Source organism: Anolis sagrei, chromosome 9 (genome assembly GCF_037176765.1).
Source record: "Anolis sagrei isolate rAnoSag1 chromosome 9, rAnoSag1.mat, whole genome shotgun sequence".
NCBI classification, from domain to species: domain Eukaryota; kingdom Metazoa; phylum Chordata; class Lepidosauria; order Squamata; family Dactyloidae; genus Anolis; species Anolis sagrei.
Genome location: NC_090029.1, coordinates 590273 through 661298, shown reverse-complemented (window position 1 = coordinate 661298; position 71026 = coordinate 590273). Strand labels below are relative to the sequence as shown.

Here is a 71026-nt window from a genome sequence, read left to right as displayed (position 1 = left end):
CAAATGCTTAACATAAACTTCTCCTTGTCCCTGTACTTTGTACTGTTTTCCATCTGCAAGGGTAACATTTGAACATTTAGGATTTACAGGATTACAAATCAAACTTTTGTTGTTCACTATATGCTGTGAACATCCAGAGTCCACGTAAAATATGTCTTCATCTGTTGGACTCCCTTGGGACTTCACAATGCTGACATGCGAGGAACTCCTCCTCTGGTTCACCTTCTTCCATCCTTGCTTCTTCTGCTGCTGCTTTGGACAATTCTTCTTTAAATGTTTTGGAGACCCACAATTGTAGCACCTTCTCACCACACAAACTTTCTCTGTCTCCTCCTCGAGTGCAACTCCGGCTGACTGTTTTCCTTGAGAACGCCCTGCTGTGTTTGCAGTCTCCAGACAACGATCTCTTCGCCTTTCGCAATCAGCAAGAATTCTAGCACAAATATATTGGAGGTTTAATTGTGCTTGTGGGAGTGATTCCAAAGAATTTACTATCCCATCAAACGAATCATCCAAGGATGACAAGACAATGAAACATTTGTTTGGCTCTGTGAGATGAAAGTCTCTCTCCTCCAATTGCAAAAACAAACTCTGCAATATCTGCAAATGGTCTTTCAGACTTTCATTCTTCTCCAATCTCTTCCTGTAAAGTCGCCTTGCCAGTACAGCCACTGTTGCTGCCGAACTGGAAGCATGTACTTCTCTGAGTCTCACCCAAATTGCGTTGGGAGTTGGCAGGCTGCTTATATGAACCAATTGTTCATCGTCAACTCCTAACATCAGAGTAGACCTTGCTCTTTCCAGAGCTCTCAGCTGCTCTGCTGTAGCTGGCTGCTGCACTGGGTTCTCTGTACATTCCCACAAGGATTCTCTCCTCAAATAACTTTCCATTCTGACTTTCCAAATGGAATAGTTATTGCCATTTAACCTGGCCATAGGGAAAGCAAAATTCATTCCAGTATCCATCTTCTTGCTTTGCCAATAAAACACACAATGCAAAACCAAAATGTCTTCAAAACTGGAACTGGAGAAAAAAAAATATCCAACTGGGCAATCTGGTCAGACTGGGCAAGCTGGGCAGACTGGGCCCATAACCTGTTGCGGATTGTTAGTTCATATGGAAGCTACCCAGCAGCCTTCCCAGCTCCAGATCCCAAATTGAATTACACAGAGTATAAAAGGAAAAATGTCTTTACTCTGGAGTAGTTAATACATGTAGCTTTATAAAGAAAAATACAGCAGCCTTGAAAACACATTGTCCATTGCAGAAGGAAAAACACTTACAAAACAATGCATTAATCTGCTTCTTTCCAGCAAACCTTGCAGCATAGTTCCATCTCTGACTGCTTCATTTCACCCACTACTTGCATCAAGAAAACTTCACCTGATATACATCCTAATCAGGGAGTGGTGCAGTGTCCATGTGTTCTTCCTCAACACACACATATACTCAAGAGATGATTCTTGTCAAGACTTACAAAATCATATACTGTAACACAGTCTGTTCAGCGCCTTCCAAGCCTGTGTGCCCAGGTGGGAGTCTCTCATTGGATATCAGCCATTGGGTTTGAGCCTGCCACTTTTGGACTTTCACTTGCTGGGGTGTTCCAGCAAGTGTCTCTGTAGATCTTAGAAAACCATTTCTTGATTTAAGTCATTGATGTGCTGGCTGATACCCAAACAGGGGATGACCTGAAGATGTCTCTGCCTTGGTCCTTTCACTATTGGCTGCCACTTCCCGGCGGATGTCAGGTGGTGCGATACCGGCTAAGCAGTGTCATTTCTCCAGTGGTGTAGGGTGCAGGCACCCCGTGATAATGCGGCATGTCTCCTTAAGAGCCACATCCACTGTTTAGCGTGGTGAGATGTGCTTACTTACTTACTTAGGTGATCCCTCGTAGTCCAAGGATGATGGTCCTCCAAGTTTGGTGTCCTGGGGGGGTGGGTCCGTAGGTGGCTGAGGAGCCCTCTTCTTGCTCTGCATCTTCTTCCGCAGTGAGGGCATTGCTTTCCAGGTGGGAGGCGGTCCCGGTTGGGGTTGGCTTGACGCACCTTCCTCTTGGCACACTTCCCCCTTTCACCCTCCATTCGCGCCTCTTCAAAGTCTGCAGCACTGCTGGTCACAGCTGACCTCCAGCTGGAGCGCTCAAGGGCCAGGGCTTCCCAGTTCTCAGTGTCTATGCCAGAGTTTGTAAGGTTGGCTTTGAGGCCATCTTTCAATCTCTTTTCCTGTCCACCAACGTTCCGTTTTCTGTTCTTGAGTTCGGAGTAGAGCAACTGCTTTGGGAGACGGTGGTCTTTGGGCATCTGGACAACGTGGCCGGTCCAGCGATGTGTTCCACACTGGGCATGCGTACTCAGCAGAAGAGTAGCATAGTGCAAGGGCAGATGTCTTCACTGTGTCTGGTTGTGATCCCCAGGTTGTGCCAGTCAGCTTTCGTATGATATTGTTTCTAGCACCCACTTTTTGCTTGATGTCCAGGCAGTGCTTCTTGTAGGTCAGAGCATGGTCCAGAGTGACTCCTCCCAGGTATTTGGGTGCGCTGCAATGCTCCAGTGGGATTCCTTCCCAGGTGATAATCCTCAGAGCTCGGGATGCTTCTCTGTCCTTGAGATGAAAGGCACATGTCTGTGTTTTAGATGGGTTGGGGATCAGCTGGTTTTCCCTGTAATAGGCAGTAAGGGCACCTAGAGCTTCGGAGAGCTTCTGTTCAACCATCTCAAAGTTCCCTGCTTGAGCAGAAGCTGCTCTGGGCGAGTGGAGTGACCTGACCCGCACCTCCTTCTCTGCTTGCCTCCTGCCCAGAGGGCTTGATGGCCTTCACCGGAGGGTCCTTCAACGTCACCGGCCCCAAGGCCACGGCCCACATCTTTGCCACCTACCCCCAGGAGTACCTGTCCTTGGCCAGTGGGTTTGCCGACCAGGTAAGGAAAGGGGGAAGGGGGCCAGGCAAGGGAGACGGGCTCGCTGGGGCCCACAAGGGACCTCAGGTGTGGCCCTAGGACCCCGGCCCTCCCTTGCTTCCTTGCTTCCCTGCTTGTTTCTTTGCAGGTGACGTCCACCTGCTTCCTGCTCCTGGGGGTCTTTGCCATCTTTGACCAGGAGAACCTGGGGGTCCCTCGGGGGCTGGAGCCGCTGGCCGTGGGGCTCCTGGTGATCCTGCTCAGCTCCTCCATGTCCATCAACTGTGGCTGCGCCATGAACCCCGCCCGCGACCTGGCCCCGCGCCTCTTCACCTACCTGGCTGGCTGGGGGCCACAGGTCTTCACGTGAGTAGGGGTGGGGGTGCGTGGGGGTGGGGGTGTCACCGTGAGTCATGCTTCCCTGCCTCCCCAGGACCTTCAGGGATGAGTCCCTGTGGATACACACCTGCATGGTGCCACAAACCGTGGATCCCTCGTGCAAGACTAGTGCCCAATGGTGCGCCTGCCCTCTTGCAAACCCAACGGGTGTGCTTGCCCTCGTGCAAACCCATTGGGAAGCAATGTGTTTACCCTCATCCAACCCCAGTGTCCAATGGTGCACCTGCAAGCCTGTTGTGAAACAGTGTGTCTCAGTGACCAGACGCACCACTGGTCACTGAGATTACACAAGGGCAGAGACACCATTTGACAATGGACTTGCACAAGGGCAGGTGCACCACTGGGCACTGGGCTTGCACTAGTGCAAGCAGATGCACCACTAGTGCAGCACTAGTGCAAGCCCAGTGCCCAGTGGTGCACTTGTGCAAGTCCATTGTTAAATGGTGTCTCTCCCCTTGTGTAATCTCAGTGACCAGTGCTAACTGCCTAACCATCAGCACGTCTGAAGTCTTTCCTCAAACTTAAAAGGCAGGGGAGAATCTAAAATGGGGATCTTTCCCTGGGAGAAAAGGCGGTCCCTAAACTCAAAGAGCTGCTCTCTAAACCAATAGTTGCAAGGAGGCCTGCAGACTCTGATACCATTAACTTTTAGGACTCTTGCAAAGCTGCAGCAGCCCTGGGAGAAAATGCAAGAGGAAGCAACCTCGAGCAACTCTAAAGTGAGGCAAATCAGGCTCCTGGGAGACGGAACAGAAAAGGAAGGGGCCTGAGGCTGTGTTGCAACCCAGAGCAGGAAACGAGACCATAAGATAACAATCCACCACACTTGACTGTGGAAAAAAACAATCCCTTTTTATTGATGAAAAATGGTTACAAAATAGAGGAAAATGCAAAGTCAAAAAGCCACAATAAAATTCAGCAGTCAAGAATATCCATAAACTAGATCAATATCCAAAAGCCACACTGTAAAAACCTGGAACCTGTTAGCAATCCACTAACCGTACTTGGAGCACGAGAAGCCTCTTGGGATGTAGGCCACGGGAAACGGGAAATGCCTCAGTCTAAACGATGCCTGATCTAACGAGACAACCCGGCAAGAGGCACTTAAAACTGAAGACGCTGTTTCGTGACACGCCTCCAGGCTTTGAAGCCTGTGTTTCCTTTTCCCTTAATCTGTTTGACCTTTGCAGACTCTGCAATTCACTCCTGTTTTTCCAAATCTGTCCTTTTCTATCCTCATTAAAGAACCCAGGTGTTAACTCCTCTGAAGAGCTATCACTGCTTGACTCTGCAACATTCTCATCAGAATGTGTAGTTTCACTTCCAAGCCACTGACCTCAGAATCAACATTTTCATTACCATCAGGGAAAAATACATGTTCAGTAGCATCAGGAAATACAATCAGAGAATCAGGTTCAGGTTCAGCAATCAGAGAATCAGGTTCAAGTTCACACGCAGGCTGAACCCCAACAGGCTGGTAGGCAAAGTGGAAGTCCAAAACACCTGGAGGGGAGACCTAGGTTTGCCCAGCCAGGCGTGTTTGACAATGTATGGTAGATGCCTCCAAAGACAGTTGGCATCTCCAATAGCAGGGATAATAATGCATCCGTTCTGGGTTTTAGTCCGGACTGTTGAAGGTGACCTTTCCTCTCTCTCTCTCTCTCTCTCTCTCTCTCTCTTTGGCAGGGCCGGCAACCACTGGTGGTGGGTGCCGCTGGTGGCCCCGATGGTGGGCGCTGCCCTGGGTGCCGCTCTCTACATCCTCTTCATTGAGCTCCACCACTCGCCCCACCAGGACCCTCCTGACCTTGGCAACCAGGTTGAACTCAAGAGGATGGACGAGGAAGAGAAACGGTCTCACCAAAGGGACGGCGCGCTTTAGCCTCTCCTCCGGGAGGCATGGCTGGGGTGCCCGTCGGCCTGCCCCGAAATCGGGTGGGCGCACGGGGCAGCCGGGTGTCGAACAGGACTTGGTTTGGGGCAGAAGGGATTCGGGACCCATGGTCCACCCTGGAAGGAAGGAAGGAAGGAAGGAAGGAAGGAAGGAAGGAAGGAAGGAAGGAAGGAAGACTGGCCTTTCAGAGGAAGACGGGCAGAACTTGGCAGAGTCCGAATCCGCCAATGAACCCTTGCAGGAACGGCGCAGGACGCGGACCCAAAGGGGCATTGGGGGCTCCGAGCCTCATCGTGATTCCACCGGCCCCCTTGGCTTTGAAGGCACACTGACTCTGGGGGCAATAAAAGGCATTTTCCTCCCGCCTTGGTTTCCTTTCCTCCTGAATGCCAGGCCTTCCTTTTCTTTCTTTCTCCTTCTGTCTCTTTTCTACTCCTTCCTTCCTTCCTTCCTGGTAAGCAAACAGTATTTTGGCGCCCCCCCCCCCCCAACCAATCTTTGATATATATGTTTTCTGTTTGTGGTGGGAGTTCTGTGTGCCATATTTGGTTCAATTCCATCACTGGTGGAGCTCAGAATGCTCTTTGGTTGTAGGTGAACTATACATCCCAGTAACTACACTTGCCGCACTTGCTCCCTTGCCTGGCCCGCTTTGGGTCCGGAGGAGTGCCTGAAGACCTGGCGTGTGCACCAAAAGTCACCTCTTCTCCTGACGTTCTCCTCAGCCATTGGGACCAAGAGAGAGAGAGAGAGAGAGAGAGAGAGGTGGAGATGCCCACCTTTCCTGAAGGTAGGTGCAAAAACAAAGGAGGGAGCGGAGGTGGGAGATACCTCCAGCCGGAGGGGCTCTCTCTCTCTCTCTCTCCTCCTGACTTTCTCCTCAGCCATTGGGACCAAGAGAGAGAGAGAGAGAGAGAGAGGTGGAGATGCCCACCTTTCCTGAAGGTAGCCGCGAAAACAAAGGAGGGAGCAGAGGTGGGAGATACCTCCAGCCGGAGGGGCTCTCTCTCTCTCTCTCTCTCTTGGTCCCAATGGCTGAAGAGAAAGTCAGGAGAAGAGGCGACTTTTGGTGCGCACGCTGGGGTCTTCAGACACGCCTCCAGACCCGAAGCGGGCCAGGCATGGCGGCTCCGCCCCTTGGCCCACCCGTGGATTGGGGAGAGGAGGCGGGTGGAGCACCGGGGGATCGGGAAAGGGAGCCGGTCATGGGGAAGGGATCGAACGCGGAGAACAATTGAGCGCCGGCTCTGCTCGCGCACCCGGTGGCCGGGTGGAGCAGGAACGAGAGGGGCGAGGCGAGGCTCAAGGGCCCGGCCCCTTTGGGAAGAGGATCGCCCGGCAGCGAGGCAAGAAAGCCGAGGCTCCCCCCGGACTGCTAGGGCTGTGGTGAGCTGAGGGGGCGCTCCTCCTCAAGTGGCGGACGAGGGGCATTTACAGAGGTGCCTCTGCGCCCCTGGCAAAAAAAAAGTGTTCTGCGACCGCTTACTTCGCGTAATGGATGAGCCGCCCCTGCCTCCGGGGTTCCTTTCTCTTCCGCTTCCTTCTCCTCCCTTTCCCTTTTCTACTTCTTCCTTTTCCATTCTCTTTGCTCCTTCCTCCTTTTCCTTCTTCCTTGGTCTTGTTTTCTTTTTCATCCTCCTTTCTCTTTTCTGCCTCTTCTTTCTTCTTCCTTTGACATCGTCTTTTGCTCATTCCTTCTTTTCCTTCCTCCTCCTTTCCCTTTCCCACTTCTTCCTTTTTCTCCTCTGTTTTGTTCTTCTTTTCTTCTTGTTCCTTCTTCTCCTCCCTTCAGTCTTTTGTCTTGCTTTCTTCTTTTCTGCCTTTTCCTTCTTCCTTTGCCATACTTTTCTCTCCTTCATTCCTTCTTTCCCTTCCTTGTCCCTTTCCCTTCCTTTTCATCGTCTTTTTCTCCTTCCTTCTTTTCCTTCTTCCTCCTTTTCCTTCCCCACTTTTTTCTTTTTCTCCTGTTTTGTTCTTCTTTTCTTCTTGTTCCTTCTTCTTCCCCCTTCAGTCTTTTCTCTTGCTTTCTTCTTTTCTGCCTATTCCGTCTTCCTTTGCCATCCTTTTCTCTCCTTCATTCTTTCTTTCCCTTCCTTGCTCCTTTCTCTTCCTTTTCATCCTCTTTTTCTCCTTCCTTCTTTTCCTTCTTCCTCCTTTTCCTTCCCCACTTCTTCCTTTTTCTCCTCTGTTTTGTTCTTCTTTTCTTCTTGTTCCTTCTTCTCTTCCCTTCAGTTATTTGTCTTGCTTTCTTCCCCCCCCCCACTTTCTTCTTTTCTGCCTTTTCCTTTGCCATCCTTTTCTCTCCTTCGTTCTTTCTTTCCCTTCCTTGTCCCTTTTGTCTTCCTTTTCATCGTCTTTTTCTCCTTCCTTCTTTTCCTTCTTCCTCCTTTTTCTCCTATGCTGTGTTCTTCTTTTCTTCTTGTTCCTTCTTCTCCCTTCACTTTTCTCTTGCTTTCTTCTTTTCTGCCTTTTCCTTTGCCATCCTTTTCTCTCCTTCATTCTTGCTTTCCCTTCCTTGTCCCTTTCTCTTTCTCTTCCTTTTCATCTTCTTTTTCTCCTTCCTTCTTTTTCTTCTTCCTCCTTTTCCTTTTTCACTTCTTCCTTTTCTCCTGTTTTGTTCTTCTTTTCCCTTCAGTCTTTTGTCTTGCTTTCTTCCCCCCCCCCCTTTCTTATTTTCTGCCTTTTCCTTTGCCATCCTTTTCTCTCCTTCATTCTTTCTTTCCTTCCCTTGTTCCTTTCTCTTCCTTTTCATCCCCTTTTTCTCCTTCCTTCTTTTCCTTCTTCCTCCTTCTCCTTCCCCACTTCTTCCTTTTTCTCCTCTTTTGTTCTTCTTTTCTTCTTGTTCCTTCTTCTTCTCCCTTCAGTCTTTTGTCTTTCTTTCTTCTTTTCTGCCGTTTCCTTCTTCCTTTGCCATCCTTTTCTCCCCTTCATTCCTTCTTTCCCTTCCTTGTCCCTTTCTCTTCCTTTTCATCCTCTTTTTTCCTCCTTCCTTTGTCCTTGTTCCTTCCTCTTCTTCCACCTTTCCCTCCTTCCTTTGTCTTGCATTCTTCTTCATCTCCTTTCCCACTCCTTCTTTCTTCTTCCTTTGCGTAGGACGTGGAAGTCGCACTCTCAGACCTTCTCAGGTGTTTGCAGATGGACTGCTTTAGACGCTGGAGGTTCCAGTCAACCAACATTATTATTATTATTATTATTATTATTACTATTATTATTGGAAACACAACAAGATGAGTTCACAACAGACAATATCACTCTGCTGGCCGTTGTATTGAATCACACGTCAGACACTTATTTATTTATAGTATTTATATTCCATCCTTCTCACCCCGCAGGGGACACAAGAGAAAATACTGGGAAGGTCTGGTGGACCTTGACTTTTGGAGCTGTAGTTCACCTACATCCAGAGAACACTGTGGACTCAAGCAATGATGGATCTGGACCAAACTCGGCACAAATACTCAATATGCCCAAATGTGAACACTGGTGGAGTTTGGGGAAAATAGAATCTTGACATTTGGGAGTTGTAGTTGCTGGGATTTATAGTTCACCTACAATCACAGAGCATTCTGAACACCACCAACGATGGAATTGAACCAAACTTGGCACACTGTTCTCCCATGACCAATAGAAACTACTGGAAGGGTTTGGTGGGCAGTGTCCTTTGGTTTTGGAGTTGTAGTTCACCTATATCCCAAGATCACTGTTGAATCAAACAATGTTGGATCTGGACAAAACTCCACACGAAGACTCAATATTCCCAAATGTGAACACTGGTGGAGTTTGTGGAAAATAGAATCTTGACATTTGGGAGTTGTAGTTGCTGGAATTTATAGTTCACCCACAACCAAAGAGCATTCTGAACCCCACCAATGATAGAATTGGGCCAAACTTTCCACACAGAACCACCATGACCAACACAAAATACTATGTTTTCTGATGGTCTTTGGTGACCCCACTGACACCCCCTTGCGACCCCCACAGGGGTCCTGACTTTCAGGTTGAGAAACACTGCCATAGACACACAACATATAAAGACAGACAGTCAGAGGCTATTCAACATTCCAACTTTTTCATGAGGGTATTCTGGCCACCATGGAAGCTGTTGCTTCACCGTCCATCCACGACACCGATGAAGTACTTCCTCATTCCCCGCATGTTTGCTGGATAATTTTATGCTGTCCCAAGTGTCTAGGACTGTGTGATGTATCGGCGAATGATGCGGAATATTATCATTATTATTGTTATTATTATTATTATTGGAAACACAACAAGATGAGTCCACAGCAGACACTCTGCTGGCTGTTGTATTAGCTCACACGTCGGACACTTCCCAAGTGTCTATTATTATTATTATTACTATTAGAAACACAACAAAATGAGTCCACAGCAGACACTCTGCTGGCTATTGAATTGGATCACACGTCAGACACTTCCCAAGTGTCTAGGAATGTGTGATGTATTATTATTATTATTATTATTATTATTATTATTATTATTATTATTATTATTATTTATTACTACTACTACTATTGGAAACACAATCCTTTGCTGCCATCAAGAGGCCAAGTAGGGAAGTGCACCCTTGAGCCATGGCGGGCGCCTCTCTGCTGCCATCCTGTGGACATTGTGGGAAACAACAACACTATTTGATATTTCCTAGCAAAGGTGGAAAGCAGGAAAGACAAATAAAGAAGAGAAGGGGGAAAAATGACAGGAGGAAGGAAGGAAGAACTTGAAAAAACAACAAATGGCCCTGAACAATGCAAAACAACTTTTAGAAGGCACCAAAAGGGCAAGATAGGCTCACAGCATCTCTAAAAAGGACATGAACAACCTTTAAAATGCCCCAAAAGGGCAAAACAGCCCCAGAACAACTCCAGACAGGCACTCAACAACTGTTAGAAGGCACCCAATGGGCAAAACAGGCCCTGAAACATCACTAATTTTACCTAACTTAGGTATGAATGGCACCTAACCTGGAACAACAGAGGATTAATCAGGGCTGTCCCTGCCAATTTGGGACATGTGTAGCTTACATAAATGCAGAACATCATTATTCCCACTGGGATGGACAATGGCCATTCACATCAACAAGAGCAAATGCATACGCTATCCCATAATACACATATCTGTTTTCAGCGTTTGCAGTACCACCCCCCCCCCCCCAAATCAATGCAACAACAGCAACGACAAGGCGGAAAAGGAATAAGATACCTGCTCAAGCATGAGTTGGAACAGGTGGGGGCCTACCTTGGGCGTCTTCTTCTTCGCCTGGCTGAGAGTTGTCCCGGCGCCAGGCTCATGCAGGAAGGTCGCACGACTCCTCTTCCGGCCAGAGAGGAAGGAGAAAGGACGCACAACTCCAGGCAAGAGAGGGTCCCCCACACTGACCCTCTCCCTTTCTTCCCAGCAGCCAGGAAGATGGACACTCAATTGCAAGCAGGTGTGTGGAAGGACTCAGGACCCCTTGGAGAGGTCTAGGGTTGCCAGCAGGGACCCCATGAAGAGACCTAGGGATGCAACCAAAGACCCCATAAAGAGGCCTGGGATTGCAAGTAGGGGCCACATAAAGAGACATAGGAATGCCAGCAGGGGACCCCCTAAAGAAGCCTAGGAATGCCAGTAGGGGCCCCTTAAAAATGCCTGGAATTGCAAGCAAGGACCCCATGAAGAGGCCTAGGGTTGCCAGCAAGGACCCCATAAAGAAACTTGGGATTCCAAGCAGAGACCCCGAACAGAGGCCTAGGAATGCTAGCAGCCCCCCCCCCTTTAAAGAAGCCTAAAATGCTAGCAGGGACCCCTTAAAGAATGCCTGGGATTGCAGGCAGGGACCCCATGAAGAGGCCTAGGAATGTCACGGGGACCCATCAGGAAACCTAGGAATGCCAGCAGTCACCCCCCTAAAGAAGCCTAAAATGCTAGCAGAGAATTCTTAAAGAGTGCCTGGGATTGCAAGCAGGGACCCAAAAGAGGCTTGGGATTGCAAGCAGGGACCCCATAAAGAGATCCAGAAATGTGGAAGGACTTAGGACCCCTTGAAGAGGTATAGGACTGCTAGCAGGGACCCCATGAAGAGGCCTAGGGTTGCCAGCAAGGACCCCATAAAGAGGATTGGGATTCCAAGAAGACCCCAAACAGGCCTAGGAATGCCAGGAGGGACCCCCCCCCCCCCAAAAAAGAAGCCTAAAATGCTAGCAAGGACCCCTTAAAGAATGCCTGGGATTGCATGCAGGGACCCCATGAAGAGGCCTAGGAATGCCATGGGGACCCATATGGAAACCCAGGAATGCCAAAACGTATACCTTACTTTTGTCTCTTTCTCATTTTGCAACAAGAGGAGATACATCCAAAATTTAGGTACATCACAAATTGGCTTTGAAAGCAACAACAGTGACCACAACGCACACAAAGGGAGGAAAGACCTGCCCAAGCGTGAGTTGGAACAGGTGAGGGCCTACCTTGGATGGCTTCTTCAACCCGCCTGGCACGGTCCTGGCGGTGGGTCACGAAGGGCGGTCACGTGGCTGTTCTGGTGAGAGAAGAAAGAGGCAAGGAACACCCTTTCAAGAATGGAAACAACACACAACATAGACACACACACAGGTCCAGAATGAGGAATATAGGGCTTGGAAGCCTATGGGGAGTGACCACTGTCCCAGTGGTCTGTTCCATCTCCAGCCTTGCCCCCATGACGCCCTTTCCCCCGTCCAAAACGGAAAGCCTCGCCTTGCCATCCATCCTTTTTGGGCCTTTATGAACATACCCTCACTGATTGACTTTGCAGCTTCATAACTAATCAAGCATGCTAATTGCAACGCTCAGACTTGCTTCAAACAGGAAAGAGTTATTTCTCTAACCATGGAAATCATTGCATCCATATGTATAAGTATATATATTCCACAGCCAAGCTACCTTTATGAACATACCCTCGCTGATTGACTTTGCAGCTTCATAACTAATCAAGCATGCTAATTGCAACGCTCAGACTTGCTTCGAACAGGAAAGAGTTATTTCTCCAACCATGGAAATCATTCCATCCATATGTATATGTATATATATATCCCACAGCCAAGCTACCTTTATGAACATACCCTCGTTGATTGACTTTGCAGCTTCATGGCTACACAATGCTAACCAAGCTTGCTCATTGCAGCATTCACACTTGCTCCAAACAGAAGAGCTACTTCTCGAACCATGGAAATAATTCCACAGCCAAGCTACCTTTATGAAGATACCCTCACTGATTGACTTTGCAGCTTCATAGCTACTCAACGCTAATCAAGCTTGCTAATTGCAACGCTCAGACTTGCTCCAAACAGGAAAGAGTTATTTCTCCACCATGGAAATCATTCCATCCATATGTATATGTATATATATCCCACAGCCAAGCTACCTTTATGAACATACCCTCGTTGATTGACTTTGCAGCTTCATGGCTACACAATGCTAACCAAGCTTGCTCATTGCAGCATTCACACTTGCTCCAAACAGAAGAGCTACTTCTCGAACCATGGAAATAATTCCACAGCCAAGCTACCTTTATGAAGATACCCTCACTGATTGACTTTGCAGCTTCATAGCTACTCAACGCTAATCAAGCTTGCTAATTGCAACGCTCAGACTTGCTCCAAACAGGAAAGAGTTATTTCTCCACCATGGAAATCATTCCATCCATATGTATATGTATATATATCCCACAGCCAAGCTACCTTTATGAACATACCCTCGTTGATTGACTTTGCAGCTTCATGGCTACACAATGCTAACCAAGCTTGCTCATTGCAGCATTCACACTTGCTCCAAACAGACAAGGGTTCTGTCTCCCACCCTGAATATCATTCTGCATGGATATATACACCCCACTTGCCTCTTCACATACCCTCACTGATTGATTTTGCAGCTTCATAGCTACTCAACGCTAATCAAGCTTGCTAATTGCCATGCTCAGACTTGCTTCAAACAGGAAAGAGTTATTTCTCCAACCATGGAAATCATTCCATCCATATGTCTATGTATATATATTCCAAAGCCAAGCTACCTTTATGAAGATACCCTCACTGATTGACTTTGCAGCTTCATAGCTACTCAATACTAATCAAACTTGCTAATTGCAACATTCCGACTTGCTTCAAACACAAGAGCTATTTCTCCAACCATGGAAATAATTACATATATATATATATATATATATTCCACAGCCAAGCTACCTTTATGAACATACTCTCACTGATTGACTTTGCAGCTTCATGGCTACACAATGCTAACCAAGCTTGCTCATTGCAGCATTCACACTTGCTCCAAACAGACAAGGGTTCTTTCTCCCACCCTGAATATCATTCCGCATGGATATATACACCCCACTTGCCTCTTCAGATACCCTCGCTGATTGACTTTGCAGCTTCATAGCTACTCAATACTAATCAAACTTGCCATAGATGCAGGCGAAACGTCAGGAGAGAATGCCTCTAGGCAATGGCCACATAGCCTGGGAAAACCTACAACAACCCAAAATAATAATAAAATAAAATGAACGATGTCAACCAATAAGGCAGCCCAAAAAACTCATCCCAACTCCATGATGTTGGCCATGAAATGCAACGCTCACCAGGATGGAGAAGGGGGACACCCACACCTCCCCCCCCCCACAGGCAAGGAGGGGGCCTTCTCCCACCCTGCTGGGGGTCATGCCAGACTAGGGAGGGAGAGAGGTACTCAGGTAGACAGGTAGATAGCTAACCAGATAGGTAATTAGATAGATAGATAATTAGGTAGATAGGTAGATAGATAGGTAATTAGATAGATAGGTGATTAGATAGATAATTAGGTAGATAGATAGATAGGTAGATAGGTAATTAGATAGATAGGTAATTAGATAGATAGGTCATTAGATAGATAGATAATTAGGTAGATAGATAATTAGGTAGATAGATAATTAGATAGATAATTAGATAGATAGGTAGGTAGATAATTAGATAGATAATTAAATAGATAATTAGATAGATAGATAATTAGATAGGTAGGTAGCTAGATAGGTAATTAGATAGATAGGTGATTATATAGATAGATAATTAGGTAGATAATTAGGTAGATAGATAGATAGGTAATTAGATAGATAGGTAATTAGATAGATAGGTAATTAGATAGATAGGTAATTAGGTAGATAGGTAATAAGGTAGATAATTAGATAGATAGGTAGGTAGGTAGGTAGGTAGATAGATAATTAGATAGATAATTAGATAGATAATTAGATAGATAGATAATTAGATAGATAGGTGATTAGATAGATAGGTGATTAGATAGATAGGTGATTAGATAGATAGGTGATTAGATAGATAGGTGATTATATAGAAAGATAGATAGATAAATAAATAAGTAGATAGATAGGTGATTAGATAGATAGATAGATAATTAGATAGATAGATAATTAGGTAGATAGATAATTAGGTAGATAGATAATTAGATAGATAGATAGATAATTAGGTAGATAGATAATTAGGTAGATAGATAATTAGGTAGATAGATAATTAGGTAGATAGATAATTAGGTAGATAGATAATTAGGTAGATAGATAATTAGGTAGGTAGATAATTAGATAGATAATTAGATAGATAATTAGATAGATAATTAGATAGATGGATAAAACCCCATTGGCCTTGTTTCCTTGTTTCCAACAGACCTCCCATCCATCCTCTGTGTATGCCAGCCAGAGGTGCAGGCGAAACGTCAGGAGAGAATGCTACTGGGAGCCTGGCCCAGGCAGCCTGCAGCACTCTCAGCCACCCAGCCAGCCAGGCACGCCTTCCTTCCTCCCTTCGAGTACTAGGCATGAAACGCTGCTTCTCGGCTTCTTCTTCTTCTTCCCGCCCAAACTGCTTCCTCCTCCGAGCTTCCCATTGGCCGCCCCAGCTGTCAATCAGGGCCGCCGCATGGACCGCAGGTGGGCTGAGTTGGCGCGAGGAGCCCTCGAGAGGGAGCGCACGCGCATGCGCAGAGCGGCTTCTTCGCCAGCTGAGCCTCTTCCCAGAGCTTCATTGGGATCAGCTGTGGATACTCTATAGGGAACATTATGTTTATATAAATAGGTAATATTATATTAATATGTAACATATAAATATGTAACATTATATATATATTATAAAATATTACATACATGGATATATATATATCATAGAATCCTAGAACCAAAGAAGGAGCCTCCACCACACTCCCTCCGGGGCAGAGAGTTCCACTGCTGAACGGCTCTCACAGTCAGGAAGTTCTTCCTCATGTTCAGATGGAATCTCCTCTCTTGTAGTTTGAAGCCATTGCTCCATTGCGTCCTAGTCTCCAGGGAAGCAGAAAACAAGCTTGCTCCCTCCTCCTCCCTGTGGCTTCCTCTCACATATTTATACATGGCCCTCATCATGTCTCCTCTCAGCCTTCTCTTCTTCAGGCTAAACATGCCCAGCTCCTCAAGCCGCTCCTCATAGGGCTTGTTCTCCAGACCCTGGATCCCTTGAGTCGCCCTCCTCTGGACACATTCCAGCTTACAGTCAATATCTCTCTTGAATTGTGGCGCCCAGAATTGGACACAATATTCCAGGTGTATAATATATACTATTATAAATGTATAATATTATGTATATGTGCATTATTATTATTCTGATTATTATTACTATTACATATTATAAAATATTACATACATAGAAATATATATATATAAACTGTTACAAATATATAATATTATGTATATGTGTATTATGATGATGATAATTATGATTATTACTATTATGTACTATGAAATATTACATACATAGAAATATATAAAAAAATATATATATAAATGATTATGATGATTATTACTATTACATATTATAAAATATTACATATATAGAAATATATATATATACATTGTTATAAATATATAATATTATGTATATGTGTATTATTATGATTACTATCACATAAACATTACATACATAGAAATATATAGAAATATATATATAAACTGTTATAAATGTATAATATTATGTATATGTGTATTATTATTATGATTATTATTACTATTATATAAATATTACATACATAGATATATATATATATAAACTGTTATAAATATATAATATTATGTATATGTGTATTATGATGATGATGATGATTATTATTATTATTACTATTACTATTATTTCTCCTTAATATTGTAGCCAATGTGTCAATGAGTCCCCGGTGGCGCAGTGGGTTAAACCGCTGAGCTGCCAAACTTGTTGACCGAAAGGAGCAAGGTGAGCTCCCACTGTTAGCTCCAGCTCCTGCCAACCTAGCAGTTTGAAAGCATGCAAATGTGAGTAGATCTGCTTTGAACTGAATTTTAGGTGAGTCTACACTGCCATATAATCCAGAGCCTGTCTACACTGCCATATACAATCCAAGTTACCAGCTTTGAATTGGATTATATGGCAGTGTAGACACATATAATCCAGTTCGAAGCAGACAATGTGGACTATCGGCTTTGATAGTTTGGATTATATGGCAGTGTCGAAGGGAGTCCAGATTATCATAGCAAAATAATCTGGAAGGGCCCATAATCCAGTTCAAAGCAGATAATCTGGATTTCACACGTCAATGTAGAAGGGCCCATAATCCAGTTCAAAGCAGATAATCTGGATTTCACATGTCAATGTAGAAGGGCCCATAATCCAGTTCAAAGCAGATAATCTGGATTTCATACGTCAATGTAGAAGGGGCCACAATCCAGTTCAAAACAGATAATCTGGATTTCATACGTCAATGTAGAAAGGGCCCACAATCCAGTTCAAAGCAGATAATCTGGATTTCATATGTCAATGTAGAAGGGCCCATAATCCAGTTCAAAGCAACATCAATGAAGAAGGGCCCATAATCCAGTTCAAAGTAGATAATCTGGATTTCATATGTCAATGGAGAAGGGCCCATAATCCAGTTCAAAGCAACATCAATGAAGAAGGGCCCATAATCCAGTTCAAAGCAGATAATCTGGATTTCACACATCAATGGAGAAGGACCCACAATTCAGTTCAAAGCAACATCAATGTAGAAGGGCCCATAATCCAGTTCAAAGTAGATAATCTGGATTTCATACATCAATGTAGAAGGGGCCTCAGTTCCATAAGTACTTTCAGAACTGTGTCTGAAGGAGCTTGTTTCCATTCACCAAGCAGGAGGTTCCTCCTCAATTGGTTTCACACCTGGTGCTACCTTGCTTCAGTTCCTTTCTGCTGTTGACCTTCACTGGGGATTGGATTGGGAGCCTTGTTACCTGAGTCAGGTGCGGCAACCAAGGGCATTAAGTGTTGCCCATAAAGACCTCCAGAAAGTAGTCCTTCTGACTGTTCCTGGGCTTCTTCACCAGACGGAATGGGGCTTTCTGAGAACTTGCTGGTCACCTTGCTTGGTTGGGCCATATCTCAGGTGGCTTCCTACGACCCTTGGGATTATGCTCCGAGGAGGTCTTTGGAGAGCGGCCCTTCCGTGGGGCAGCCCTGGAGTTGGGTGGACGCCTCCCAGCCGAGGGTCCTGTCCCCCTTGGCCCCGGTCAGCGCCAAGTGTGGGGAGGCTCAGGTGGAGGTGACCGTCCAGAGGGACCTCTTTGGCACCGGGAGGCTCATCCAAGCAAGCGACCTCACGTTGGGTTCTCCGGGGTGCCCACCCACCTCCGCCGATGCCTCCCAGGACACGGTGGTCTTCAGCGTTGGCCTTCACGAATGCGGCAGCACTTTGCAGGTATCTCCTCCTCCTCTCATTTTTATTCCTTGGAGACTAAGGCTGGAGGGCCACCTGTTGGGAGGGCTTTGATTGTGACTGAGGAATACTGAGTGTTACAGTCCTATAAATGTAATATTTTCTAGTTGTTATGAGTCTGTTTCTTTCCAGAAGTGTGTCTACACTAGGCATGGTCAGACTTTGGCCCTCTGGGTGTTTGGACTACAACTCCCACAATTCCTAACAGCCTACCGGCTGTTAGGAATTGTGGGAGTTGTAGTCCAAACACCCAGAGGGCCAAAGTCTGCCCATGCCTGGTCTGCACTGTAGAATGGATACAGTTTGACACCACTTGAACTGCTGTGGCTCAATGCTATGGAATGTTGGGCATTGTAGTTCTAAGAGGTCTTTAATAATATTATAATATGCTAATAAAAATAATAATATAATAAAATAATAATAATATAACAATATAATATAACAATAATATAATAACATAATATAACATAATATAATAATATAATATAACATAATGTAATATAACATAATATAACATAATATAATTTAACATAATATAACATATATAATTTAATATAATTTAACATAATTTAATCTAACATAATTTAATATAATATAATATAATTTAGTATAATATAATATAATATAATAATATAATTTAACATAATATAATCTAACATAATTTAATATAATTTAATATAGTATAACATAATTTAGTGTAATATAATATAATATAAAATAATATAATTTAATATAATATAATAATATATTTTAATATAATAATAATATAATATAATATAATAATATATAATAATATAATAATAATATATAATAATATAATAATAATCTTTATTTATGAAACGCCATCATCTCCCCAAAGGAGACTCAGGGCAGCTTAAACGAGGCCAAGCCCAAAAATAATGCAACATAATTAGACACAAAACAACAACAAAAAATACATCAAACAAAATATGTAAAATCACAAATAAAATAGACAGTATAAAATAACATAATAAAATCAAACATAAGGGCGGGCCAGATGTATGAGATAAAAATGTTAAAAATAAACCTTCTTTGCTGATCCTGGCGCCCCACCGAAGTACAACTCCCATAATTCTGTAGCATTGCACCATAGCAGTTTAAAAGTGGTGCCAAACCGCATTAATGCTGCAATGCAGATGCACTGAATCTAAAATTCTTCATGTTTGGGTTGTTGCAGGTTTTTTCAGGCTATATGGCCATGTTCAAGAAGCATTCTCTCCTGACATTTCGCCTGCATCTATGGCAAGCATCCTCAGAGGTAGTGAGGTCTCTTGGAACTAGGAAAATGGGTTTATATATCTGTGGAATGACCACGGGGGGCAAAGGACTCTTGTCTGTTGGAGCCAGGTGTGAATGTTTCCGGCCATGAAAGCCTTCGACAACTACAAGTTGCTTCTGGTATGAAAGAATTGGCTGTCTGCAAGGACATTGCCCGGATGTTTTGATATTTTACCATCCTTGTGGGAGGCTTCTCTCGTGTCCCCTTTGCATGGGGAGATGGAGCTGACAGAGGGAGCTCATCTGCGCTCTCCCCGGATTCGAACCTATGACCTGTCCAGTCTTCAGTTCTGCTGGCATGAGGGTTTAACTCAGATGGCCATCCAGACAGATGGCCATCCAGCCTCTGTTTAAAAGCTTTCAAAGAAGGAGCCTCCACCACACTCCCTCCAGGGCAGAGAGTTCCACTGATGAACAACTCTCACAGTCAGGAAGTTCTTTCTAATTGGCTGTCTACAAGGACGTTGCCCAGGGGATGTTGCCCTGATGTTTTGATGATTTACCATCCTCATGGGAGGCTTCTCTCATGTCTCCTTTGCATGGGGAGCTGGAGCTGACAGAGGGAGCTCATCTGCGTTCTCCCCAGATTCGAACCTATGACCTGTCGGTCTTTGATTCTGCCGGCATGAGCGTTTAACCCATTGTGCCACTGGGGGCTCCTCAGCTGGGGCTAACAGAGGAAGCTCACCCTGCTTCCTGGATTCGAACCTGCGACCTTTTTCCTAGTCCCAACAGACCTCACTACCTCTGAGGATACTTGCCATAGATGCAGGTGAAATGTCAGGAGAGAATGCTTCTAGACCATGGATATATAGCCCGAAAAAACTTACAACAACTCAGTAAACCTTCTTTGTCGATCCTGGCGCCCCACCGAAGTACAACTCCCATAATTCTGTAGCATTGCACCATAGCAGTTGGAAAGTGGTGCCAAACCGCATTAATGCTGCAGTGCAGATGCACTGAATCTAAAATTCTTCATGTTTGAATTCTCCAAATGGGCCTCTAAAAGTTCAAGCTAAAAATATTTGGGGGACTCGGTGAAGAATGCCTTGCTTTGGTGCCAGTTTTGCTTTTGCAAGCAGGATGGACTGCAAGTAACGCATCCTTTTTGGGCGTGTGTGTGCCTTCTAGGTGACTCCAGACTCCTTGGTCTACAGCATCAGCCTTTACTACAACCCTACTCCGGCCGGCAATGCCCTCGTTGTGAGAAGCAGCCCCGCTGAAGTCCCCATTGAGTGCCACTATCCAAGGTGAGTGATGACGTAGTGGCCGGACGTCTGCTGGACTTCCCCCTCGGAATGCCCACCTCTCTTTTCCTTTTCCAGGCGGAACAACGTGAGCAGCAAAGCCATGCAGCCCACTTGGGTGCCTTTCAGCTCCACGGCCTCCGCAGAACAGAAGATGAGCTTCTCCTTGCGCTTAATGGACGGTGGGTATCTCAAGGGCCGTCCCAATGCACAGCGCTTCTCAACCGGGGGGTCATGAAGGGTCATATCTCCTCTCAGCCTTCTCTTCTTTGGGCTAAACATGCCCAGCTCTTTAAGCCACTCCTCATGGGGCTTGTTCTCCAGACCCTTGATCTGCTCCCTCCTCCCTGTGGCTTCCTCTCATATATTTATACATGGCTCTCATCATGTCTCCTCTCAGCCTTCTCTTCTTCAGGCTAAACATGCCCAGCTCCTTAAGCCGCTCCTCATAGGGCTTCTTCTCCAGACCCCTGATCTGCTCCCTCCTCCCTGTGGCTTCCTCTCACGTATGTATACATGGCACTCATCATGTCTCCTCTCAGCCTACTCTTTTTCAGGCTAAACATGCCCAGCTCCTTAAGCCGCTCCTCATAGGACTTGTTCTGCAGACCCTTGATCCTTTGAGTCGCTCTCCTCTGGACACATTCCAGCTTCTCAATATCTCTCTTCAATTGTGGTGCCCAGAATTGGACACAATATTCCAGGTGAAGTGGTCTAACCAAAGCCCATCAGGAAACCAGAATTTCTGTTGGTCATGGGGGTTCTGTGTTGGAAGTTCTATGTAGTGTCTAGATCTAGGGAAGTCCTGCTCCCCATGCTCTATTCCGCCTTGGTTAAACCACTTTACTTGGAATATTGTGTCCAATTCTGGGCACCACAACTCAAGAGAGATATTGACTCTAAGTTGGAATGTGTCCAGAGGAAGAGGGAGACTCAAATGATCAAGGGTCTGGAGAACAAGCCCTATGAGGAGCGGCTTAAGGAGCTGGGCTTGTTTAGCTTGAAGAAGAGAAGCATGAGAGGAGACATGATGAGGGCCATGTATAAATACGTGAGAGGAAGCCACAGGGAGGAGGAGGGAGCAAGCTTCCTTTCTGCTTCCCTGGAGACTAGGACGCAATGGGACAATGGCTTCAAACTACAAGAGAGGAGATTCTATCTGAACACGAGGAAGAACTTCCTGACTGCGAGAGCCGTTCAGCAGTGGAACTCTCTGCCCCGGAGTGCGGTGGAGGCTCCTTCTTTGGAAGCATTTAAACAGAGGCTGGATGGCCATCTGTCAGGGGTGCTTTGAATGCAATATTCCTACTTCTTGGCAGAATGGGGTTGGACTGGATGATGGCCCAGGAGGTCTCTTCCCACTCTAGGATTCTAGGATTCTATGATTAGTAGGGTTCAAAATGCTCTCTGATTGTAGGTGAGCTATAAGTCCCAGCAACTACAACTCCTAAATCAGTGGTTCTCAACCTGTGGGTCCCCAGATGTTTTGGCCTTCAACTCCCAGAAATCCCAAGAGCTGGTAAACTGGCTGGGATTTCTGGGAGTTGTAGGTCAACACACCTGGGGAGGGACCCACAGGTCATCAATGATAAGGTATAGTTTCCCCAGTCTCCACCACTGTTCACATTGGGACATATTGGGTGCTTGTGCCAAGTTTGGTCCAGATCCATCCTTGTTTGAGTCCACAGTGCTCTCTGTATGTAGGTGAACTACAACTCCCAAACTCAAGGTCCATGCCCACCAAACCCTTCCAGCATTTTCTGTTGGTTGTGGGAGTTCTGTGTGTCAAGTTTGGTCCGGATCCATCATTCCTTGAGTCCACAGTGCTCTCTGGATGTAGTTGAACTACAACTCCCAAACTCAAGGTCCATTCCCACCAAACCCTTCCAGCATTTTCTGTTGGTTGTGGACCCTGAGTTCCGTCTTCTGTTAAGAAAATTGTGTTTTCTAGACGATTGGAGCACAGCGCGAGCTTCCAGCGGTTTCCAACTGGGAGACGTGATGTATATCCAAGCTGATGTGAATACGGAGAACCACGTCCCCTTGAGACTGTTTGTGGACAGCTGCGTGGCCACCTTGAGCCCGGGCACGGACTCCACCCCTCGGTATCCCATCATTGACTACAAGGGGTAAGGTGTCTCTTTAGGATTTCATCCAGTAACACAACAGCATGTGATGGTGTCGTAACAGACCTCCCCGCTCAAGCGCTGCCCAACCAATAAAGAAGCTCGGCTGTTTTCGAACTGCTCAGGTGGACAGTGAGCTTGGGCTAATGGTCAGGGGCTCAATCTGACTCAGGCTTCGAAGTGATCTATTGCCGCGTACTGCTTGCCAGGCTAAGATTATTCCATGAAGCTTTCAGGCTAATAAGCTACGTTGAACTGACGCTTTCCCTTGGTTTGCAAGAAGCCTAAATACCTTTCTAACATGAAAACATTACATGAAATCATTGCGATGACCTTTCACTGAGCTGGCCTCTCGTATACTGGCCAGGCGAGAACTCCGCCTGACTCGGAGATCAAGACGAGCTTGCCAGGTCAGGTCACTGTCTATTATTATTATTAACCTTATTTGTACCCCGCTAGCATCTCCCGAGGGACTCGATGCGGCTTACAAAGGCCAAGGCCTCAAAACACAACATAACGATACAAAAACCTAAAGCAAATTAAAACAATTAAAGCAATATTAAACAACAAGCAATAAACAATATGCCAAGACACAATAAAACTGGGCCGGGCCAGAGTAATGGGTACAGGATTAAAAGTGCTGATGTGACAGGTGATACGTAAGGATTAGAGGGTAAGTGCAGTGTGCAACAATCTTAGTTCTAATAAAGTGCTTTTGGGACTTATTATGGAGATTTCCTAATCTGGGAAGGCACATCGGAACAGCCAGGTCTTCAAGTTCTTTCTGAAGGCTGCCAATGTAGGGGCCTGTCTAAGGTCTTTGGGAAGGGTGTTTCAGAGTCGGGGAGCCACCACAGAAAAGGCCCTGACCCTCGTCCCCACCAAACACGCCTGCGACGCAGGTGGAATCACGAGCAGGGCCTCTCCGGATGAACAAAGTGAGCGCGTGAGTTCATAGACGGAGATGCGGTCACGCAGGTAGGGTGGTCCCAAACCGTTCAGGGCTTTGTAGGTAAGCACCTGCACCTTGAATTGGGACTGGAAAATAAACGGCAGCCAGTGGAGCTCCTTGAACAGGAGGGTTGACCTCTCTCTGTAAGGAGCACCAGTTAACATCCTGGCCGCCGACCGTTGGACCAGTTGGAACTTCTGAGACGCTTTCAAGGGCAGCCCCACGTAGAGCGCATTACAGTAGTCCAATCTAGAGGTGACCAAGGCATGGACCACCCGGCCAGATGGGCCTTCGCGAGGTACGGTCGCAGTTGGCGCACAAGTCTTAGTTGTGCGAAAGCCCTCCCAGACACCACCGACGCCTGAGCCTCAAGCGTGAGCGATGAATCCAGGAGGACACCCAAACTGCGGACCTGTGGCTTCAGGGGGAGTGTGACCCCGTCCAACACAGGTTGCAATCCTATACCCCGGTCAGGTTTGCGATCGACCAGGAGGACCTCTGTCTTGTCGGGATTGATCCTCAGCCTGTTCGTCCTCATCCAGATAGACACAGCAGCCAAGCACTCGTCCAGCACCCGAGGGGCCTCCTTGGAGTTAGGTGGAAAGGAGTAGTAGAGTTGCGTGTCATCTGCATAGAGATGGCACCCAACTCCAAAACTCGGGATGACCTCTCCCAGCGGTTTCATGTAGATGTTACAGAGCATGGGAGACAGAATAGAGCCTTGCGGGACCCCAAGGACAGGTCAAAGGCCAGGGGTCCGAGCAGGCATCTCCCAGCTTCACCATCTGGGATCGACCCTCCAGGAAGGACCAGAGCCACGACCCATCCCAGAGAGACGACCCAGAAGGAGACCATGATCGATGGTATCGAAAGCTGCTGAGATGTCCAAGAGAACCAACAAAGTCACACTCCCCCTCTCCAACTCTCTACGGAGGTCATCCACCAAGATTAGATAGAGATAGGCAGCTAGACAGATCAGGAGGACTGCTGGGAGTTGCAGTCCAAGAACAGGTAGAGAAGGAAGAAAGGGGAGAAAGAGGAAGGGAAAGAAAAGGGGGAAGGAAGCAAAGAGGAAGAGAAGGAAGGGAAGAGAGAAGGAAAGAAAAGGGAGAAGGAAGGAGAGGAGAGAAAGAAAAAGGAGAGAAAGAGGGAGGGAAGGTTGGGCACAGCAACACGTGGCAGGTATAGCTAGTAAATAAATAAATTATGTTGTTTGCATTACTGAAGAGTTACAAAATGTTCCTAGGTTGTTGCAGGTTTTTCCGGGCTATATGGCCCTGCTCTAGAGGCATTCTCTCCTGATGTTTTGCCTGCATCTATGGCAAGCATCCTCAGAGGTCATGAGGATGCCTGCCATAGATGCAGGCAAAACGTCAGGAGAGAATGCCTCTAGAACATGGCCATATAGCCCGGAAAAACCTACAACAACCCAGTGATTCCGGCCATGAAGGCCTTCGACAATACATTAAAATGTTCCTACTTTTCCAGCTGCCTTGTTGACGGGAGGTCGGATTCCAACTCGGCCTTTGTATCCCCGAGACTTCAAGACGACTCGCTCCGGTTCACAGTCGATGTCTTCAGGTTTACCCAAGATCCCAGAGATCTGGTCAGCGACCCTCTTTCTCATCCCAGTTAACTTGGAGTGTTGCGTTCTGGGGCTTTGACTTGGCTCACGTGGGTTTCTGTTTCCTTCATCCTTCCTTCTAGATCTACATAACCTGCCACTTGAAGGTTTCTGCAGCTGACCAGGTTCCTGATCTGGAGAACAAGGCGTGTTCCTTCAGTCAAGCTAGCCAAAGGTGAGTTGATGCCTTGCCCTTGGCTCCTAGCAAGGACAGCTCAACAACATGTGGAAAGCTGTATGTTGCACCTGTAGGGAACTCGGACCCCAGGGGCGGCTCAACCCTTACGCAAAGTAAGCACTTGTGGTAGAGTTGCTTTTGCCCAGGGGCGCTCTTGAGGCGCTCTTGGGGGAAAATAGACCTTGGCATATGCGAGTTGTAGTTGCTGGGACTTATAGTACACCTACAATCAAAGAGCATTCTGAACTCCACCAATGATGGAATTGAACCAAATATGGCACACAGAACTCCCATGACAAACAGAATATATATATATATATCGATGATTGGTTGGCGGGGGCACCAAAATACTGTTTGCTAACCGTTGAAAATTCCCTAGGGCCGCCTCTGATAGTTCCATCTTTAAGGTGTTTGGGTGTGACGGCACAGTGGCCTTTTTTCTTCTCCTGGGAACAACAAACATTGTGTTAATCTGTGAGAATTCTCCTGCCTCTTCTCCTGCGTTTGTTAGGGGGATGCACATAATAATAATAATAATAATAATAATAATAATAATAATAATATTGTTGCAATCCCAAGTGACAGCAGCATTGCAGAGAAACAACTGGAAAAGCTGACACAATATGAGGATTGAAATATCGAACTGCAAAGACTGTGGCACAAGCCAGTCAAGGGGGTCCCAGTGGTGATTGGCACCCTGGGTGCAGTGCCTAAAGACCTTGGCCTGCACTTAAACACAACTGGTGCTGATAGGATTACCACCTGTCAGCTGCAGAAGGCCACCTTTCTGGGATCTGCATGCAATCCCAGGTGACACAATAATAATAATAATAATAATAATAATAATAATAATAGTGACACAAACCAGTCAAGGGGGTCCCAGTGGTGATTGGCACCCTGGGTGCAGTGCCTAAAGACCTTGGCCTGCACTTAAACACAATTAGTGCTGATAGGATTACCACCTGTCAGCTGCAGAAGGCCACCTTTCTGGGATCTGCATGCAATCCCAGGTGACATAATAATAATAATAATAATAATAATAATAATAATAATAATAATTGTTATTTATACCTGGCCACCATCTCCCCCAAGGGAACACGCGGCACCTTACATGAGGCCAAGCCCAGCGATACATTACAGCAATGGAAAACAAAATAACATCACAATAGTATAAATAAACCAATCAAGTAAAATAAACAGTACAAAACGGTTTATTTGTAGTTCACCTACAATCAAAGAGCATTCTGAACTCCACCAAGGATGGAACTGAACCAAATAGGGCACACAGAACTCCCACGATGAACAGAAAATACATATCAGTGATTGGTTGGGGGGTCGCCGCCAAAATACTGTTTGCTTACTGTTGAAAATTACCTCTGTCTGGCCCTTTTCTTCTCTCTCTTCCACCTCTTCCAGTTGGATCCCAGTTGAAGGCACCAGGGACATCTGCACTTGCTGTGAACAGAGGAACTGTGACCAATTCCAAGGCCAGCCGAGGCGCATCAACCCCTGGGAGAGGTGGGGCCGAGGGAGGAGGTCCGCCAGAGATGGGCCTGCTAAGCATGGTATGTTCCACATCGGTTGAATGGTCCAGAAAACCCGCTGCCCACAGGTCCATACTCCAGGACAACTCCGGATTTCCAAACCTTGGAATCCTTTCACTGATTCTTCCCTTGTTCCCACCATAACAACTTCCCAGATTGGGAACTTGAGTCTCAAGATGACCCCAGATCTATGGCCTCATGTTGGGTTTCTTGACATTGGCATGATCTAACTCTGTGAGCTATTATCTAACCTCATTCAAATCCAGGTGTGCTTACGGAGGTGGAGACAGACGTGATGTTGGGCCCGATCCTGATCCTGGATGCGTACCTGACCTCCAGGACCTTCACTGGACGTCAAAGCGAAGCAATGAGATCCTCGGCAGAATATGGTACAGTTGGCGCACAAACATCAGTGATGGTTGGAGGTGCCTCTGCCATTACAGTTGGGCTGGAAAGGGTCCACCCAAGATGTGGGCACCCTGACTCACCTATAGTGGGTTCATCCTCTACCTACCTAGGAGAACACCTCTCATAACATTTCGGAATTGACATATATGTGCCTTCCTTTCCACAGACTTGGTTCGATCTCCGGGCATGTTGGTGGGAATCGTCTTGATGGCCGTGGCCGCCCTCCTGGCTCTCGCCACTGTTGGGATGCTCTGCGCTCGGAAGAGGCGTTCCAGGACGTCTTAAGAAGCCACGGAAAATAGGCATCGTGGAGACAGCCATAATAATAATAACAATAATAAATTAAATACGTGAATAGAATTATTGGGCTGGTTTCCTTCTCTGTGGAAAGCATACTCTGGGTGGCCCCTTGTTCCAGGTCTTTGCTCTCAAAGTGAGTCAAACGACACTCTGGGTACGTCTACTTTGTTGGGCGAATGCAGTTTGATGCCATGTGAACTCAATACTTTGGAATCCTGGGAGTTGTAGAGACCCTAATTTGGGTCTTTTTAGGTCCACGTCGCGGGAGCACGAAAGGAAGGAGACAGTCCCAATGAAAGATCAAATTAACATGGTTTTATTTTAGTTTCTTCATGAAGAAGACGGACAGCCGGGTAGCATGCGCAGATGCTATCCTTCAAGTGACTGCCATCCCCCTTGGCTTCTGACCGCCAAATATATAACCTCAAGTAAACAAGAACATTTTTTGTCATGGAAAAGTACTCTCTTTCCAGCCCCCTTTTTGTACCTGCAGGCTCTGCGCTTCAAAAAAAAAACAACCTTTGAAGTTAACCACAAGCATCCCGTGAAAGAAAGTTCCCTCTTGTACTTAAAAACATTTTCTTCCGTATTGCTCTTTTTAAGTCAGAGAAAGGGTATGTCTCTCTTTTGCTGTTAATTTCATTCAAAGCCCCTTGAGGTTTGGTGAGGCTCCCGCACTCTTTGGAGACTGAACAACTGCAACTCCCAGGATTTCATCACATTCAACCATGGCTGTTAAAGTGGTGTCAAACTGGATTAATTTTATGGTGAAGATGCCCACAGAGTTTAATGCTCAAGCCATTAAGCCTTCCATGCATAACTATAGCATTCCTAACACACGGCTCTGTTTGAAAGACCTCCAAAAAAGGAGAATCTATTCCTTACTCAAGTTTGATTTCCTTGAGTAACTCTAATATTATTGATTAACGAAACCCATTTATTGATGTTTGGAGAACCAAATACTGGATATGTTTTCTGTGCAGAATAAAAGGATCAGAAACTCAGGGTCTGAGGAATGAATCAGTCTTCCTCTGTATGTATGTATGTGTGCGTGTGTGCATGCATGTGAAATAGAGGAATTTAAAATGGCCATGATAGTGAGATCCGAGCCAGGGTGTTGTAGTAGAGTCTGTTGGCAACTCTGCAACTGGTAGTACCGGGATTGTGGCGCAGCTGCATTAAGATCACTCTGACCAAAAGGTCATGAGTTCGAAGCCAGCCCGGGTTGGAGTGGGTTTCCAACCAATTGTGTGTAGCCTGTTGTCGACCTTTGCAACCCAAAAGACAGTTGCATCTGTCAAGTAGGAAAATTAGGTGCCACCTTAAAGTGTGGGGAGGCTAAATTAACTGATTTATGAGGCCATAAAGAAGACTCCAGCAAAGCATTCCAGTGGGGAAGCATGCAGGGAATGTGGAAGTGCTTCATCAGCCCGGGTTGGAGTGGGTTTCCAACCAATTGTGTGTAGCCTGTTGTCGACCTTTGCAACCCAAAAGACAGTTGCATCTGTCAAGTAGGAAAATTAGGTGCCACCTTAAAGTGTGGGGAGGCTAAATTAACTAATTTATGAGGCCATAAAGAAGACTCCAGCAAAGCATTCCAGTGGGGAAGCATGTGGGGAATGCGGAAGTGCTTCATCAGCGTCGCAGATGGACGAGGAAAGCGACAGAAAAAGTGAAATAGCCTCTGTGTATGTCTGTATACGTTGTATGTCAAAAATTGGCACTGAATGTTTGCCATATATGTGTACACTGTAATCCGCCCTGAGTCCCCTGCGGGGTGAGAAGGGCAAGCAGGATATGATATGTGCACATTGAAAGAGGAAAATAAAGATCTGTGGCTTCCACCAACAGAACCAGAGCCCTTGCATCTGCAAACCAATTCATCGATTCCAGGCTCCTACAACTTGTGGAACTCTCTGCTGCGGTTCCAAATTTCTCAATCTGGGGGAGTCCACATGACGCTGGACTCTCGTGCACACATGTGTACTTTGTCATGGCAGGAGAAGTTTTAGGCAAGAGAAGGCTGAAGACCTTGCAAGACTATAGCTCCCATCATTCCATAGCATTGAGCCATAGCAGTTCAAGGGATGTCAGGCAATACAGACTTCTGTTGCATCCTTTAAGAGCTAAAAGTCTCAAAAATGGAACTGATTGGGCAGCAGGAGGAGGAGGAATTGAAACCAGGCCGGAAGCTGAAGGGTTAACTCTGCCTTGCAAGAGGTCAGCTGATGCAGGGAAGCTTTGCAATGATTGGCTGAAATAGAAAGGAGTCAGCTGATTCCCTTTTTGCAGCAGAGAGGAGAGAGTCCCCAGAGCCAGGAAGCCATGGTGAGGATTGCCATGGGTTTGCTTTTCTAGGGGGAAGGGGGCAAATGCAACACATGCACCAGCTGATGGGGTTGCACTTTGCACACTGCCATGCCTCTGCTTGTTTGCAGGGCTGCAGAGCATAAGGATTGACTGCACGGCCAAGAGTGCTCCTGGGCATGTGCAGAGTGCTTGCAGGCTTAGTGAGTGTGCAGTGCAGAAGACTGGGCTGCTGTAGGAAGTCAGGGGCTGCTTGGAAACACTAATAACAAACTAATAGAGGAGAGAAAGGAAAATAAATAAAGCAAATTGTGTTCCCAAAACAATATGTTCCACTAATTTCCCCATTTCTATCTAGAGGTTCCGGTTTTGCGGTGACTTGGACTGTCCGGATTGGGTCTTGGCAGAAATCAGTACCTTGGCCAAAATTGTAAGCCATTTATTGTTGTTGTTGTTATTTGATGCATAATAAGACCCTTCCCAAGTGTCTAGGACTGTGTGATTTATTATTATTATTATTATTATTATTATTATTATTATTATTATTATTGGGTTGTTGTCGGTTTTTCCAGGCTATATGGCCATGGTCTAGAGGCATTTTCTCCTGGCAAGCATCCTCAGGGGGAGTGAGGTCTGTTGGAATTAGGAAAATTGGGATTATATATCTGTGGAATGACCAGGGTGGGGCAAAGGACTCTTGTCTGCTGGAGCTAGGGGTGAATGTCTCAACTGAACACCTTGATTAGCATATAATGGCCTGACAATGCCTGGAGCAAACTTTTGTTGAGAGGTGATTAGCTGTCCTTGTTTATTTACTCTCTTTTGTTGTGCTGTTGCAAAAACTGCAAAAAATCCTATTATATGCTAATATCACAAAACCACAAATCGAACACTTCCCAAGCATCTAGGACTGTGTGATGTATTTTTGAATGATGCGTGCAGATCAAATTATTATTATTATTATTATTATTATTATTATTATTATTGGAAACACAACAAAATGAGTCCACAGCAGACACGATCACTCTGCTGGCTATTGCATTGGATCATTATTATTATTATTAGAAACACAACAAGATGAGTCTTTGATTCTATGATTCTATGAGTCCACAGCAGACACGATCACTCTGCTGGCTATTGCATTGGATAATGATGATGATGATGATGATTATTTGAAACACAACAAGACGAGTCCACAGCAGACACTCTGCTGGCTGTTGTATTGGATCACACTTCGGACCCTTCCCAAGTGCCTAGGACTGTGTGATTTATTATTATTATTATTATTATTATTATTATTATTATTATTATTGGAAACACAACAAAATGAGTCCACAGCAGATACTCTGCTGGCTGTTGAATTGAATCACATGTCGGACCCTTCCCAAGTGTCTACGACTGTGTGATCTATCAGGAAATAATGCATGCAGAACCCAGTAAAGTGGCCTTCCACAGATGGTAATTTTGTCAGCGCTGATTGTGTTTAAGTGCAGGCCAGGGTCTTGAGGCGCTGCACCCAGTGTGCCCATCACCACTGGGACCACCTTGACTGGCTTGTGCCAGAGCCCTTGCAGTTCCATCTTTAAATCCTCATATTATTATAATATTATTATTTTACTTATGACACAGTATGTCACAGCAAACGAGATCTCTATGATGGATTTCGTATCACAAAATCACAAGTTGGACACTTCCCAAGCGTCTAGGACTGTGTGGTGTATTTTCAAATGATGCGTGCAGATCGAATTATTATTATTATTATTATTAATATTATTATACTTTATTTTATTTTTATTTATTATTATTTTTATTATTTATTTATTTATTTATTTATGTTGTTGTTGTTGTTAATTGTTTAATTTGGCCCTCATTCTAGTCCTCAGTGAAACTGAAGCTCATCTGTGTCCAAGTGCTGAAGGATCTCCTTGGGGATGGGATCGATGTAAGTGGATTTTTTGAGTCACTATATTAACTTCTTTTTGTTGTAATTAGTATTATATTTATTTACTAGCCGTCCCCTGACACGCGTTGCTGTGGCCCACTTGGAGGTTCTTTGTGGGAGATTTGGCCCAATTCTATTGCTGGCAGGGTTCAGAATGCTCTGTGATTGTAGGTGAACTATAAATCCCAGCAACTACAACTCCCAAATGTCAAGATTCTATTTTCTCCAAACTCCACCAGTGTTCACATTTGGGCATATTGAGTATTTGTGCCAAGTTTGATCCCGATCCATCATTGTTTGTGTCCACAATGATCTCTGGATGTAGGTGAACTACAACTCCAAAACCAAAGGACACTGCCCACCAAACCCTTCCACTATTTTCAGTTGGTCATGGGAGAAATGTGTGCCAAGTTTGGTTCAATTCCATCGTTGGTGGGGTTCAGAATACTCTTTGATTGTAGGTGAACTATAAATCCCAACAACTACAACTCCCAAATGACAAAATCATTTTTTTTGGGTGAAGGACATACATTGGGTTGTTAGGTGTTTTGTGTCCAAATTTGGTGTCAATTCATCCAGTGGTTTTGTAGTTCTGTGAATCCCACAAACGAACATTACATTTTTATTTATATGGATAGATTATTATTCTCTGTCCTGTCAACAACAACCCTGTGAGGTTGGCCAGACTGAAACAGTAATGCGTCCAGACCTGTGCCGTGTTTTTCATGGCTAAGGGGGAGGGGGTTGAGATTAACTTCACAATTCAGCAGCAGATCAGTTGCACAACTTCAGCGCTTTCCAGTAGCTTCTTCCTGCACAGTATTTTCAGTCAACTGCTCCCACAAACTGCAGTCACTCTGGAACTCTTTACAGACACATGAGCACATGCCTGGCCATTGTCAGTTTTACTATTGTCCCCGTCCCCCCCCCCCCCCCCCAATCTAGATGACACTGCAAACATACCACAGCATACGGTTATACCTTGTCTTAGCAGACAGGTTCTTTAATTACATATAGCCTTTGACGAACAACATCACAGCACAAGGAGAGAGAATACACTGTACACGACTTCCTTATATACAATTCTATACAATTACACATAGCAATCTCTGATTGGTTCCCAACTCATTGACTTAACTCAGACCCAGGATTGCATCATTCACAATCACCTGGACTAGGCCAGAACGCATTCCCCAAATGATTCCCTATATATAGTTAATACATGACTCAGCATTTCCAATAGAAGCCTATTAGCAGTGCATGACTCAGCTATATTAGATTACAATACATTGTAAAACCTGACAAGATCACCCATGTGGAACAGAGAATCCAACAACTCATCATTCACAATCACCTGGACTAGGCCAGAACACATTCCCCAAATGAAGTTCTATATACAGTTAATGCGTGACTCAGCATTTCCAATAGAAGCCCATTAGCAGTGCATGACTCAGCAATATTACATTACAATACATTGTAAAACCTGACAAGATCACTCACCTGGAACAGAGGATCCAACAACTCATCATTCACAATCACCTGGACTAGGCCAGAAGACATTCCCCAAATGATTCCCTATATACGATTAATGCATGACTCAGCATTTCCAATAGAAGCCTATTAGCAGTGCATGACTCAGCTATATTACATTGCAATACATTGTAAAACCTGACAAGATCACTCACATGGAACAGAGAATCCAACAACTCATAATTCACAATCACCTGGACTAGGCCGGAACACATTCCCCAAATGAAGTTCTATATACAGTTAATGCATGACTCAGCATTTCCAATAGAAGCCCATTAGCAGTGCATGACTCAGCAATATTACATTACAATACATTGTAAAACCTGACAAGATCACTCACATGGAACAGAGGATCCAACAACATCATTCACAATCACCTGGACTAGGCCAGAACACATTCCCCAAATGATTCCCTATATACAGTTAATGCATGACTCAGCATTTCCAATAGAAGCCTACTAGCAGTGCATGACTCAGCTATATTACATTACAATACATTGTAAAACCAGACAAGATCACTCACATGAAACAGAGGATCCAATAACTCATCATTCACAATCACCTGGACTAGGCCAGAACACATTCCCCAAATGATTCCCTATATACAATTAATGCATGACTCAGCATTTCCAATAGAAGCCTACTAGCAGTGCATGACTCAGCTATAGTACATTGCAATACATTGTAAAACCTGACAAGATCACTCACCTGGAACAGAGGATCCAACAACTCATAATTCAGAATCACCTGGACTAGGCCAGAACACATTCCCCAAATGAACTTCTATATACAGTTAATGCATGACTCAGCATTTCCAATAGAAGCCTTTTAGCAGTGCATGACTCGGCTATAGTACATTACAATACATTGTAAAACCTGACAACTTCCAACCCTTGGTCTTTCTCCAACATTCCCATTCATGGACCCAGGGATCTCTCGTCCAGTTTGCACACGGTTGAATTAGCCTTTGGAGGACTTGAGATGCCCAAAAAGTATTTGTGTTGTCCAGCCTGACCTGGGTGTTTCTCTTGCAGTACGAGAAGGTCCTCAAGCTGACGTCGGATGCCAAATTGGGTGAGTGTCCTTTCCTATTGGGAACGGCGGCTGGGATCTCCAGAACTGCAGTGAAAGTGGTGCCAAACTGCACTCATTCTGCAGTGTAGACGCACTCTTGGCCGACCAGTAAGTCCGCCTTCCTTTTGCAGAGTCTGGGGACGTGAAGGCGACGGTCGCGGTGCTGGGCTTCCTCCTCTCCAGCGCTGCCAAACACAACGTGGACTCCGAATCACTTTCCAGCGAACTGCAACAATTGGGTTTGCCCAAAGGTGAGCTAGAGTTGAGACGTCTGAGTTTTGACTTCTTCCACACTGGTATAGGGTGATATTGTAGTGCATATAGCAGTGGTTCTCAACCTGGGGGTCGCGACTCCTGGAGGGGTCATGAGGGAATATCAGAGGGGCCACTAATGACCACCAGAAAACACCGTATTTTCTGTTGGTCATGGGGTCTCTATGTGGGAGGTTTGGCCCAATTCCGTCGTTGGTGGGGTTCAGAATGCTCTTTGATTGTAGGTGAACTGTAAATCCCAGAAACTACAACTCCGAAATGTCAAGGTCTGCTTTCCCCAGACTCCACCAGTGTTCATATATGGGCGTATTGAGTATTGGTGCCAAGTTTGGTCCAGATCCATCATTGTTTGAGTCCACAGTGCTCTCTGGATGGAGGTGAACTACAACTCCCAAACTCATGGTCAATGCCAACCAAACCCTTCCAGTATTTTCTGTTAGTCGTGGGAGTTCTGTGTGCCAAGTTTGGTTCAGTTCCATTGTTGGTGGGGTTCAGAATGCTCTTTGATTGTAGGTGAACTATAAATCTCAGCAACTACAACTCCCAAATGACAAACTCAATGTCCCCCCAACCTCACCAGTATTCAGATTTGTGCCAAATTTGGTTCAGTGAATGAAAATACATCCTGCATATCAGATATTTACATTATGCTTCATAACAAGAGCCAAATTACAGTTAAGAAGCAAATAATGTTGTGGTTGCAGGTCTCCACAAACAACATAAGGAACTGTATTAAGGGGTCTCCTTTGGGGAGATAAAGCGGGGTATAAATAATAATAATAATAATAATAATAATAATAATTTTCCTTATTTTGTGTTGTAGAGCATGCCACTGGATTGTGCCGGTCCTATGAAGAGAAACAGGCTTCCCTTCAAGACAGTCTTAGGAGAGGCAGCCTGAGAGGTCAGTACATCTGTTTTGTTTGGTTTTTTGGTCATGTCAGGAGTGAAACTGCAAGTCGCTTCTGGTGTGAGAGAATTGGCCGTCTGCAAGGATGCTGCCCAGGGGACGTTGCCTGGATGATTTGATGTTTTTACCATCCTTGTGGGAGGCTTCTCTTATGTCCCTGCATGAGGAGCTGGAGCTGACAGACGGAGCTCATCCGCCTCTCCCCGGATTCGAACCTGCGACCTGTCGGTCTTCAGTGCTGCCGGCACAAGGGTTGAACCCACTGAACCATCGGAAGTCCTTCACTCTACATTTGGTATCAGCCACTGATTGAGGTTCCGGCATTGAGCCTGCCACTTTTGGACTCTCGCTTGCTGAGGTGCTGCTACGAGTGTCTCTGTAGAGCAGTGGTTCTCAACCTTCCTAATGCTGCGACCCCTTAATACAGTTCCTTATGTGGTGGTGACCCCCAACCATCCAGAATCCAGAAGTTGTGGGGTGGCAGTGTTTGAATAATAATAATAATAATAATAATCATCATCATCATCATCATCATCTATATAAATAAAAATGTAATGTTCGTTTGTGGTATTCACAGAACTCAAAAACCACTGGGCGAATTGACACCAAATTTGGACACAAGACACCTAACAACCCAATGTACGTCCTCCACTCAACAAAAATTGATTTAGTCATTTGGGAGTTGTAGTTGCTGGGATTTATAGTTCACCTACAATCAAAGAACATTCTGAACCCCACCAATGATGGAATTGAACTAATCTTAGGACACAGGACACATGACCAATAGAAAATACTAGAAGGGTTTGCTGGGCACTGACCTTGAGTTTGGGAGTTGTAGTTCACCTACATCCAGAGAGCACTGAGGACACAAACAATGATAGATGTGGACCAAACTTGGCACAAATACTCAATATGCCCAAATATGAACATAGATGGAGTTTGGAGGAAATAGACCCTGACATTTGGGAGTTGTCGTTTCTGGGATTTACAGTTCACCTACAATCAAAGAGCATGCTGAACCCTACCAACGACAAAATTGGGGCAAACATAAAACATATAACATATATGGAAGATATCGTTGATGTGACAGATAAGTGGGAACCAATACGGAGCGTGTCCCTTGATTCTTGCAGTGAACAGCCTGGACTCGGTGTCTTGGAGGGTGGACTACACTTTCAGCTCCAGCCAACTCCAGCAAGTCCACGAACCCGTCGTCCACCTCAAATTGAATGTGAGGAACGTTGACAGAGGCGTCCTGGAACCCGTTGCGATGACGCTGTCGGCAGAGAAGTTCCGGGTCTTGCTTGCAGGTCAGTGGCCGTCAATAAGGGGGTCAACTGGATGGCCAGCATACATTTCAATATTTCAGATTTCAATATTAATGTCAAAAATGCATAGTAGGATTTTCCATAGGATTTGTGCTACGTTAGAGCAGTAAAGAAAATATCTGGGTTGTTGTAGGTTTTTTCGGGCTATATGGCCATGGTCTAGAGGCATTTTCTCCTGACGTTTCGCCTGCATCTATGGCAAGCATCCTCAGAGGGAGTGAGGTCTGTTGCAACTAGGAAAAAGGGTTTATATATATCTGTGGAATGACCAGGGTGGGACAAAGGACTCTTGTCTGCTGGAGCTAGGTGGGAATGTTTCAACTGACCACCTTGATTAGCATTTGATGGCCTGGCAGTGCCTGGAGCAATCTTTTGTTGAGAGGCGATTAGATGTCCTTGTTGTAGGTTTTTTTGGGCTGTATAGCCATGGTCTAGAGGCATTCTCTCCTGACGTTTCGCCTGCATCTATGGCAAGCATCCTCAGAGGTAGTGAGGTCTGTTGGAAGTAGGAAAATGGGTTTATATATCTGTGGAATGACCAGGGTGGGACAAAGGACTCTTGTCTGTTGGAGCCAAGTGTGAATGTCTCAACTGACCACCTTTATTAGCATTTGATGGCCTGGCTGTGCCTGGAGCAATCTTTTGTTGAGAGGCGATTAGATGTCCTTGTTATAGGTTTTTTTGGGCTGTATAGCCATGGTCTAGAGGCATTCTCTCCTGACGTTTCGCCTGCATCTATGGCAAGCATCCCCAGAGGTCATGAGGTCTGTTGGAACTAGGGAAAAGGGTTTATATATCTGTGGGGAAAGGGTTTATATATCTGTGGAATAATGTCCACGGTGGGACAAAGGGCTCTTGTCTGCTGGAGCTAGGTGTGAATGTTTCAACTGACCACCTTGATTAGCATACAATGGCCTGACAGTGTCTGGAGCAAACTTTTGTTGAGAGGTGATTAGATGTCCTTGTTGTAGGTTTTTTGGGCTATATGGCCACGTTCTAGAGGCATTCTCTCCTGATGTTTCGCCTGCATCTATAGCAAGCATCCTCAGAGGTAGTGAGGACTAGGGAACTAGGGAACTGTTGGGACTAGGAAAAAGGGTTTATATATCTGTGGAATGACCAGAGTGGGACAAAGGACTCTTGTCTGCTGGAGCTAGGGGTGAATGTTTCAACTGACCACCTTGATTAGCATATAATGGCCTGGCAGTGCCTGGAACAATCTTTTGATGAGAGGTGATTAGATGTCCTTGTTTGTTTCCTCTCTGTTGTTGTGCTGTTGTAATTTTAGAGTTTTTTTTAATACTGGTAGCCAGATTTTGTTCATTTTCATGGTTTCCTCCTTTCTGTTGACATTGTCCACCTGCTTCTTGTGGATTTCAATGGCTTCTCTGTGTCATCTGACATGGTGGTTGTGAGAGTGGTCCAGCATTTCTGTGTCCTCAAATAAAATGCTGTGTCCAGGTTGGTTCATCAGAGAGGAAACAAACAAGGACATGTAATCACCCCTCAACAAAAGATTGCTCCAGGCACTGCCAGGCCATCAAATGCTAATCAAGGTGGTCAGTTGAGACATCCACACCTCGCTCCAGCAGACAAGAGTCCTTTGTCCCACCCTGGACATCATTCCACAGATATATCAACCCTTTTTCCTAGTTCCAACAGACCTCACTACCTCTGAGGATGCTTGCCACAGATGCAGGCAAAACATCAGGAGAAAATGCCTCTAGACCATGGCCATATAGCCCGAAAAAACCTATAACAAGGACATCTAATCATCTCTCAACAAAAGTTTGCCCCAGATACTGTCAGGCCATTATATGCTAATCAAGGTGATCAGTTGAAACATTCACACCTAGGTCCAGCAGAGAAGAGTTCTTTGTCCCACCCTGGTCCTTCCACAGATATATAAACCATTTTTTCTTAGTTCCAACATCACTCACCACCTCTGAGGATGCTTACCATAGATGCAGGCAAAACGTCAGGAGAGAGTGCCTCTAGAATATGACCTACAACAAGGACATCTAATCACCTCTCAACAAAAGATTGCTCCAGGCACTGTCAGGCCATCAAATGCTAATCAAGGTGGTCAGTTGAAACATTCCCACCTAGCTCCAGCAGACAAGAGTCCTTTGTCCCACCCTGGTCATTCCACAGATATATACACCCTTTTCCCTAGTTCCAACAGACCTCACTCCCTCTGAGGATGCTTGCCATAGATGCAGGCGAAATGTCAGGAGAGAATGCCTCTAGAACATGGCCATATAGCCCGGAAAAACCGACAACAACCCAGTGATTCTGACCATGAAAGCATTCAACAAGACATTCTTTTTATTTCTCTTTTTCTCTCTTTCTTTCTTTCCAGAATTAAAGCAAGCCCAGACCATCCTGAAGACCTTGGACTGAGAAGCCACCAGCATGGAAGAAGGTGGCGCTTGGAAAATATATAATGCTTCTTTGCATTTGCAGATACAGCATTTGCGATTGGGAAGGCATGGCCATTGTCAAAATCTATTCCTCTTTTCTACCTGAAGACTGTTGCTTGCATAGTCAGGGCTTGTCTAAGCTTGAAGCAGAAAAGAACAGATATTAGAGTGCAAATATATATATGATATGCATTTTATTTGCACCCTAATATCTGTTCTTTTCTGCTGCAAGCTTAGTTAGATCTATATATGTTTGTGTGTGCACATGGTTTTTATTTTCCATTCTAATATTTATTTTCTGTTTCAAGCTCATTTGTATATCTATTCATATCTATATAAATAAAAATGTGTTCGTTTCTGCGATTCACATAACTCAAAAACCACTGGACAAGTTGACACCAAATTTGGACGCAATATACCTGTTCTGTCGCCGCTGGGCCTGTAATTCGTTGGCTTTAAAAATAGGATGTGTAATCTTTGCCCAGCAGGAAGCCAGGGGCCTTAGGAGAAGTTCTCAGAGGTTTCCACTACAAAAGAATCTTCAGATGGCTTGAGAAGTACAACCAAGTCTTTTATTAATGAACAATCAAACAGGAACTTCAAGGCTTTCTTGATAAAGTATTGGTTCTCTCAATCTTGTCCACAGGGGACAGGCACTATCTTCAATAACGTTTTCTTTAAAGGAAATTTCCCCTTTTTTAACTTCTCCCAGGCTGACTGAAATCCAACCCTCGCTGGTCTGGGCTTTGCTACCGGGCCGAACTGCTTCTCGGACACCGAGTGGACCTACCAGCAAGGCAGTGGATATTCTCCAGCTGGAGTTCTTTAGTCTTTAAGGCTATTTTCCTGGAAATTCCCAAAGCTGAGGGAATGCTTCCATGGAGTTCCTTAGGAGTCTCTTAAAGCTGTTCTCCTCTGGATTACTTTCCCTTCTGTTTCTGTTGGGATTTCTGTAACCCTGGAAATTCTTAAAGCTTGAAGCCTTTGTACAGGGGAAGTTGCACACATCATATACCCCTGATGGTGAACCTATGACACGCGTGTCAGCACTGACACGTGTAGCCATTTTCAATGACACGCGGCCGCATACAGAGAAGTATGGGGCTGCATGCCATATGCAGTAGCCGAGGATGAAACATTTGCTGCAATGTAGTGTAGTCACTCTGTACTCAGGTCTGTAGGCCGATACAAGATCATCCGGAGTTTCGGGGTGCGGTGTCATCTGTACGCGGATGACGTCCAACTCTGTCACTCCTTCCCACCTGCTACTAAGGAGGCTGTCCAGGTCCTGAACCGGTGCCTGGCCGCTGTGACGGTCTGGATGAGGGCGAACAAATTGAAACTGAATCCAGACAAGACAGAGGTCCTCCTGGTCAGTCGCAAGGCCGAACAGGGAACAGGGTTACAGCCTGTGTTGGACGGGGTCACACTCTCCCTGAAGGCGCAGGTTCGCAGTTTGGGTGTGATCCTGGACTCATCGCTGAGCCTGGAACCCCAGGTTTTGGCGGTGACCAGGGGAGCATTCGCACAGTTAAGACTCGTGCGCCAACTGCGACCGTACCTTGGGAAGTCTGACTTGGCCACGGTAGTCCACGCTCTGGTTACATCCCGTCTTGACTACTGCAACGCTCTCTACGTGGGGTTGCCTTTGAAGACAGTCCGGAAGCTCCAATTAGTCCAACGGGCGGTAGCCATGATACTAACAGGAGCGGGGCACAGGGAGCATACGACTCCTCTGCTGCACCAGCTCCACTGGCTGCCGATCTGCTACCGGGCTCAATTCAAAGTGCTGGCGTTGGCCTTCAAAGCCCTAAACGGTTCTGGCCCAACTTATCTATCCGAACGCATCTCAGCCTATCAGCCCACCAGGACCCTAAGATCTTCTGGGGAGGCCCTGCTCTCTATCCCGCCTGCTTCACAGGTGCGGCTGGCGGGAACGAGAGACAGGGCCTTTTCTGTGGTGGCTCCCCGGCTATGGAACACCCTCCCTATAGAGGTAAGATCAGCTCCCTCGCTGATGGCGTTTCGGAAAAGACTGAAGACATGGATGTTTGAACAAGCATTCGGATAATCCGACGAAACGAATTTTGACGATTAAGGATTGGTAATCACTGACGATGAATTTGGATTGCGATTCCAGTTACAAGATGCATTTGGATTGTTATTGGTGGCCCAATAATTTTATATTGTATATGTGTTCTTATGTTTTTAAATTGAATATTGTTGTTTTTAAATGTTGTAAACCGCAATGAGTCGCCGATTTAGGCTGAGATATTAGTGGTATACAAGTGCAAAAATAAATAAATAAATAAATAAATAAATAAATAAAAGAACTCCGGCACAGAGCGTCTAGTTCTGGGACTCCCAGTTAGGCTGTTAGGGGGTCTTTGACCTCATTTCCGGCCAGCGGAGCAGGGAGCAGCGCAATGCTGCGGGGAACGCATCTCTGGGGGCCCTGTGATCGCCATTACCAGCATCCTGGGAGTGATCCTGGACTCATCGCTGAGCCTGGAACCCCAGGTCTCAGCGGTGGCCGGGAGAGCTTTTGCACAATTAAAACTTGTGCACCAGTTGTGCCCGTACCTTGGGAAGTCTGATCTGGCCACAGTGGTCCACGCTCTTGTTACATCCCGAATAGACTACTGCAACGCGCTCTACGTGGGGTTGCCCTTGAAGACTGTTCGGAAACTTCAACTGGTCCAGCGAGCGGCAGCCAGGCTGCTCACCGGAGCGTCATACAGGGAGCACACCACCCCTCTGTTGTGTCAGCTCCACTGGCTGCCGGTTCAGTTCCAAGCCCAATTCATGGTGCTGGTTTTGACCTACAAAACCCTGTACGGTTCCGGTCCAGCGTATCTGTCCGAACGTATCTTCCTCTACGTCCCACCATGGAATTTAAGATCATCTAAGGGGGCCCTGCTCTCGACCCCACCGCTTTCCCAAGCAAGGCTGGTGGGGACGAGGAGCAGGGCCTTCTCAGTGGTGGCCCCTCACCTGTGGAACTCACTCCCAGTGGATATCAGGGCATTGACATCACTCCTGTCCTTTAGGAGGAAGGTAAAGACGTGGTTGTGGGACCAGGCCTTCGGGCAATCTGCTAACTAGGAAGGACAACCAGACAAATAGGACCGGCAGGACTGATAAATGCGGAAGGAAATTCTGAACTATGAGATAGCGAACCTTGACCGGCAATAAGGAGGAATTGGTTTGTATCAGTTTGCATGAAATTTTATTGGTTTTATTGGTTTTTAGCGGGCTTAGATGTAATGTATTGTTGTTTGCTAATTTGCGTTATTCTGTTTTATTTTTGTTGTATGTTACGGGCATCGAATTGTGCCTTGGATGTGTAAGCCGCCCTGAGTCCCCTTCGGGGTGAGAAGGGCGGGGTAAAAGTAAACCAAATAAATAAATAAATCCACATAACCACAGCAACCATCATCCAATCTACTGTTCTAGGGTGTCGTGGATTTCTAATTGACCATCATTACCGAGATAAGTGAGGGGAACGCTGGAAGAGGCAAGGGCCTGTGCTATGGGTGCCATTTCCCACCATCTTAATTTACATAAACAACGCCATCTTGCAGCATAGTACAGACTCCATTTCACCACTATTCCTGATGTGCATCCTCATGAACCCCTATTTCTGCTGATTAACCCTGCCCTTTCCAAAAAGACAGTTACATGTGCCATCTTGTGGTCAGTTCGGCTAGTTAACTCCTAACTGCCTAAAGCAGGAGGGCCAGGTCACAGACTCTCAAACTGTTGGATGGCCGGATTATAATTTGAAAAAAGGCATGAATGAATACCTATTCAATGTATTGTCGAAGGCTTTCATGGCTGGAATTCCTAGGTTCTTGTGGGTTTTTTCGGGCTATAGGGCCATGTTCTAGAGGCATTCTCTCCTGACGTTTCGCCTGCATCTATGGCAAGCATCCTCAGAGGTAGTGAGATCTGTTGGAATTAGGAAAAAGGGTTTATATATCTGTGGAATGGCTGGGGTGGGGCAAAGAGCTCTTCTCTGCTGGAGCTAGGTGTGAATGTTTCAACTGACCACCTTCATTAGCATTTGAAGGCCTGGCTGAGCCTGGGAAAATCATTCCCACCTAGCTCCAGCAGACAAGAGACCTTTGTCCCACCCTGGTCATTCCACAGATATATAAACCCTTTGTCCTAATTCCAACAGACCTCCCTACCTCTGAGGATGCTTGCCATAGATGCAGGCGAAACGTCAGGAGAGAATGCTTCTAGAACATGGCAATACAGCCTGAAAAAACCCATATATTTTTATCCATTGTATGCATGTTATACATTTAATCTCTACACGTACTCATGGGATATTTATTTATTCATCCTTAATATTAATTAATAGTAAGAGATATTATTATTATTATGAATGCTTATATTGACCTTTTCACAAAATGCTTATATATATATAGTATTGGATCACTGTTTCTCATTATGTCATAACTGCTACTGAGTAGTCCTCTTGCAGAAACATTGTGTGCTGCTGCTCCTTTAAGAAGGCAGTTCCCTCTGTCCTAGGGAAACTACATCTCCCAGCATGCCCCTGGCCCACTGTCAGGGGGAGTTCCCCTTGCAATCTTGGCTTGGCTTGCATTGTTTCCTGCTGGGATTGCAAAACCAGGCAGCCCTTGGGTTATGCAAAAGCAGCTCCTCGTGGCTCAGGTGAGTTCACTCCCAGGCAGATTTAATCATTAATACATTAATTAATACATCATTAGGGAGTTTAGTTTCCTCCTGTTTGTCTCCCAACCGTTTGCAAAAGGGAACCTCTGAGCATGTGCAAAGTTGCTTCTCCTCTCCGGCTTATCCCACTCTCTCTCTCTGCTCTTGTAGACAAGGGACAGCTTTTAAATACCCCATATTTATTGTGTCATCACCAACCAGGCATTTGTATTACATTTCTAACAGAACAAAACAAACAAACAAACAGACAAAACACAAAGTTTGCAAGCTTGGTAGCTGGTTAAATGTCCTTTGGCCAGTCTCTGTCCCCTTGGAGTGCCTCTGGTGTTGCCGCAAGGAGGTCCTCCCTAGTGCATCATGTGGCAGGGCTCAGGGTGCATTGCAGCAGGTGGTCTGTGGTTTGCTCCTCTCCACACTCGCATGTCGAAGATTCCACTTTGTGGCTCCATTTCTTGAGGTTGGCTCTGCATCTCGTGGTGCCTGAGCGCAGTCTGTTCAGCGCCTTCCAAGTCGCCCAGTTCTCTGTGTGCCCAGTGGGGAGTCTTTCATTGGGTATCAGTTCTGGGTTTGAGCCTGCCACTTTTGGACTCTTGCTTACTGAGGTGTTCCAGCAAGTGTCTCTGTAGATCTTAGAAAAGTATTTCTTGATTTAAGTCGTTGACGTCTGGCTGATACCCAAACAGGGGATGAGCTGGAGATGTCTCTGCCTTGGTGCTTTCACTATTGGCTGCTACCCCCTGCCACTTTTGAACTCTCGCTTGCTGAGGTGTTTCAGCGAGTGTCTCTGTAGATCTAAGAAAACTATGTCTTGATTTAAGTCGTTGACGTGCTGGCTGATACCCAAACAGGGGATGAGCTGGAGATGTCCCTGCCTTGGTCCTTTCACTACTGGCTGCTCCTTCCCGGCGGATGTCAGGTGGTGCAATACCAGCTAAGCAGTGTCATTTCTCCAGTGGTGTAGGGCCCAGGCACCCCGTGATAATGCGGCATGTCTCATTAAGAGCCACATGTTTTAGTGTGGTGAGATGTGTTCCACACTGGGCATGCGTACTCAGCAGCAGAGTAGCATAGCGCAAGGGCAGATGTCTTCACTGCATCTGGTTGTGATCCCCAGGTTGTGCCAGTCAGCTTTTTTATGATATTGTTTCTAGCGCCCACTTTTTGCTTGATGTTCAGGCAGTACTTCTTGTAGGTCGAGCACGGTCCAGATGTATAATATCACAAAAGACTACCATCTCACCTGCCTCAGTGCTTCTTGTAGTTGAGAGCACGGTCCAGAGTGACTCCTCCCAGGGATTTGGGTGCGCTGCAATGCTCCAGTGGGTTTCCTTCCCAAGTCACCCTCAGAGCTTGGGATGCTTGTCTGTTCTTAACGTGAAAAGCACATGTCTGTGTTTTAGATGTGTTAGGGATCAGCTGGTTTTCCCTGTAATAGGCAGTAAGAGCACCTAGAGCTTCGGAGAGCTTCTGTTCTACCATCTCAAAGCTCCCTGCTTGAGCGGTGATGGCACGATCATCAGCATAGATGGAGCTCTCTGTCCCTTCTGGCAGTGGCTGGTCATGTGTGTAGATGGTGAACGTGGATGGAGCAAGCGCGCTTCCCTGAGGCAGGCCGTTCTCCTGTTTCTGCCATCAGCTTCTCTGGCCCTGGAACTCAACAAAAAAGCTCCTGTTTTGTAGCAGGTTCCCTATGAGGCGGGTGAGATGGTCGTCCTTTGTGATACTATACATTTTTCTCAGGAGGAGGCAGCGGTGGTTCACAGTCTCATAAGCCGCTGACAGGTCTATGAAGACAGCTCCTGTGATCTGCTGCCTTTCAAAGCCATTTTCTATGGGCTGAGTCAGGTTCAGTACTTGCGATGTGCCTCATAATACCCCATAATATTAAAATAGCATCATAACAACAGATCTTTTGAATATCCCATAATAATAATAATAATAATAATAATAATAGTTGTAGGTTTTTTGGGGGTATATTATTATTATTATTATTATTATTATTATTATATGGCCATGTTCTAGAGGCATTTTCTCCTGACGTTTTGCCTGCATCTCTGGCAAGCATCCTCAGAGGTAGGGTGGTCTGTTGGAACTAGGAAAAAGGGTTTATATACCTGTGGACATCTCATCACCTCTCAACAAAAGTTTGCTCTAGGCACTGCCAGGCCATCATATGCTAATCAAGGTGTTCAGTTGAAACATTCACCCCTAGCTCCAGCAGACAAGAGTCCTTTGTCCCACCCTGGTCATTCCACAGATATAGAAACCCTTTTTCCTAGTTCCAACAGACCTCACTACCTCTGAGGATGCTTGCCATAGATGCAGGCGAACGTCAGGAGAAAATGCCTCTAGAATAGTGTTTCTCAAGCGTCCTAATCCCGCGATCCCTTAATGACCCCCAACCATAACATGATTTTAGTAACTTCTTCATAACTGGGATTGTGGTGCATCTGGCTGAGTGTCAGCTGCATTAAGATCACTCTGACCAAAAAGGTCATGAGTTTGAAGCCAGCCCAGGTTGGAGTGGGTTTCCACCAATTGTGTGTAGCCTGTTGTCGACCTTTGCAACCCGAAAGACAGTTGCATCGGTCAAGTAGGAAAATAAGGTACCACCTTAAAGTGTGGGGAGGCTAAATTAACTGATTTATGAGGCCATAAAGTAGACTCCAGCAAAGCATTCCAGCGGGGAAGCATGCGGGGATTGCGGAAGTGCTTCATCAGTGTCGCAGATGGATGATGAAAGCGGCCAGAAAAAGTTAAATAGCCTCTGTGTCTGTCTGTATATGTTTGTATGTCAAAAACTGGCATTGAATGTTTGCCATATATGTGTACACTGTAATCCGCCCTGAGTCCCCTGCGGGGTGAGAAGCTGTAAACAATCAATCAATCAGTCAATCAATCAATCAATCATATTTAGAACCAGGAACAGAGCCTTGTTCAAATGGTGTTGCTGAGTGTTATATAGTCAACGTTGCTGGTCCACGACCCAACTCAGTGCGCTCTTGGTTTCCAGCCATGCCGGAGGGTCCGGAGCTGTTCCTGACCAGCCGGTACATCAACGCCGCGTGCAGAGGGCTGGTCTTCTCTGGGAAAGTGGAGAAGTCGGAGGTGAGCAAGAACCCGGCTGTGCCCTTTGAGAGCCAGGCCTACCTGGTCTCCTCCACCTCGCGGGGGAAAGAGCTCAAGCTGACCCTCGCCCCGGTCAAACGGGAAAAGGGCTCGCGTTCTCCGGCCGGAGAGCCGAAAGCGATGGACGTCGTCTTCCGTTTTGGGATGTCCGGCGGCTTCAAGCTGGTCCCGGCCAGCGAGGTGCCCAAGCACGCCCACCTGCGCTTTTACTCCAAAGAGAAGCCGGCCCGAGTCCTTTGCTACGTCGACGTCCGGCGCTTTGGCCGGTGGGAAGTGGACGGCACCTGGCAGGCGGAGCGAGGCCCCTGCATGTTGCTGGAGTATCAGAAGTTCAGGTGAGTTGCAAAGGGGGGTGGGGTGGGGTGGGGGGGCTCAATCAATAGAATACAGGCTGTCCCTGAGTTACAAACATCTGGCTTACACGTGACCTCTTGTTAAGAACAGGGCTGGACTAGATGGCCTTCAGGGATCCCTTCCAAATCTGTGATACTATACCTATATATACACACGCACACACGCATATACATATATATTATTATACTAGCTGTACCTGCCACGTGTTGCTATGGCCAACCTTCCCTCCCTCTTTCTCTCCTTCCTTCCCTCTTTTTCTTTCCCTATTTCTCTTCTTTCTTCCATCTCTACCTGTTTCTTTCCTCGCTTTCTTTGCTCTTTGGTTACATCCCTCCTTCCTTCCTTCCTTCCTTCCTTCCTTCCTTCCTTCCTTCCCTATCTTTCGTTCCTTCTCTCCTTCCTTCCCTCTCTTTTTCCTTTCACTTTTTTATTCCCTTCTCTCCTTCCTTGCTTCTCTATCTTTCTTTCTTTCTTTGCCTCCCTCCTTCTTTCCTTCCTTCCTTCCCTCTTTCCCTCCTTCTCTCGTTACTTCTTGATTGTCCCTTCCTTTTAATATTGTATTTATATCTTACATAGAAAGAAGGAAAGGAAGAAGGAAGGAAGGAGGGACCGGAAGGAAGGAAGGAAAAACAAAGGGAGGGAGGGAAAGAAGGGAAGGAAGGAAAAGGAAGAAGGAGGGGCAGGAAGGGAGGGAGGGAGGAGAAGGAAGGAAGGAAGGAAGGAAGGAAGGAAGGAAGGAAGGAAGGAAGGAAGGAAGGAAGGAAGAAGGAAGGGAGGGAGGGAAAGAAGGGAAGGAAGGAAAAGAAAGAAGGAGGGGTAGTCACGCCCACCTCGCAAAGCCGCCAATGCAAAGAGGAAGGAGGTGGGCGTGGGTAAGAACCGCTGTTCCTGAAGGCCACGCCCCCAGCATTTACGATTCACTGCCGGAAGTCGTAAGGAAGATGGCGGACGCGGCTTCGATATGGCAAAAACACTTCCGGGTTGCCAAAACGCGTCGATATCGCTTCTAAAGGTATTTTATTTACGATTTCTTAATGAGATTAGAAATTAACGAGCTGGATCAACCAAGCTTAGTATATACACATATACACAGATATATATATACATATACACAGACTGGGCCACAGTAATGCGTGGCAGGGGACAGCTAGTGTGTGTGTTTGTGTGTGTGTGTGTAGAGGCCATCCCTCAGGTACAAACATCTGACTTACACCTGACTCATAGTTGAGAATGGGACTGGACTGGATGGCTTCCAGGGGTCCCCTCCAAATTTAGGATACTAGACTTATCTAGATATCTACACACACACACACAAGCCGCCCTGACCCCTATTTATTGAAATGGACCAATGTTGTGTTTCAGGGAGAACGTGCTGAGGAACCTCTCGGTGGACAAAGCGTTTGAGAGGCCCATCTGCGAAGCTCTCCTCAACCAGAAGTACTTCAACGGCATCGGCAACTACCTCCGGGCAGAAATCCTCCACCGGTCAGTCCATATTGGGGGAAGTTTCCGAGGTCAGGCTCGCTTGGGTCACTTTGGCCGTTGGGCACCAAAGGCTCTCCGCTTATGGAAACCCTCACAGACAAGGCGCATCTGTAGTAGGTGTGAGGGGTCAGCATGAGGGTCAAGGGAAGCAACGAGAGGAGGAGGGTTATGCGCTCGGCTAAGCCACGGTTCTTTCCTAGAGCAGCAGAAACGGTCCCAAGCTTTGCTTTTCCTTCCTTCCTTCCTTCCTTCCTTCCTTCCTTCCTTCCTTCCTTCCTTCCTTCCTTCCCTCCCTCCCTCCCTTCCTCCCTCCTTCCTCTTTTCCTTTCCTCCTTCCCTCCCTCTCTCTCCCTTCATCCCTTCCTTCCCTTCACGGTATTTCACTTATCATGGGTGATCCTGGAATTCAACACCTGTGATAAGTGAGGGAACACTGTAGTTTTCTAAGATCTGCAGAGATACTTGCAGGAACACTCCAGCAAGCGAGAGTCCAAAAGTGGCAGGCTCAAACCCGGCACCTCAGTCAGTGGCTGATACCAAATGAGAGACTCCCTCCTGGGCACACAGAGGAAGACGGGGCGACTTGGAAGGCACTGAACAGACTGCGCTCGGGCACCACGAGATGCAGAGCCAATCTTCAGAAATGGGGCCACAAAGTTGAATCCACGACATGTGAGTGCGGAGAAGAGCACACCACTGACCACCTGCTGCAATGCACCCTGAGCCCTGCCACATGATGCACCATGGAGGACCTCCTTGCGGCCACACCAGAGGCACTCCAAGGGGACAGAGACTGGGCAAAGGACATTTAATAGAATACTCATAAAAACACTGAAAAACACTGCAGAAGGGGCTTAAAAAGCCAAAAAAAGACGCTACAGCATTACAATGCATGTGCAAAACTACATATATATGCAAACACACATATACACAAAGATATAAACACACACAAAACACATATACACAGACTGGGCCGCAGCGACGTGTGTCAGGGGACGGCTAGTGATAAATCAATGAATCCCATTGCAGAGCCAGCTGAAGAATCCTACTCATGACTGATAGAATCCTAGAACCAAAGAGTTGGAAGAGACCTCCTGGGCCATCCAGTCCAACCCCATTCTGCCAAGAAGCAGGAATATTGCATTCAAATCACCCCTGACAGATGGCCATCCAGCCTCTGCTTAAAAGCTTCCAAAGAAGGAGCCTCCACCACACTCCCTCCGGGGCAGAGAGTTCCACTGCTGAACGGCTCTCACAGTCAGGAAGTTCTTCCTCATGTTCAGGTGGAATCTCCTCTCTGATGACGTCTTAGTATTCCAAGAAGCCTTCCACTGGCGACTCCTTTCGCACTCGCTTTCTTCTGGTGCTCAAATAGTAATTATTATTATTATTATTATTATTATTATTATTATTATTTGCAGGTTAAAGATCCCTCCCTTTGAAAAAGCCCGGACCGTTCTGGAGGAGCTGCAGCATCAGGAAAAGGTGAGGAACGAGACTGAGAAGGCGACCGCTGAACAGGACAGAGGCGTAGCCACCAAACTACAACTCCCATGATCCTAAAACATGGAGCCATGGCCGTTCACGTAGTCTCAAGAGCATTCACTTCTACAGTGTAAACACAACCTAATTTTCTTACGTTGGCTGTGATCCTTTTCCAATGTTGACATATTTATTTCATACATCACTAGCTGTACCCATCACGCATTGCTGTGGCCAACCTTCCATCCCTCTTTCTCTCCTTCTTTCTTTCCTTCCTTCCTTCCTTCGCTCTGTTTACTTCCTTCCATCCCCCTTTCTCTCCTTCTTTCCTTCCTTCCTTCCTTCCTTCCTTCCTTTCTTTTTTCCTTCTCACCTTCTCTACCTCTTTCCTTCTTTTCCCCTTTTTCCTAACTTCTTCTTTCTCTCCTTCCTTCCTTCGCTCTTTCTTTCTTTCTTTCTTTCTTTCTTTCTTTCTCCCCTTCCTTCCCTTTTTCTGTATCGTCATTTAGCTTTTCATCGTTTAGATTTTTGGGGCTTTTAAGTACTTTCTGCTGTTTAATTGGGGGGGGGGGTTATGAGTGATGGTCACTCATTGGTCTGTTAGGGGTATAGTGTCCAAATTTGGTGTCAATTTGTCCAATGGTTTTTGAGTTATGTTAATCCCAGAAACGAACATTAGATTTTGATTTATATAGATTATCGTATACTACATTATCTCTCCTTCAGGAGAGAGAAAGTGGTGTATAAATAGTAATAATAATAATAATTATTATTATTATTAATTAAATTTTAATTTAATTAATTTAATTAATTTTAAATTCCCATGATCCCAAAACATGGAGTCATGGCAGTTCAAGTGCCGTCAAGTGCATTTTCTTCTACATTTTAAATTGTATACTTATATACAATTTTATATATATATATATATTATTTTATTTATTTACATCTTTTCTATTCCGCCCTTCTCCTCACTCCGCAGGGGACTCAGGGCGGATCACAGTGTCCACATATATGGCAAACATTCAATGCCAATATCGACATACAACATATACAGACATACACAGAGGCTATTTAACTTTTTTTCTGGCCGCCAGGGGAGCTGCCGCTTTCCTCATCCATCTGCGACACTGATGAAGCACTTCCGCATTCCCCATATGCTTCCCCGCTGGAATGCTTTGCTGGAGTCTTCTTTATGGCCTCATAAATCAGTTAATTTAGCCTCCCCACACTTTAAGGTGGTACCTTATTTTCCTACTTGACAGATGCAACTGTCTTTCGGGTTGCAAAGGTCAACAACAGGCTACACACAATTGGTTGGAAACCCACTCCAACCTGGGCTGGCTTCGAACTCATGACCTTTTGGTCAGAGTGATCTTAACACAGCTGACACTCAGCCAGCTGCGCCACAATCCCGGTCCTTATATATATATATATATATATATATATATAAATGTATAATTTTTAATTAAATACTTTAAATTGTGATCAAATGCAACAGGCAGCAGAGTGATCTTTGTTTGTGGACTCATCTTGTTATGTTTCAAATAATAATAGTAATAATAATAATAATATGCATTGAAATTGGACTTACAAATTGAAATGGGAAGACTATGGCAAAAGAGAACATCATTGGTACCAATAGTGGTTGGTGCGCTTGGAGGCATTCCAAGAAACTCCCAAAAGCACTTAATTTGGACACAACATCAACCCACACTTCTCGGGGTGTGCACATTCTATGAAAATACCTCTAATATTCTAGATACTTGGGAAGAGCCCGATATTCAGAGACAACGCCAGACACTTGGGCCTGATGTGCACATGTGCTGCAATGTTATATACATAGAATAAATATCCTATTGGTATCCTATCGCTCTCTGTCTTGCAGGCTTCTGACTTGACGCTGAGCAAGAAGGTGAAGCTGAAACGGGAGAACCCAGACTTGTTGGAGCTCTGCCACATTGTGCCCATGGAAGTCATTAATTTGGGTAAGAACTACAAATCCCTTTCTATTTTAGAGCTGTTGTCCCCTTATAACGTCCATGGGGTGTGCCTACACTGCAGAATCGATGCAGTTTGATACCACTTTAATTGCTGTGTGTAGCGAGGGAGAGAGACTCTTTATTTAAGAAAAACCTGTTTGCTCTTATAATGATTCAGTTTCTTCTTTTATATTTGCTGGGACTTTCTGTGTGCTGTTTAACCTTTGTACAGGCACTGAGACACACTTCTGTATAACGAAGTAACACAGTTTATTTCTAACTTCTGGCTCCAACGCTTGTAGTTACATTTGTGTTTTGTTGTAATCTTGAGGCTTACAGCCAATATAATATACTTGGCTAACTTTTCTGAAATAGACTTTCCATGTTTCACATTCACAAACATGTTACTTGCTTTACACACTCTTGACTGAAATTGTATTCTGACTAAAGCACCACTGACTTTCTTTATGTTCCTAAAACTTATGTTCTATTTAACTAACTGCTTCTATATATCAGAAGTCTTTAACACAACTTCATAACTGCTTATTTCTAACAGGAATTCCTAACTCTTTTCTCTCACAGAAGTTCCTAACTGTCTCTCACCAACAGGAATCCCTAACTCATTTCCCAAACAGCAATTCCTAACTCCCTCTTTTGACTCTCTAACTGCCTATTTTAAAACTTTGGCTCCGCCCCTTTGGAATGTTCAGCTCTTCTCTCTCTCCAACTGTCATTTTGGCCTAGCAACCTTTTCAAATCCTGGGCCTACGCTAATCTGCATATGACCAATCGGCTTCCATATGCAAATGAATCCTATCTCTGCTGTTGCTACCCTGTCTGTGCCTATTCTTTCCTATCTGCCATATGTAAACATAGAGCTATACACCAAACATTTAACATAGAGTAGCAATTTCACTACACTGTGCCTTCGAGTTAAGGAATGGTGTGAGTTGTCATTTGGTGAGCAAGCAAAAGTCCTTGTAAAGCTACAACTGCCACGATTCCATAATGCGGAGACATAGAAATCCAAGTGGCGCCGAACTGCACTAATTCCACAGTGTAGATGCACCCTTGCTTTCTAACATTCCCCCGTTTTCTCTCCCAGACAGCGGCAACGGTCATTATTGGGATCGCTCTGAGGACCACACCGCCTTTGAGAAGTGGCTTCAGTGCTACTCCGTCCCGGGCATGAAATCCCTCAGCGATTCGAATGGCAGGACCATTTGGTTTGAGGTCAGAACACATGAGGCAGATCGCAATTTCAGGGAATGCAGGATGCTGCCATGTGCGGGTCCCAAAGTCATTGAGGCTGCAACTACATTGTGGAATGAGAGCAGTTTGATACCATTTTTAACTGCTGTGGCTCAATGCTGTTGTAGTGTCACAAGGTGTGTACCCTTCTCTGACAAAGAAGGCCGGTGCCTCACTCAATGACTTTTGCACAAAGGGGTGCAAAAGTGTAAAATGGATGTATTTATTTACCTTATTTACGTATTTATTTACTCTGTTTATACCCTTTCACCTTTCTCTACCCCAAAGGGGACTCAAGGCGGCTGACCTATGGCAATTATTCAATACCTTAAACACATATACACATGGAGCTGAAAATCAATTGGATTAACATTAATACAAATTAAACATTTAAAAATTACATTCCATATTAAAATCACGCCATCCAAAAATCGTAGATTAAGGCCGCTCCGTAGTCATTGCACATCTTCCAGTTATATTATTGCACTGCGCCATTCTCCGAAATAGTTGAATCTGGATATTCAAGTTTCCATAGCTGGTACATCCATTTTCAGTATCCACATTTCTGTTGTTCTGATCTATAAGAGCAGTTCATGACAGTTTGGTTCTGTGGCATTGAAAATTTCTGCCACTTCTGTTGTTGTTTTGCTTCCAGTTGCCCTACAGGCCCACGCCCTGGTTCCTGGTTCCACTCCCTGTGCCTTCAGGGGACTTGCACATACATGTGCATAAACCCTGAGTATGTCATCCTAAGTGACTCCATCCATCATCATTGCATGGAAAGCAAACCTCCAATCTCTGAATGTCGGTTCTGGAGTAGGCAACGTTCCAGGATGTGTGTGGCAGTAGCATCATGTTATGGTTGTGACAGGTTCCCAGCATTAAAATATAAATTGTATACGGCTTTCTTTTGTCCTGATCCTATTCCCAAAATGGCTTTCTTTCCCGTTTAGGGGGATCCTGGACCGATGGCTCCAAAAGGTGAGCATCACATTCCCTTCCTTCTCAGTAAAAGGTAAAGGTTTCCCTTGACGTTAAGTCTAGTTGTGTCCGACTCTAGGACTCTGGGGCTCATCTCCATTTCTCAACTGAAGACCCGTCATTGTCTGTAGACACCTCCAAGGTCATGTGGCCACTGGCAGGACTGCATGGAGCGCCATTACCTTTCCGCCAAAGCAGTACCTATTGATCTACTTACATTTCAAACTGCTAGGTTGGCAGAAGCTGGGGCTGACAGCGGGAGCTCACGCCACTCCCCAGATTCAAACCTGTGACCTTTCAGTCAACAAGTTCAGCAGCTCAGTGCTTTAACCCACTGCACCACGGGGGGATATATATGTGTAATATATAGTATTATGTATAGTAAGACATAATACTAATATTGTCCTGTGCTAATAATATAATATATTGTATACACATAATACTAATAATAATACAATATAATAATAATACAATATAATAATACAATAATACAGCAGGTGCTCACCCCACTCCCCGGATTTGAACCACTAATCTTTTGGTCAGCGGTTTAATCTGCTGCGCTACTCGGAGGCCCCTTCTCAGTACTTTCCTAAATTCCTGATATAGGGACAATCTTCTCTTTGAACTTCTAACCTGCCAAGTCCCTTTTGATGGATCCTTTTAAAAAAATTCCTAAGTGTTGATCGGGGGAGGTAATGGGTCGCTTAGGGACCCCAAAGTTTGTTTCAATAGACCTCAACTCCCTGGCAAAATAGGGAGGTGGGCTATCTCTCTTCTTGGAGCGGCAGTTCACCTTTTAAAAGGATGCCTGGATTGCTCAACATTAAAAAATAAGGACTAATTTTCCAGATCCCAAAACGAACCTTAAACTATTTTTGCTCCTGTTGCGCTTCTTTGGGGCATTTTTGAGTTGCCTTCAGCGGTCCCAGCGACTGTCCCAAAGTCTGTCTATTACTGGTGTCAAACAAAATGTCAGGAGTCAATTTCTGACGGCATGAAGACATCACAAATTCCCTCCGTGACATCCTGACCGAATCATCCTGGCTGGACCAATTCTCTCTCTGTGACATTGTATTGGAACTTGCAAAGCAAGAAGCTCTAATAAGGAAACTGAGAAGAGGGGGAGATGGGCAAGAAAGGGATATAAAAGGAAGTAGTGGTGGGAAAAAGTCAGTAGTGTCTTTCTTTGCTTCAGAGATACAAGCAATATATCCATTTCAAAGCAAAACCGGCTTGTGAGTGATCATTTAATATAGCTATATAGATCCTACAGCAGTGGTTCTCAACCTGGGGGTCGGGATCCCTGGAGGGGTCACGAGGGAATGTCAGAGGGGTCACTAATGACCACCAGAAAACACAGTATTTTCTGTTGGTCATGGGAGCTCTATGTGGGAAGTTTGGCCCAATTCTGTCATTGGTGGGGTTCAGAATGCTCTTAGATTTCAGGTGAACTGTAAATCTCAGAAACTACAACTCCGAAAGGTCACGGTCTGTTTTCCCAAAACTCCACCAGTGTTCACATTTGGGCATATTGATTATTCGTGCCAAGTTTGGTTTAGATCCATCCTTGTTTGAGTCCACAGTACTCTCTGGATGTAGGTGAACTACTACTCCCAAACTCAAGGTCAACACCCACCAAACCCAGTATTTTCTGTTGGTCTTGGGAGTTCTGTGTGCCAAGACTGGTTCAATTCCGTTGTTGGTGAAGGTCATAATGTCCACACTTATATCTGGATATAGGTGAACCTGAACTACAACTCCCAAACTCAAGGTCAAGGCCCACCAAACCCCGTATTTTCTGTGGGTCAAGGAAGTTCTGTGTGCCAAGTTTGGTTCAATTCCATCGTTGGTGGAGTTCAGAATGCTCTTTGATTGTAGCTGAGCTATAAATCCCAGTAACTACAAATTCCAAATCACTAAATCAACCCCCCAACCCTGCTGGTATACAAATTTGGGCATATTGGGCATTTGTGCCAAATTTGGTCCATTGAATGAAAATACATCCTGCATATGATACTTACATGACAATTCGTAACAGTAGCAAAATAACAGTTGTGAAGTAGCAACAAAAATAATGTTATGGTTGGGGGTCACCACCACATGAAGGATTGTATTAAGGGGTCACGGCACTAGGAAGGTTGAGAAACACTGTTGTATTGGAACTTGCGAAGCAACAAGCTCTAATAAGGAAACTGAGAAGAGGGCGGGGGGGGGGGGAGGAGATGGGCAGGAAAGGTGTATAAAAGGAAGTGGTGGTGGGAAAAAGTCAGTAGTGTCTTTCTTTGCTGCAGAAATACAAGCAATCTATCCATTTCAAAGCAAAAACGGCTTGTGAGTGGATATTTAATATTGCTATATAGATCCTACAGTCTTACACAAAATGGCATTATTTTGAGCTGATACCAACAAAACGATTTGTTTTGTTTTTTTCCATCAGGGGGTAAATTGCGCAAGAAACGGTTGCAGGTCAAAGCAGCTCCCGAAGTGCCAAAGGAGAAGCAAAGCCGAAAATGGCCACAAGTTAAAAACGAGGCTGACGCCTCAAGTCCAAAGGTACGGGGACCGGGAAGGGAGGCTTGACTTCCGTTGGGAATTGTTCTCCAGGTGCGGCTGAACGTTCAATTCCCCGCCATGGGTTGTACTCTTGCTTCATGTCCAGAGGTGGAATGTCAACCAGTTCTGGCTGAAGTGGGCCAAACAGGAGGGCAGCCAGTGGAGCTGGTGCAATCAGGGGGTTGTATGCTCCCTGAGCGCCGCTCCTGTTAACAACCTGCCTGCCGATCGTTGGACTAGTTGAAGCTTCCAGACCATCTTCAAAGGCAACCCCACGTAGAGAGCGTTGCAGTAGTCTATACAGGATGTAACAAGAGCGTGGACTACCGTGGCCAAGTCAGACTTCCCAAGGTACGGGTGCAGCTGGCGCACAAGTTTTAGTTGCGCAAAAGCTCTCCCAGCCACCGCCAAGACCTGGGTTTCCAGGCTCAGCGATGAGTCCAGGGTCACACCCAAGCTGCGAACCTGCGTCTTCAGGGGGAGTGTGACCCCGTCCAACACAGGCTGTAACCCTATGCCCTGTTCGGCCTTAAGACTGACCAGGAGGACCTCTGTCTTGCCTGGATTCAATTTCAATTTGTTCGCCCTCATCCAGTCCGACACAGCGGCCAAGCACCAGTTCAAGGTCTGGACAGCCTCCTTAGTAGCAGGTGGGAAGGGGTGACAGAGTTGGATATCATCTGCGTACAGGTGACACCACACCTCAAAACACCAGATGATCTCCCCCAGCGGCTTCATGTAGATGTTGAACGACATGGGAGACAGTATTGAACCCTGAGGAACCCCAGAAGTCAAAGGATGTGGGGTTGAGAGGAACCTCTAGGAAATTCACCTGGGCTTTCCATATATCATTTCCACTTGGTATATAATTTAATTTTGTTCTTGATGTTTGGCTCCCTCTTTCTCATTTTTACCTCCCTGAAATTAGAAATGTGATTTTTTTTAAATTTCTTGGCTTTCATCCAAATGTTTTGCTGTCTTAGATGAGGAAGCCAACGGTGCCGAGGAAACAATCCAAGGCCAGCGCTGCTCCCAAAGCGGCCGAGGAGACCAGGAGGCCGAGGACCAAAGCAGCCAAAGGAAGCAAAGGTGCCGCCGTGGCCAATGGAGCCAGGACGCCCAAGGCCAGGAGAAAGAGCTCCGCCCTCCACGACTCTCCGGTGACGGACTCTGGGGCTCGGAAAAAGAGAGGTGAGAGGGGTGCCTATTCTGCAAATATATCGAGGCCATTTAATGAGACCGTGGGGTGGATTGGGAAGGACATCGTAGTGAGTCTTCTGTGTAGCACGCTTCTGTTGGGCGAGTGGGCTTGTTGACAAAAGACCCTCCCCATGAATGTACAGCAGAGTAACTTCTGAGCAACAGTGTGACCCGGCACCAGGAGGCCAAAGGGATACAAAGAACACACCAAGGTGATCTCTTCCTGAGGAGGCTCTTCTTTGGAGCAAAATAATATAGTCGCACTATTTACAAGAACAAGGTTTTCATGACACAGATAAAGTTCTTCATACTTCCTTCTTTGCTTCCACACTGGGCTTCTTTCTCATGCAGGTGAACAGCTTCACTCTCACAGAGACTCTTCTCATACCGAACTTACACAGGAGCTTTACACACAGCAGCTCCACACACGAGGCCTTCAACCTGGGGCTTCTCTCACCGTAGCTTCTCTCTCCAGGCCTTCTCAAACTGAGGCAAACTAACCCTGAGGCTTTCTCTCACACTGAGGCCTTCTCACACTGAGGGCTTTCTCATGCTGAGGGCTCTCTCACACTGAGGCAAACTAACACTGAGGCTTTCTCTCACACTGAGGCCTTCTCACACTGAGGGCTTTCTCATGCTGAGGGCTCTCTCACACTGAGGCAAACTAACACTGAGGTTTTCTCACACACTGAGGCCTTTCTCCCACTGAGGGTTCTCTCACACTGAGGCCTTTCTCCCACTGAGGGCTCTCTCACACTGAGGTGAACTAACACTGAGGTTTTCTCTCACGCTGAGGCCTTTCTCCCACTGAGGGCTCTCTCACACTGAGGTGAACTAACACTGAGGTTTTCTCTCACACTGAGGGTTTTCTCCCACTGAGGCCTTCTCATGCTGAGGGCTCTCTCAGACAGGCCTCTCATGCTGAGGGCTCTCTCACACTGAGGCAAACTAACACTGAGGTTTTCTCTCACACTGAGGCCTTTCTCCCACTGAGGGTTCTCTCACACTGAGGTGAACTAACACTGAGGTTTTCTCTCACGCTGAGGCCTTTCTCCCACTTAGGGCTCTCTCACACTGAGGTGAACTAACACTGAGGTTTTCTCTCACACTGAGGGTTTTCTCCCACTGAGGCCTTCTCATGCTGAGGGCTCTCTCACACTGAGATGAACTAACACTGAGGTTTTCTCTCACACTGAGACGAACTAACACTGAGGTTTTCTCTCACACTGAGGCCTTTCTCACACGAAGACCTTCTCACACTGAGGCGAACCAACACTGAGGTTTTCTCTCGCGCTGAGGCCTTTCTCCCACTGAGGCCTTCTCACACTGAGGGGTCTCTCATGCTGAGAGCTCTCTCACACTGAGGCGAACCAACATTGAGATTTTCTCTCACACTGAGGCTTTTCTCCCACAGAGGCCTTCTCATACTGAGGGCTCTCTCAGACAGGCCTCTCTCACATTGAACTAACACTGAGGCCTACTAAGCTACATTAGCTAACGTAGAACTACAGCTTTGACTGAGTCACTGCACCCATTTAACCCTTTCAGTGCTTGACTCACACTTTTGTAATTAAAAATACCGAGTTAATTTTTAATATTTCGGACAGGTTCCACGAGAACTTGGCTAATGACTGTTTTTTCTCCCCTCTTAGCTCAAGCAGCTGTGGCTACGACACGACCCAGGCGTGTGAAAGCGGAATAACACGGAACAGTATTTTCATGTATTGTCGAAAGCTTTCATGGCCGGAATCACTAGGTTGTTGTAGGCTTTTTCAGGCTATATGGCCATGGTCTAGAGGCATTCTCTCCTGACGTTTCGCCTGCATCTATGGCAAGCATCCTCAGAGGTAGTGAGGTCTCTTGGAACTAGGAAAAAGGGTTTATATATCTGTGGAATAATGTCCAGGGTGGGAGAAAGAACTCTTGTCTGCTGGAGCTAGGGGTGAATGTTTCAACTGACCACCTTGATTAGCATTTGATGGCCTGACAGTGCCTGGGGCAATCTTTTGTTGAGAGGTGATTAGATGTCCTTGTTTGTTTCCTCTCTGTTGTTGCGCTGTTGTAATTTTAGAGTTTTTTTAAATACTGGTAGCCAACGTGGACACAGCAGATTATCTGAGAACACGGAAATGCTGGACCACTCTCACAACCACCATGCCAGATGACACAGAGAAGCCATTGAAATCCACAAGAAGCAGGTGGACAATTTCAACAGAAAGGAAGAAACCATGAAAATGAATCCTTAAAAAAACTCTAAAATTACAACAGCACAACAACAAAGAGGAAACAAACAAGGACATCTAATCACCTCTCAACAAAAGATTGCTCCAGGCACTGCCAGGCCATCAAATGCTAATCGAGGTTTCCTCATTTCTGTGGATTTCAATAGCTTCTCTCTGTCGTCTCACATGGTTGTGAGAGTGGTCCAGCATTTCTGTGTTCTCAAATAATATGCTGTGGTTCATCAGGTGCTCTGCTATGGCTGACAGCACAACAGAGAGGAAACAAACAAGGACACCTAATCACCTCTCAACAAAAGTTTGCTCTAGGCACTGCCAGGCCATCAAATGCTAATCAAGGTGGTCAGTTGAAGCATTCACGCCTCGCTCCAGCAGACAAGAGTCCTTTGTCCCACCCTGGTCATTCCACAGATATACTATAAACCCTTTTTCCTCGTTCCAAGAGACCTCACTACCTCTGGGGATGCTTGCCATAGATGCAGGCGAAACGTCAGGAGAGAATGCCTCTAGACCATGGCCATATAGCCCGAAAAAACCTACAACAACCCAGTATTTTCATGTATTGTGCCTTAAGACAACCTGTTCTGAATCTAGTGGTGGATAAATGCCCCAGGTTGCTTCCATTGCCTTCTTGACGACACCCGAGAAACGCCTGGAGGAACCAAGGGAATTATAGTCCACCTACAAAGTTCTTCCTTTGCTGGGGCCCTTCTGCTTGCTTACGGATTCGCTGCCAACGCACTTTCTGAAATATTGCTGGAGCGTCAACAGAACAGAAAGGTTAGTGGAAGCTCTTCCTGCCCTTCAGCGGACGTCTTCCAGGTCTTGCCGCATAGGTCAGTAGTAGTCTGCGCCGATATGCCTTCCCTATGATTAATTGCACCAGATCAGGAAACAAGACCAAAAGGTTGAATCCACCACACTTGACTGTGGGAAAAACAATCCCTTTTTATTGATGAAAAAATGGTTATAAAATAGAGGAAAATGCAAAGTCCAAAAAGCCACAGTAAAATTCAACAGTCAGGAATATCTCTGAACTAGATCAAAATTCCAAAAGCAATACTATAAAAACCTGGAACCTGTTAGTATCTCACTAATCGTACTTGGAAACTAGAAGCCTCTGGGAATGCAGGCCATGGGAAACGGGAACTCAGCCAAGGTAATGCCTCAGTCTAAACAATGCTTGATCTAACAAGACAGCCCGGGGGGGGGGGGGGGGAGACACTTTAAACTAAAGAAACTGTTTCAGGACACGCCTCCAGGCTTGGAAGCCTCCTTTTCCTTTAATCTACTTGACCTTCGCAGACTCTGCGATTCACTCCTGTTTTCCCAAATCTGCCTTCTTCTATCCTCATTAAAAAAGGCAGGTGTTAGCTCCTCTGGAGAGTTATCACCGCTTGACTCTGAAACATCTTCATCAGGATGTTTAGTTTCACTTTCCAAGCCACTGCCCTCAGAATCAACAGTTTCCAAACCATCAGGGAAAAATACATGTTCAGTAGCCTGTTCAGTTGCATCAGGAAATACAATCAAAGAATCAGGGCCAGGTTCACACGGAGGCTGAACCCCAACAGTGCCATATGCAAGAAAACCCAACTCGATGGCATGGCATCTGACCGTTTCCATCTCCCAATGAAAGGTATTTTGCTAGTTTTATATGAATTTGAGGCGATGTTCCCGCTCTCCGAACAACAACATGGAACATGAATTGGAAGAACGTTCCTTCCTCTCTTCACTCTTAATACCATAGAAAATTAGGCGGGTTCCTGAGGATGTAACCTTATTGATCCCTGTTGGTGGCAGACCCACCCAGATCGTTTAGATCAAAGCTTCGGTTTCATTGATTGCCAATTGATTGGAAACGAGTGCGATCGAGCCCACCCTCCGTACCCCCCCCCCCCCCCCCCCGGGCTTGGAATTCTGGTGCACTTAATTATGACTTGGTTAAATCTTTTCTATCTTAGCATCTTCCCTTTGATTGATGAACATTTTTAAAAAAATGCTATGCAATAATAAAATTTATTTTTCAAATGTCGTGGTCTACTCGAAGGTGGCTCCCTAATGAGTTTGAAACAGATATTTGACAAGATCTGGAACTCTCGGCTCCACATTTCTTTATTATGGACAGATTCTAATAGAATTAAATTCACGTTGCGTCCCTTTAAAGCAGCATTTCTTAACCTGGGGGTCGGGATTGTTGGGGAGCTCACGTGGGGGCTATAACTCCCAGCAACTACAACTCCCAATTGTCACAGTAATTTTCCCCAAACTCCACCGGTGTCCACATTTGGGTATACTGTGTATTTTGCCAAATTTGTTCCAGATCCATCATTGTTTGAGCCCACAGTGCTCTCTGAATGTAGGTGAACTACAACTCCCAAACTCATGGTCAACGCCCACCAAACCCTTCCAGTATTTTCTGTTGGTCTTGGGAGTTCTTTGTGCCAAGACTGGTTCAATTCCGTTACATTTGGTCATATTGAGTATTGGGCCCAAGTTTGGTCCAGATCCATCATTGTTTGAGTCCACAATGCTCTCTAGATGTAGGTGAAGTACAACTCCCAAACTCAAGGTCAATGCCCACCAAACCCTTCTTAGTGTTTTCTGTTGGTCAGGGGAGTCCTGTGTGCCAAGTTTGGTTGAATTCTGTTGTTGGTGGAGTTCAGAATGCGCTTTGATTGTAGGTGAACTATAAATCCCAGCAACTACAACTCCCAAGTGTCAAGGTCATTTCCCCCAAACTCCACCAGTGTTCACATTTGGGTATACTGAGTAGTTGTGCCAAGTTTGATCCAGATCCATAATTGTTTGAGTCCACAGATGTAGGTGAACTGCAACTCCCAAACTCAAGGTCAATGCCCACCAAACCCTTCTAGTGTTTTCTGTTGGTCAGGGGACTCCTGTGTGCCAAGTTTGGTTCAATTCCATCATTGGTGGGGTTCAGAATGCTCTTTGATTGTAGGTGAACTATAAATCCCAGCAACTACAACTCCCAAGTGTCAAGGTCATTTCCCCCAAACTCCTCCAGTGTTCACATTTGGGTATACTGAGTAGTTGTGCCAAGTTTGGTCCAGATCCATCATTGTTTGAGTCCACAGTGCTCTCTAGATGTAGGTGAACTGCAACTCCCAAACTCAAGGTCAATGCTCACCAAACCCTTCCAGTATTTGTGGGAGTTCTGTGTGCCAAGTTCAATCCCATTGTTGGTGGGGCTCTGAATGCGCTTTGATTGTAGGTGGACTATCTCAACAACTATAACTCCCAAGTGTCAAGGTTATTTCCCCCAAACTCCACCAGTGTTCACATTTGGGCTATTGAGTATTCGTGCCAAATTTGTTCCAGATCCATCCTTGTTTGAGTCCACAGTGCTCTCTGGATGTAGGTGAACTACAACTCCCAAACTCAAGGTCAACGCCCACCAAACCCTTCCAGTATTTTCTGTTGGTCATGGGAGTTCTGTGTGCCAAAGTTAGTTCAATTCCATCATTGGTGGGGTTTAGAATGCTCTTTGATTGTAGGTGAACTATAACTCCCAGCAACTACAACTCCCAAATGACAAAATCAACCCCTCCCCCAACACCACCAGTATTCAAAATAGGGAAGGAAGTCTATTCAAGATGCATACGTTGAGCATTCCTTCTAGGAAAACCGAAATGCTCTGAAATCATTCACCTGGAGACCTGAGATTGCAACACCTTTTACCTGCGGGTGGGTCAATGCGCACAAACGTCATTCCATGCACAGAATCATTGAAATAATGTATATAATTTATTTTCATTTATTTGAGATAAATAATAATAAAATACACAACAAAATGCAATAATAATGACATACACTTAAAACATTAAATCACATTAATTAATTAAAATCTGTTCCTGCTTCAATCTATATAAATAAAAATGTAATGTTCGTTTGTGGAATTAACACAACTCAAAAACCACTGGACGAATTGACACCAAATTTGGACACAAGACACCTAACAACCCAATGTATGTCCTTCACTCAAAAAATTGATTTTGTCATTTGGGAGTTGTAGTTGCTGGGATTTATAGTTCACCTACAATCAAAGACCATTCTGAACCCCACCAACAATGGGATTGAACCAAACTTCGCACACAGTTCTCCCACGACCAACAGAAAATACTGGAAGGGTTTGGTGGGAACTGTCCTTTGAATTTGGAGTTGTAGTTCACCTACATCCAGAGATCACTGTGGACTCAAACAAGGATGGATCTGGACCAAACTATACAAGAGTACTCAATATGTCCAAATGTGAACACTGGTGGAGTTTGGGGGAAATATAATCTTGACATTTGGGAATTGTAGTTGCTGGGATTTATAGTTCACCTACAATCAAAGAACATTCTGAACCCTAGCAACGATGGAATTGAACCAAACTTGGCGCACAGTTCTCTCACAACCAACAGAAAATGCTGGAAGGGTTTTTGGGGCTTTGACCTTGAATTTTGGAATTGTAGTTCCAGAGAGCACTGTGGACTCCAACAATGATAGACCTGGACCAAACTCTACACGAATACTCAATATGCCCAAATGTGAACACTGGTGGTGAATCTTGACATTTGGGAGTTGTGGTTGCTGGGATTTATAGTTCACCTACAATCACAGATCATTCTGAACCCTTCTGACGATAGAATTGGGGTCAAATCTCCCACACAGAACCCCTATGTGGGCCACAGCAACGTGTGGCAGGGGACGGCTAGTATTATAAGATATATAGGAAAGTGGAAGTAACCAATAAGAGCCGATATCCGGGAATCCAAATAACAGCGCATAATTCACAAGTCTTAAAAAACAATCACGAAGTAACCTGGAAAGAACTGAGGAAAAAACTAGAGGGTTGGAAATTCCTAAATTGATCTCTGCTCGGAAGAGTGGCTGTTATTAAAACGAGTATTCTTCCAAAAATGTTATTTTTATTTCAAACTAGCGGTCCCCTGCCAGGCGTTGCTGTGGCCCAGTCTGTTGATCTGGAAAATAAAGTAATGAGAAAGTGCTGGTTTCTAATCTATGTCCTGTATTTCTGCTTCTGGGTAAACAGTATTTCTTGATGTTTCTTTGACAGTGTTGACGTAGAGATTGTTTGGTTTGCCTACTCTGGAAAATGCAACGTGCAATTGTCCTTCTTCAGGGGTCCCTTTCAAATCTATGATACTATGTCTCTCTCTGTGTGTAAATCATATCTATCTATATGATGGCTCTCTGTCAGGAGGGCTCTGATTACGTTTTCTTGCCCTGGTGAAGAGAGTTGGACTGGATGGCCTTGAGTATTTTCTGTTGGTCATGGGGGTTCTGTGTGGGAAGTTTGACCCAATTCTGTCATTCGTGGGGTTCATTCAGAATGGTCTTTGATTGTAGGTGAACTATAAATCCCAGTAATTACAACTCCCAAACGTCAAGGTCTATTTCCCCCCAAACTCCATCTGTCTTCATATTTGGGCATATGGAATATTTGTGCCAAGTTTGGTCCAGATCCATAACTGTTTTGAGTGCGCACTGCTCTCTGAATGTAGGTGAACTACAACTCCAAACTTAAGCTCAAGGCCCACCAAACCCTTCCAGTATTTTCTGTTGCTCATGGGAGTTCTGTGTTCCAAATCGGGTTCCGTAACATGGTCAGTGGATATCAGAATGCTGTTTGAGTGAAGCTGAAGTATAAATCCCAGCAACTACAACTCCCAAACTCCAGTATTTTCTCTTGCTCTTGGGAGTTCTGTGTTCCAAATTTGGCTCGATTCTTTTGTTGGTAGAGTTAAGAATGCTCTTTGATTATAGGTTAACTATAAATCCCAGCAACTTCAACTCCCAAATGACAGCACCAACTGTCTTTCTGGGCCAGAGTGAGGAGAGGGGAGGCCAGGGGAGAGCGCCATCTTGTCTCCTTCATACGCCTTCAGCTGGAGACCCCTCCCCTCAGCACCAACTGACATTCTGGGCCAGAGTGAGGAGAGGGGAGGCCAGGGGACAGCGCCATCTTGTCTCCTTCATACGCCTTCAGCTGGAGACCCCTCCCCTCAGCACCAACTGACATTCTGGGCCAGAGTGAGGAGAGGGGAGGCCAGGGGACAGCGCCATCTTGTCTCCTTCATACGCCTTAAGCTGCAGACCCCTCCCCTCAGCACCAACTGACATTCTGGGCCAGAGAGAGGAGAGGGGAGGCCAGGGAACAGCGCCATCTTGTCTCCTTCATACGCCTTCAGCTGGAGACCCCTCCCCTCAGCACCAACTGACATTCTGGGCCAGAGAGAGGAGAGGGGAGGCCAGGGAACAGCGCCATCTTGTCTCCTTCATACGCCTTAAGCTGCAGACCCCTCCCCTCAGCACCAACTGACATTCTGGGCCAGAGAGAGGAGAGGGGAGGCCAGGGAACAGCGCCATCTTGTCTCCTTCATACGCCTTCAGCTGGAGACCCCTCCCCTCAGCACCAACTGACATTCTGGGCCAGAGAGAGGAGAGGGGAGGCCAGGGAACAGCGCCATCTTGTCTCCTTCATACGCCTTCAGCTGGAGACCCCTCCCCTCAGCACCAACTGACATTCTGGGCCAGAGTGAGGAGAGGGGAGGCCAGGGGACAGCGCCATCTTGTCTCCTTCATACGCCTTAAGCTGGAGACCCCTCCCCTCAGCACCAACTGACATTCTGGGCCAGAGTGAGGAGAGGGGAGGCCAGGGGACAGCGCCATCTTGTCTCCTTCATACGCCTTAAGCTGCAGACCCCTCCCCTCAGCACCAACTGACATTCTGGGCCAGAGAGAGGAGAGGGGAGGCCAGGGAACAGCGCCATCTTGTCTCCTTCATACGCCTTCAGCTGGAGACCCCTCCCCTCAGCACCAACTGACATTCTGGGCCAGAGAGAGGAGAGGGGAGGCCAGGGAACAGCGCCATCTTGTCTCCTTCATACGCCTTCAGCTGGAGACCCCTCCCCTCAGCACCAACTGACATTCTGGGCCAGAGTGAGGAGAGGGGAGGCCAGGGCACAGCGCCATCTTGTCTCCTTCATACGCCTTCAGCTGGAGACCCCTCCCCTCAGCACCAACTGACATTCTGGGCCAGAGTGAGGAGAGGGGAGGCCAGGGCACAGCGCCATCTTGTCTCCTTCATACGCCTTCAGCTGGAGACCCCTCCCCTCAGCACCAACTGACATTCTGGGCCAGAGTGAGGAGAGGGGAGGCCAGGGGACAGCGCCATCTTGTCTCCTTCATACGCCTTCAGCTGCAGACCCCTCCCCTCAGCACCAACTGACTTTCTGGGCCAGAGTGAGGAGAGGGGAGGCCAGGGGACAGCGCCATCTTGTCTCCTTCATATGCCTTCAGCTGCAGACCCCTCCCCTCAGCACGAACTGTCTTTCTGGGCCAGAGTGAGGAGAGGGGAGGCCAGGGCACAGCGCCATCTTGTCTCCTTCATACGCCTTCAGCTGCAGACCCCTCCCCTCAGCACCAACTGACTTTCTGGGCCAGAGTGAGGAGAGGGGAGGCCAGGGGACAGCGCCATCTTGTCTCCTTCATATGCCTTCAGCTGGAGACCCCTCCCCTCAGCACGAACTCTCTTTCTGGGCCAGAGTGAGGAGAGGGGAGGCCAGGGAACAGCGCCATCTTGTCTCCTTCATAGGCCTTCAGCTGGAGACCCCTCCCCTCAGCACGAACTGACATTCTGGGCCAGAGTGAGGAGAGGGGAGGCCAGGGAACAGCGCCATCTTGTCTCCTTCATACGCCTTCAGCTGCAGACCCCTCCCCTCAGCACCAACTGACATTCTGGGCCAGAGAGGGGAGGCCAGGGGACAGCGCCATCTTGTCTCCTTCACACGCCTTCAGCTGGAGACCCCTCCCCTCAGCACCAACTGTCTTTCTGGGCCAGAGAGAGGAGAGGGGAGGCCAGGGGAGAGCGCCATCTTGTCTCCTTCATACGCCTTCAGCTGGAGACCCCTCCCCTCAGCACCAACTGTCTTTCTGGGCCAGAGAGAGGAGAGGGGAGGCCAGGGGAGAGCGCCATCTTGTCTCCTTCACAGGCCTTCAGCTGCAGACCCCTCCCCTCAGCACCAACTGACATTCTGGGCCAGAGTGAGGAGAGGGGAGGCCAGGGCACAGCGCCATCTTGTCTCCTTCATACGCCTTCAGCTGGAGACCCCTCCCCTCAGCACCAACTGTCTTTCTGGGCCAGAGAGAGGAGAGGGGAGGCCAGGGGAGAGCGCCATCTTGTCTCCTTCACACGCCTTCAGCTGCAGACCCCTCCCCTCAGCACCAACTGACATTCTGGGCCAGAGAGAGGAGAGGGGAGGCCAGGGCACAGCGCCATCTTGTCTCCTTCATTCGCCTTCAGCTGGAGACCCCTCCCCTCAGCACCAACTGTCTTTCTGGGCCAGAGAGAGGAGAGGGGAGACCAGGGCACAGCGCCATCTTGTCTCCTTCATACGCCTTCAGCTGGAGACCCCTCCCCTCAGCACCAACTGACATTCTGGGCCAGAGTGAGGAGAGGGGAGGCCAGGGGACAGCGCCATCTTGTCTCCTTCATACGCCTTCAGCTGGAGACCCCTCCCCTCAGCACCAACTGTCTTTCTGGGCCAGAGAGAGGAGAGGGGAGACCAGGGCACAGCGCCATCTTGTCTCCTTCATACGCCTTCAGCTGGAGACCCCTCCCCTCAGCACCAACTGACATTCTGGGCCAGAGTGAGGAGAGGGGAGGCCAGGGGACAGCGCCATCTTGTCTCCTTCATACGCCTTCAGCTGGAGACCCCTCCCCTCAGCACCAACTGACATTCTGGGCCAGAGTGAGGAGAGGGGAGGCCAGGGCACAGCGCCATCTTGTCTCCTTCATACGCCTTCAGCTGGAGACCCCTCCCCTCAGCACGAACTGACATTCTGGGCCAGAGTGAGGAGAGGGGAGGCCAGGGGACAGCGCCATCTTGTCTCCTTCATACGCCTTCAGCTGCAGACCCCTCCCCTCAGCACCAACTGACATTCTGGGCCAGAGAGAGGAGAGGGGAGGCCAGGGCACAGCGCCATCTTGTCTCCTTCATTCGCCTTCAGCTGGAGACCCCTCCCCTCAGCACCAACTGTCTTTCTGGGCCAGAGAGAGGAGAGGGGAGACCAGGGCACAGCGCCATCTTGTCTCCTTCATACGCCTTCAGCTGGAGACCCCTCCCCTCAGCACGAACTGTCTTTCTGGGCCAGAGAGAGGAGAGGGGAGGCCAGGGCACAGCGCCATCTTGTCTCCTTCATACGCCTTCAGCTGCAGACCCCTCCCCTCAGCACCAACTGACTTTCTGGGCCAGAGTGAGGAGAGGGGAGGCCAGGGGACAGCGCCATCTTGTCTCCTTCATATGCCTTCAGCTGGAGACCCCTCCCCTCAGCACGAACTCTCTTTCTGGGCCAGAGTGAGGAGAGGGGAGGCCAGGGAACAGCGCCATCTTGTCTCCTTCATAGGCCTTCAGCTGGAGACCCCTCCCCTCAGCACGAACTGACATTCTGGGCCAGAGTGAGGAGAGGGGAGGCCAGGGGACAGCGCCATCTTGTCTCCTTCATACGCCTTCAGCTGCAGACCCCTCCCCTCAGCACCAACTGACATTCTGGGCCAGAGTGAGGAGAGGGGAGGCCAGGGGACAGCGCCATCTTGTCTCCTTCATATGCCTTCAGCTGGAGACCCCTCCCCTCAGCACGAACTCTCTTTCTGGGCCAGAGTGAGGAGAGGGGAGGCCAGGAAACAGCGCCATCTTGTCTCCTTCATAGGCCTTCAGCTGGAGACCCCTCCCCTCAGCACAAACTGACATTCTGGGCCAGAGTGAGGAGAGGGGAGGCCAGGGGACAGCGCCATCTTGTCTCCTTCATACGCCTTCAGCTGCAGACCCCTCCCCTCAGCACCAACTGACATTCTGGGCCAGAGAGAGGAGAGGGGAGGCCAGGGAACAGCGCCATCTTGTCTCCTTCACACGCCTTCAGCTGGAGACCCCTCCCCTCAGCACCAACTGACATTCTGGGCCAGAGAGAGGAGAGGGGAGGCCAGGGGACAGCGCCATCTTGTCTCCTTCATACGCCTTCAGCTGCAGACCCCTCCCCTCAGCACCAACTGACATTCTGGGCCAGAGAGAGGAGAGGGGAGGCCAGGGAACAGCGCCATCTTGTCTCCTTCACACGCCTTCAGCTGGAGACCCCTCCCCTCAGCACCAACTGTCTTTCTGGGCCAGAGAGAGGAGAGGGGAGGCCAGGGGAGAGCGCCATCTTGTCTCCTTCACACGCCT

General features: G+C 46.5%; 4 protein-coding genes across 4 annotated transcripts in view; all 4 read left to right on the top strand.

Moving 5' to 3' along the window:
- The window catches only part of AQP9 (aquaporin 9), a 43183-nt gene extending 37622 nt beyond the window's left edge, over positions 1-5561 (top strand). The window contains exons 4-6 of the mRNA XM_060755811.2: positions 2807-2925; positions 3053-3270; positions 4990-5561. Coding sequence (XP_060611794.2) covers positions 2807-2925; positions 3053-3270; positions 4990-5185 — 533 coding nt within the window. The 3' untranslated portion in view covers positions 5186-5561. The remainder of the gene's footprint in view (positions 1-2806; positions 2926-3052; positions 3271-4989) is intronic.
- Positions 5562-17569: 12008 nt separating this feature from the next.
- On the top strand, positions 17570-27642 carry LOC132762774 (zona pellucida sperm-binding protein 3-like). The gene is made up of 9 exons (XM_060755955.2): positions 17570-17935; positions 20384-20502; positions 20578-20681; positions 22451-22628; positions 25066-25183; positions 25285-25376; positions 26796-26944; positions 27190-27312; positions 27498-27642. Exons 1-9 carry the CDS (start codon positions 17570-17572, stop codon positions 27614-27616), a joined length of 1368 nt encoding a protein of 455 aa, XP_060611938.2. The 3' UTR covers positions 27617-27642.
- Positions 27643-29886: 2244 nt separating this feature from the next.
- COMMD4 (COMM domain containing 4) lies at positions 29887-40573 on the top strand. The gene is made up of 8 exons (XM_060755910.2): positions 29887-29959; positions 30297-30368; positions 31815-31880; positions 34445-34484; positions 34616-34735; positions 35581-35661; positions 36801-36977; positions 39358-40573. Exons 1-8 carry the CDS (start codon positions 29957-29959, stop codon positions 39396-39398), a joined length of 600 nt encoding a protein of 199 aa, XP_060611893.2. The 5' UTR covers positions 29887-29956; the 3' UTR covers positions 39399-40573.
- Positions 40574-44025: 3452 nt separating this feature from the next.
- On the top strand, positions 44026-60591 carry NEIL1 (nei like DNA glycosylase 1). The gene is made up of 10 exons (XM_060755808.2): positions 44026-44104; positions 47139-47589; positions 48971-49093; positions 50515-50578; positions 52461-52560; positions 53660-53787; positions 54759-54786; positions 57224-57339; positions 58323-58530; positions 60192-60591. Exons 2-10 carry the CDS (start codon positions 47141-47143, stop codon positions 60239-60241), a joined length of 1266 nt encoding a protein of 421 aa, XP_060611791.2. The 5' UTR covers positions 44026-44104; positions 47139-47140; the 3' UTR covers positions 60242-60591.
- Positions 60592-71026: the final 10435 nt, after the last annotated feature.

Bases quoted from the DNA above. Each gene is read 5' to 3' on its own strand.
- LOC132762774 (XM_060755955.2), top strand. From the start codon at position 17,570: ATGGGGCTTTCTGAGAACTTGCTGGTCACCTTGCTTGGTTGGGCCATA. The intron at 17,936-20,383 runs GTATCTCCTCCT...TGTGCCTTCTAG, and splicing joins AATGCGGCAGCACTTTGCAG to GTGACTCCAGACTCCTTGGT. The intron at 27,313-27,497 runs GTACAGTTGGCG...TCCTTTCCACAG, and splicing joins GAGATCCTCGGCAGAATATG to ACTTGGTTCGATCTCCGGGC.
- COMMD4 (XM_060755910.2), top strand. The intron at 34,736-35,580 runs GTGAGCTAGAGT...TTTGTGTTGTAG, and splicing joins ACAATTGGGTTTGCCCAAAG to AGCATGCCACTGGATTGTGC. The intron at 36,978-39,357 runs GTCAGTGGCCGT...CTTTCTTTCCAG, and splicing joins GTTCCGGGTCTTGCTTGCAG to AATTAAAGCAAGCCCAGACC.
- NEIL1 (XM_060755808.2), top strand. From the start codon at position 47,141: ATGCCGGAGGGTCCGGAGCTGTTCCTGACCAGCCGGTACATCAACGCC. The intron at 52,561-53,659 runs GTAAGAACTACA...TTTCTCTCCCAG, and splicing joins CATGGAAGTCATTAATTTGG to ACAGCGGCAACGGTCATTAT. The intron at 57,340-58,322 runs GTACGGGGACCG...TTGCTGTCTTAG, and splicing joins CTGACGCCTCAAGTCCAAAG to ATGAGGAAGCCAACGGTGCC.